General features: G+C 36.3%; 2 protein-coding genes across 3 annotated transcripts; one reads left to right on the top strand and one right to left on the bottom strand.

Annotated features, from left to right (window-relative positions):
- Positions 1-3,256: 3,256 nt before the first annotated feature.
- slc67a1 (solute carrier family 67 member 1) lies at positions 3,257-19,959 on the top strand. Of its 2 annotated transcripts, XM_030130698.1 has the most exons (11): positions 3,257-3,275; positions 3,397-3,688; positions 7,401-7,498; positions 7,583-7,728; positions 9,420-9,552; positions 12,373-12,485; positions 15,069-15,179; positions 16,108-16,208; positions 16,297-16,398; positions 18,070-18,190; positions 19,264-19,959. In XM_030130698.1, the coding sequence occupies exons 2-11, from the start codon at positions 3,542-3,544 to the stop codon at positions 19,449-19,451; spliced, it is 1,260 nt and encodes a 419-aa protein (XP_029986558.1). In that variant the 5' UTR covers positions 3,257-3,275; positions 3,397-3,541; the 3' UTR covers positions 19,452-19,959. The 2 variants fall into 2 exon arrangements, with proteins under 2 accessions (XP_029986558.1, XP_029986551.1); XM_030130691.1 differs by lacking the exon at positions 3,257-3,275 and having other exon boundaries at positions 3,285-3,688.
- Positions 19,960-28,518: 8,559 nt separating this feature from the next.
- On the bottom strand, positions 28,519-37,688 carry LOC115416798 (photoreceptor-specific nuclear receptor-like). Its single transcript, XM_030130679.1, has 8 exons — positions 37,252-37,688; positions 36,116-36,266; positions 34,407-34,510; positions 32,330-32,629; positions 31,440-31,618; positions 30,424-30,664; positions 29,571-29,676; positions 28,519-28,980 (listed from the first exon to the last, which is right to left on the bottom strand). Exons 1-8 carry the CDS (start codon positions 37,343-37,345, stop codon positions 28,848-28,850), a joined length of 1,308 nt encoding a protein of 435 aa, XP_029986539.1. The 5' UTR covers positions 37,346-37,688; the 3' UTR covers positions 28,519-28,847.
- Positions 37,689-54,298: the final 16,610 nt, after the last annotated feature.

Genomic DNA, 54,298 nt, shown 5'->3' with positions numbered 1-54,298 from the left:
TTTTCAGATTATTAGCATCCCATAATGCACTGGGGTTTAAATCAAGTCTATCTTTTGCAACATGACAAGTAATAATAAAAAGTTTATGCTCTTTGCGGTTGTGTTTTTGCAACAACTCACTTTTTCATTGCCTTTTTTGCTCTTTTCTTTGAACTTTTTTAGTAATTGAATAGTGTATTTCAGATCACTGAGGCTTTTTCTAAATGGCTTTCATCATTTGTAGGATGACCTCAGTGCTGATCTTAGACTTTTCATAGGGTTTGTTGATAACAGAAGTAGAGGACAAATAACTGAACTGATCCTTTATCTACTAATCATATCCATCCCAGTATTTATACAGACCTATTTTAACCTTTTTGATACAGAATAAGATAAATAACATTTGTGGGACAGAAAACCAATACATATCCAGTCATAAACCTGAATAAATGGGAAAATCTGAAAGAAACGTACAACAATGATAGAAAATTTTAAGCATTTATACTGTATTTAATAATATAATTAGCATTTGAGAACCAAATAGTAAAATTTGGTCAGAGATGAGGATAACAGTCAGAGGAAAAAAAAACACATTTTCATGATTACAGCCATAATTTTACCAGAAAAAGGAGAGATTTAAGTGTTATGTTTCTAATCAAATACACAAATATTCTCTGAGATTATGAAGTCTGATTGTCTTTGACTTAAAACAACTTAATGAACTTCAACACAACCTTTCCTCACAAATCACAACTAATATCATCGTCCTCAGGTTGATGGAATCCCAGCTCCGTGTTGAGTTTTTGCTGAAACATAAACGATCCGTGTGATTTTTCGCACAGATTAGGTAACATCATTTCTCTGGACCTCCCTCTCTGCCTGTTACTTAAGACACTAATCTTATAAGAGGAAAATCTGCCATTAAAACAGTCGCAGCCTTTGTGTGAAAAGAGCTTAAAGGTAAAAATGAGGCTGCTGAGCGTTGGACACGTGAGGGAAGGCCTCAGCTGTTGGTTTATTTCAGAAAAAGGAAAGAAAGGAGAGGACACGTGCTGCTGATTTCATAAAAATCACACCAGTTCAGTGATGTTCACGACCACAGAAACTGGGAAAATAACCTCAGTTTGGAAACATTAACGGTAAAACTCAGAGTGAAGGTCCAGATTTACTGTTCCTGATACAGTTTATTTTCTTTTTTTAACTTATTGGTTTATTTAACCCTTTATTGGGCAAGTGACTATTTTGGGTTAATTTCTGAATACATTACAAGGCAGTAACAGTAACAGTTCCAGTGAGGACAGTGAGTCCACAATCTGAGGTCCAATGTGGTCTCCAGGGTCTGTAAGGTCCAATGTGGTCTCCAGGGTCTGTAAAGTCCACCTCTGCATGAACAGTGAGTGGACCTGCTTTGATCGGTACCATGAAGTATTGGAACTAATGTAAGGAATGATGTCCAAAGGGGTCATGTGGATGTGGGCAGGGGTCTGGACCAGCACGCATGGGGGTCTAATGTTAGAAAAGTCATGTTCTAAAATATATATTTCTTCTACATTGCATGTGTTTTTCTTGTATTTTCACCTCCATCAAGGACGGCCAAGGTAATGTTTTCATCTGGGTTTGTTTGTGTGTCTGTTAGCAAGATAACTCAAAAAGTTCTGGATGGATTCGGATGAAATTTTCAGGAAACATTGATACTGGCACATGGAACAATTGATTAAATTTAGGTTGTGATTGGGGGGGGGACACGACTGATCTGCTTTGACGGAGGTCTGTGCTCTCTGAGTGCTTTTGTAGTTTATATTTACTTTTTGGATTTTTTTTGGTTACAATTTTATTTCACAAAAGTAATAAATAATAATAATGGATTAGATTTATATAGCGCTTTTCTATGAACGCATACTCAAAGCGCACACTGGATCTGTTATTCATTCACTCTCGTTTTCTCCCTCTGGTGGTGGTAAACTACATTTGTACCCACAGCTGCCCTGGGGCAGACTGACAGAAGCGTGGCTGCCAATTTGCGCCTACGGTTCCTCCGACCACCACCAAACATTCATTCACCAGTGTGAGTAGCAGCACTGGAGGCAAGGGTGAAGTGTCTTGCCCAAGGACACAATGGCACATGACTAGGACAGAGCAGGATTTGAACCGCCAACCCTTTGGTTACTGGACGACCTGTTCGAACATCTGAGCCCAAATAAAGTCCAAATAAAGTCTTGTCAGGTCCTCCAATAGTGTCCTCTAAAGTGTTAACAGGGTCAGTGTACATTATTCCACTTTGGCCCAGTGGTTATTTTTCATCTGCAGTAACTGGACAGATGTTAAACTGTCACCCTAAAGCAGGGCTGTCAAACTCATTTTGGTTCAGGGGCCATATGACGCCAAATTTGATCTCAAGCGGGCCAGACCAGTAAAATAATGACTTAATAACCTATAAATAATGATAAATCCAAGTTTTTCTTTTTGTTTTAGCCCAAAAAAAATCCCAATTAAATTATGAAAATATTTACATTTTACAAAAAAAGATGTGAATAACCTGAAAAAACAGAAATTTCATTTGAAAAATTTGTGCAATTTTAACAATATTATGCCTCGACTTATTATTGATACATGTACATTACACACAGTGTTACATAAACATTTGGTAACAGGCAGAATATTGTTACATTTTGGAGTTTGGAACTAAAATTTGAACAATTTCTACAATATTCCATCTCTTATTATTATTAACACAACTACAGATCACAGTGGATCCATAAATGCACAAAACATTTAGTAACAGGCAGAATATTGTTCAAATTGCACATTTCAGGTTGTTCATCTTTGTTTTTATTTATGTATTTATTTGCATTTTATTGTGAAAGAATAGTTTTGTAAATCTAAATATTTTCACAGTGTAATGTTATTTTGTTCGCTTAAATTTTTCCACATAATTTTTCACAAAGAACATTTGTAGTTGTCATTATTTATGGGTTATTGTGTTGTTATTTTTACAGTAGATCACATTGGTCTGTATGTGGAACCTGAACCAAAAGGATGTGGACAACCTGGACTGTTCAGGTTCGTTTTTGCACTTTCATCCCAGGAGCCGGAATGGAACTTTTGGTGGGCCAGATTTGGACCCCGGGCCGCATGTTTGACACCTGTGCCCTAAAAGATAGCACAAGGTTTCAAATATGTACATTTTTTAAGTGTTTGTGTTTGCTGTAGTTCCTGTGTTTGTCCACCAGGGGGCAGTAGACCCACAAACAGGTTCAACCCAGCCCCTGAAGAAGAACCGGTCCCGGTAGTTTGTGGTTTGTTTGTTTTTCTGCTTTCACTGCCGTTTATAGTCTTGTATCAGCGTTCCTGTCACTTCCTGCTCTCACCAGTTACACTTCTACTTTTTTATTATTATTATTCTGTTTTATGTCTCAGTTCGACTAGAGTCTGTTTTTTAAGGGTCGGAAACGGATCCGGGTCCAAAGTCCGGATCAGGCCGGGTGAACTATGGCAAAGGTGAGTCCTCCGGCTAAAACCTGCACCTTCTGCCGGACCAGGTGAGTCGGATCAGGGTCAGAACATGACTGGAACCACCGGGGAACCCTCTGGACCCTCCGGTACCGGGTCTGGACCGGGTCGGACCAACAGAACCACCGTGATCCGGATCATCTACCTGATAGCCGCCTTGGACATAACATGGATGTTTGTCCAGTTCTCTGTCACTCCTGTAAGTTACACAACAGACACAACACACACAACAGACACAACATACACACAACGGGCACACAATATAAACACAACAGACACAATATACACACAATGTACACACAACGGGCACACAACAGACGCACAACAGACACACAATATAAACACAACAGACACAATATACACACAACAGACGCACAACAGACACACAATATACACACAACAGACACACAATATACACACAACAGACACACAATGTACACACAACATACACACAACAGACACACTACATGCACACAACAGACACACAATATAAACACAACAGACACAATATACACACAATGTACACACAACGGGCACACAACAGACGCACAACAGACACACAATATAAACACAACAGACACAATATACACACAACAGACGCACAACAGACACACAATATACACACAACAGACACACAATATACACACAACAGACACACAATGTACACACAACATACACACAACAGACACACTACATGCACACAACAGACACACAATATACACACAACAGACACACAATATACACACAACAGACATACAACAGACACAACATACACACAACATGCACGCAATATACACAACAGACACACAACAGACACACAACATACACACAGTGGACACACAACATACACACAACAGACACACAACAGACACACAACAGAGACACAACAGACACACAATATACACACAACACACACACAATATGCACACAACATGCACACAACATACAAACACAAAACGGGTCCAAATGACACTGGTGTACACAGAAGTGGATCAGAACCATTCACATAATGAGTGGAAGTTCATCAGGAGTCACTTTAATTAAATAAAATGTTACTGTGGAACCGTTTGTGTTCCATTTACGCTGTTTGTCTGACACTGACATTATGATAACTGACAGAACTGAGTGTTTTCACCATTAATCCATTAATTATGTGAAAGATAAAATATCAGGAAATAGTCAAAGTATTTCCATTTTCAAATATTCACATACTATTTGTAACTCAGATCCGAATATTGGGACTTTTTCATCCTTAAAAATCCCTTCGGTTAGATCATGGATGTATTGATTCCTTGAACAGAACCTCTGGGAAATAAAGAATCATTTTACAAATTGTTCCAAAAGTGTTTAAACATTATCTGAATGTACATGTTCTAATTCACTACAGTAAAGTTCCATCAGTGACATTTTATTTTTATGATTTGTTGCTTTGGTTTTTAATTTAATTTAATTTACTTTAATTTTTTCCACACGTGTTTAAGTTTTATGAGTTTCAGAAGTTATGATAATTATGTATTGATAGGTTAACCAAATGGTTAATAGAGTAATCAGAAATAAATCATAAGAGCATAGCTAATTATTAGTTACAACCTTTAAGTCATTTTCTGTCTTTCTTAATTTATGAACAAATACATAAATTAAGATTCATGTCTGTTTTCATCTTGTGTCTTTAATGAATCATAAAATTATAAATAATATCCTTCAACTTTCTCTCAGGACCAAAATTACACCTTCAGTCTGAAATATTATTGTGGTGATTATTGATACTGACTGATGAAAATGTAAGTTCTGATGATAATTATGATGCTGATCATCAGGAATTATCAACAGTCTCAGGCATAAACTACACATGAATAACATGACCACTGCTGTGAAAGTTTAAACAATGATTTACCAAACAGTTTTTATGTCACTACTCATAAAATACAGACACATCTTTTCCCAAAAGTCTGCTCTCCCCAGCATAAAAACTACCACATCTACAACCTGTGGTTCCCCACAGATCACATACTAGTCTAATATAAGACTAATGTACAGCAGTTTAAAGTTGTGTCAGTTATCTTTGTGAGAGAAACAAAAATGTATGCAGCTGTTAATCCACATGTCCACCATGATCTAATATAAGACTATTATATCCTGTGTAGATCAATGTTCTTATTTCATATATCGGCCAGTTTATTGGTTATCAGCTAATATATCGGATATCGGCTTTTTTTTAGTTCCAAGTATCAGTATCAATTTTAAAAGTACTGTATTGATATTTTTAGGTATTTATTCAAATGCAGATATGGCGGAGGTTCATTTTTCTTTTTTGGTTTTCTTTATTGTTTCTATCGTATTTATTATTAACACTGTTTTATTAAATAATGGTTATTTGAAGCATCCTAAAAGCACTTTTTACTAGGCCTGTAACGGTACACGTACCGAACCGTTTCGGTACGCACCTGTTCGGTTTGGTACACAGCTGTACCGAAACGGCACAGTATGATGAGAAAAAGAAAAAGGAACGAAAGACGTCGTTCGATGTGGAACTTTAAATCCATGCAAATTTTACACGGACATATGGAAAGACGCACGCATTGACCCGAAATATGAAATAGCAGCTGATATAAGGTTAAAAAAAACAACAACAAATATGATGTGAACCTGGAAGGAAGAGACTGAAGACCCTCCACCATCAGTACAGTCCAGTTTGGATCAGTTCAGGTTCAGGTGAAAGACAACGAGGAAAGAAACGTTAATAAGACGGACGTTGTTTGGCCCCTAGGAACTACGGTAGTTCTAAAACACTTACACTAGCTCTGTCTGTCTGTCTGTCTGTCTGTCTGTCTATCACGCTCGCTGTAAAGTAGTGGAATGAATAGAACGTTGAAAGTATGTAAAGTTTCACTTTCGTTTCACAACAGCGTTTGTTACGTTAGTTATGGACCGCACCCCCAGGTATATAACTGCGCGCCCCCCCTACCCCCTGGCTCCGACAAAAAAAAAAATTCCCCGTGCACACAGGCACACACAAATACACACAGTGTCCTAAACAGTTTGTTCTCTGTCCTAAAATAAATAATTTGGTTCATTGTGTTGTCAAAGTTTCTCTTCAGTTTGTTTAAACAGAATACCAGTTTACCCTCTTCTTAATGTTGCACTTCATATGGAATTTTTATTATGTATTTTTTATTTATTTATTTATTTATTATTTATTTGTATTATTTATTATGTATTTGTTATTTTTATGCAGAATGTAAACTGACAGAACTGTAATTAGATTTTTGTTGTTTGTTCAAAACTACCTTTCAGGGAAAAGTGCAATACTAATGTTTAAAATACATTTAGTAATATTAATAATTGATTTTATTTTCTATTTGATTTGTAGCAGCGGAATTATATTATTCCTGTTTTTCTGTATTCTATTGTCTCCAAAAATTGGGGGAAAAATGTTTTAAAAAATTCATAAATGCATTAATAGACATTTTGAGGGGTTTTCTTTCTTCCCGTACCGAACTGAAAAAAAACGAACTGTGGCTTTGAAAACCGAAAACGTACTGAAATGAAAATTTTGTGTACCGTTACAGGCCTACTTTTTACTGTCTGAGAGGCAGATGTTACTTCCTTTGGAAACTAGGAGAATTAGAAAAATTGTGTGATAAAGCATTAGATCCTGTACTGATCAAATAAAAATATTTTAAATTTTGTACATATTTCTGGTGTGGTTCAATTCTTCCAGGAAATGATCTTTAAAAAAAAAAAGAAACAAACAGAAAATTGCTTTTTTTTAACAGTATCATGATATATCGTAATGTATCGTATCGTGGTCCTAGTATTGTGATTTGTATCATATCGCTAGATTCTTGCCAGTGCACACCCCTAATTATGATGTGCTGCCATTTGACGTCTCGTTCACTCTGTTTGAACAGTATTTGGCGAAGAAACTGGGCTTCGACACGCTGTGGTTCGGTTACCTTCAGACCATGGTGGGCGTGGCTCAGCTCATCGGCGGCCCCATGTTTGGACGGTAGGTCAGAGTTCACTGAATCGTGTCTCAGCTGCTGTTTAACGCCGTTACTAACCGTCCAGTGCATGTTTGTGTTTCCGGCAGGTTTGCGGATGTGTTCGGGGCGCGGGCAGCCTTATCGCTGGCGTGCGCCGCCACAGTTGTTTTCTTTGTTCTGCTGGCGATTGCAGAATATCCCATCATGCTGTTCATTCACAAACTGCCCACGGTCTTCATGCATGTCCTGCCTGGTAAACACTGACTGCACGTTGATGGGATGGGATGGAAATCCACGGTTTGGTCTAAATTTCAGAACTAGTTCAACAGCTTATGGTTCAAATTGAATGTCATTTGCAGCAAAACAAAAGTGTATTTCAAACTCAACACCATTCACTGTATTTTTCAGTGAAAATCTGGTGTTTTCTTATATCCTCCTGAGGCTCAGCAATGCATTTTTGTCCTCTGGAGGGGACAAGAGTTTCACAGCTTTACTTAGAAAAAACAAAAAGCTGTCCACTGCAAAGGACATTCCACAAAAAAATAAAATACAAATTGTATCTGAAAAACTGTTGCATTATCCTTTTTCCAATCAAGACAATTATTTAACGTAAAAAACCCAAAACATTTACTTTCCTTTTTCTCAGAAGGATATTGAATTCAGAATCAGAATCTCTTTACTGTCATTGTACAATTACAACAAAACTGAGGTAGAGCTCGTCAACTTGGAGCAGAAATTGTAGGTACAACAAAAGACAGTATAGAAGGCTCACTATTTACAATAGGAAAAATAAAGTAAAAAGATATGTAGATTTGGTAGTGCAAATATTTGACAGTAGTGCAAGTGCAAATGGAAAAGTGCAAATGACATGGGAATTTAAATACTGTAGATATGTAGATTTGGTAGTGCAAATATTTGACAGTAGTGGAAATGGAAAGGTGCAAATGACATGGGAATAAAATAATTTAGACGATTGTTAACAATATACAGGTATTGCACATGTTACAGGGGATGGGGAGGTTTAATGTTACTGCAGTGGACTACCAGTGTCCTTGTGGGTGTTCTGATGATATTTTGTTTGTTTATTGTGGTGATGGCTTTTGGGAAGAAGAATTCACTGATCATGTTGATGTTTCTAAAAACTCAGATTAAAGTTGAGGCTTATTATATCAGTTTATCATTGTTGTTCAGATTTTCTTCATTTTCTTCATTTTATTGATTGCATTGGTTGTTTTTGTTCATTTTGTTGCTTATTTTATTCTTTTTTACTTTATTTTAGCACAGTTTTTGCCTATTTTTTCACATTATTTTTTGTAGGTTTTTGTATTCATTTTTGTTCATTTTTTCTACTGTCATTGATCCAACTCCATGGGTTTTGCTGGTGAATCAATGTTTCAGTTTTTTTTATTCATTTTGTTCATTTTCTTTATTATTTTGTGCTTGTTTTTGTTCACTTTCTTGCCTGTTTTTTTTCCTATTTTTCTTCAGTTCAGTTCAGTCTGTGGCTTATTTTGCTCTTGTTGTTTATCATTTTTGTTGAAATTTTCATTTTATTGATCACATTGGTTGCAGTTTTTGCTTATTTTTTTCATATTTTTTTAAATTATTTTGTAGGTTTTTTGTATTCATTTTTTAAATTTTATCCAGTGTCATTGATCCAACTCCATAGGTTTTACTGGTGAATCAATGTTGTAGAAGATGATGGTGTTTCCACGGTAACTGTGGAGCCTCTGAACGTCCAAATGGGTCATATCTGATGACCATGAAAAGATGAATAAGTGTATTTTACACCAATTATTTACATGGATTAATAGGATTAGTGGATCAGAGGTTCTTAGTCATTTTAGATCAGTAGATGGTTTTGGTCTCCAGTGGTTGTTTGGGTGTTTATGGGTTAAACCTCATATGTTTTTGTCCTCTTATGTTTTTTTTTTCCTGCCTCAGCCTCTCAGATGGTCGTGACTGACCTTACGGAGCCTGAAAAGCGTGCAGATGCTTTGTCCAAACTGGGTCTGTGTTTCGGCGTGGGTATGATCGCCGGGTCCACGTTGGGAGGTCACCTGAACACACGTTACGGGTCAGTGTCAACGTGATAAGGTGAAGGTGGATGAAAGTGCAGATAGAGGCTTTTACAGCCTTCTAAAGAATGTAAAACATCATTTGTGTGAATGTAGACCAGGTTGTATTCAGGTTAACAGTGTAAAGATGGATGAACATGGGAATTACTGTACTTTCCGGGCTATAAGCCGCACCTGAATGTAAGACGCACCTGACTATAAGCTGCAGCTGACTTTAAGTGGCACCTGACTATAAGCCGCAGGTGTCCACAATGTGACATGAGATATTTACACAGAAAGATGGTAAATAGAAAGATTATTTAAATATTTATTTTCATACCTTCACTACTTTTTTCCAAACAGTGCCTGTAGCACGGCAGTAACACAGCTGGTTAAAAAACCCAGAAAAGTCATTGATCTCTATCTTCATCTTCCTTCTGCTCATTGAAACCACTGCAGTCGTCTTCTTCAGTGTCAGAGTTGAACAGCCTCAGAAAGGCTCCATCACACCTTCTCAGTCTCTCTTCCGTTGTCTCTTAATGGCACATGCGTGCAGCAGCTCTGTTTCCTTCTTAGACAGACACATCGATTGGTTTTAACATAAAAGCTGCATCATATGCATTTCTTCATGTGTTTTCCATGATGAGGGTTTGTCCATGACAGGCAAAGTGATTGTTAAGTTAAGCTTAAGACTTCTCTTCGCATCACCTCTTCCACCTGTCTGTCTCGCTTTTGTGCTTCCTGCTAGAGCGCCCCCTGGAGGCCGTTAGCCCGTTAAAGTCTATACTCGAGCTGCATCATTTTATCAGCCACAGGGTTCAAAACGAGAAAAAGTAGCGGCTTATAGTCCGGAAAGTACAGTATTCATGTTGAAATGAACTGGATTCTAACCCTCAGTGACCCCTCAGGCCATTTTTGTACTTTTATGTCATTCTTATTTGCTGATCATTATGTCTGTGTTGGAGCTTATGTAATGAATTTCTGCAAGAATGGTTTTGTTCTGACTTTTTTTTAATCTAATGTTAGTTACTTTTAAAGGTCTACTCAACATGAATGACACTTTTCACACCCTCTGCTATAAAATCCTTATTATATATTGGGTTTTTTTTCTGCTTTTTTCTGCATAAATCTCTTAAAGCACTTCAGTTCTACTCAAAACTACCAAATGGTCACTAAGTTTAAGGATTTCAACCCATTAAATTTCAGTTTTAATATGTGATGCTATGTTTTATTAGCCCTTAGGTGCCTGAGCGTCTGGACCCTCCACTCTTCCATAAATTGGTCAAAAGTAACATGTTAAAATTACTGTGTTTTTATGCCATTTTTGCCATTTATCATGTTAAAAATAATCATTTGTGTTATATTTTGGCCCACAAAAGTGGGATTTCATGTTTGAAATATTTTTTCTTTCTTTTTTTTTTTTTTTTTTTTACACTTATATCATCTTAAAATGTTTTTGTTTACAATATTTTGAAAATTTGAAAAGCAAAGTATATATTGTATAATATATAGTGTATAACCGCAATAGAATGATGTCAACTCAATGTAGAATGAATCAAAAGGTTCAGATTTAATTCCATTGTAAATGAATGTGGGTCATTTTGACCCACCTATTGGAGCTTGGGGTAGTAAAACAGAAACTACAATTACGTATAATCTATTAAAGGTAAGTTAAAAATTTAAATGGCACAATGTCAACAACATGTTTTTGAGGAATACTTGGAATGTGAAATAACAATACTTAGAAAACAATCTCACTGGGTCATTTTTGACCCACTTAAGCTTCTACTGGTTAATGAAACAACACAAAATATGAGATATTTTCCATTTAACATATGGTGATTAATATATTGATTTTATTGCATGAGTATGTGGTTTCAGTGTAGTGTTCTGTACTAAACAAAAACTACTAATGTAATTAAATCAGTCTTATTGATCATCTTTGACACGTCCAAGACTCTGATATTAAACAATACTACATTCCCCCACTATGTATTACAGGGTGGGGAAGCAAAATTTACAATATTTTGAGGCAGGGATTGAAAGACAGTGTATGACCAATTAGTTTATTGAAAGTCATGAGAATTTATTTGCCTCAAGAAAATGTACATAATAGAAAATGTTTTTATTCTATGTGTCCTCCTTCTTTCTCAATAACTGCCTTCACACGCTTCCTGAAACTTGCACAAGTGTTCCTCAAATATTCGGGTGACAACTTCTCCCATTCTTCTTTAATAGTATCTTCTGGACTTTCTCGTAATAGTTTTGCTCATAGTCATTCTCTTCTTTCCATTATAAACAGTCTTTATGGACACTCCAACTATTTTTGAAATCTCCTTTGGTGTGACGAGTGCATTCAGCAAATCACACACTCTTTGACGTTTGCTTTCCTGATTACTCATATGGGCAAAAGTTTCTGAAAAGGTATGGATAATAGTGTTAGGTATGATTATGACATCAATATATGTTTGGTTTCAAAACAATGGACGTAGTGCCTGCTGAGAAAAAACAACTAAATGTTCATTTTAAATTTTGCTTCCCCACCCTGTATATGGAAAATATCTCATATTCTGTTGTTTTTTGTAATTAAACTGACATTTAAAGGGTTAAAATGTTGAAACATATTGAACATTTGGTAGTTTTGAGCAGAGCTGAAGTGGTATAACAGATTTATGCAGAAAAAATATGGATATATGTGATGATTTTATAGCAGTTTTTATATACTCTCTGTACATTTTTGTCTGGAGGGTGGTAAATTAGACAAATCCACAATGGTTCAATATATTTATAGCTACTTAAAATAACCACATACTGCTTTTGGTCTGCCATTTGTCATGCAGGGAGAGGTTCACTGCATGTTTCGGAGCTGTTGGAAGTGCCGTCAGTTTAATGTTGGTCCTCAGGTTCATTCCAAAAACCACCAAAGTGCAACATCCAAGAACCAGCACAGACGGTAAAACTGACTCAGATCACTACAGTTATCGTATTATTTATTCTAACAGCAGAACTAATGATGCTTTACAGAAGAATCTAAAAATATTGAGGGTGTGTGTAGTACATGGTGCATTCTTCTCCATCTGTTTCTGTACAAAACTGATCATTTTCACTTATTAACATCATCTTTACTGTCATTTCCGTCTGGTTAGAGGTTTGTTTTCAGTGATGGATCCACCAGAGGACCATCGTTTCCATCCATTTAGGTTGAAATCAGTGTTAAGATGATGTGATAAATGTGAAGATGCACAAAAAAAGAACAAATCCTCTCAAATAGATTCAAACTAAAGTGAAGCCTAGTTAGAAAATGGAGGAAAGACTAAAAAGTATAGATATGTGTGTTCAAATGTAGGGAGTAAAAGACAAAAGCAGTAGAAAAATAAATATACTGCTCAAGTAAAGTACAGATACTTGAATACTTAGAAATGAAGTATAATTCAGAATAAAAATACTTGAATTAGGGAAACTGTCATGTGTTACAGTTATTCTGCAAGTATAATAAAAAGTGTCAGGAAACAAATTAGCAATACAACAAAATATATATATTTACAGTCGTGGAATAAATTATTAGACCACCCTTGTTTTCTTCAGTTTCTTGTTCATTTTAATGCCTGGTCCAACTAAAGGTACATTTGTTTGGACAAATATAATGATACCAACAAAAATAGCTCAGTAGTTTAATTTCAGAGCTGATATCTATCCATTTTCCATGTTTTCTTGATAATAACCAAAACCACTTCAGTTCTTCCATTATTGTACTGACAAAAACAGTGTTTTTAGGCATTCCATGTTTTCTTTTCTGTCTGTTTGAGTCGCTTGATACACACAGGAGTTAGTACTGGATTGCATAACCATTGTTTTTGATGACTTTTGATGGTTTAATAATTTTTTCTGTGACTGTAAATATATGAAGCTCTATATACACCGAGGTTGTTATTGTTAACAAAAACTAATAAAATGACGAAAACTAGAATTGAAAAAACATTTTCGTTAACTGAAATAAATAAAAACTAGGATTAAAAGAAAAAACAATAACAAACTGAAACTGTATTGTGTGCATACAAAACTAACTAAAATGTATAAAAATTCTGGATAAAATTCCCTTCGTTTTCGTTTTTGTCAATATCGGATTGATATGATATTGATTTATTTCACCCGAGCAAGTTTAGCTTGTGACACCATATGGCACGTCACAGTCCGTCAGTTGTCGTTTAGAGTCGTCTTCTCGTCCCCGCTCTACCTGGAACATGGAGACTAAAGTTGGGAGAAAGCAGCAGAGTCCTGTATGGGATTTATATGAATACAACGAGGAGGAAGAGAAAAGATACAAAAAAACTAAACTAAAACTAAGCATTTAGAAAAAAACAAAAACTAATAAAAACTAGCAAACCTGCTCTAAAAACGAACTAAAACTAACTGAATTAGAGAAAAAAAAGTCAAAACTAATTAAAACGAAACTATCATGAAAAATCTAAAACTATTATAACCTTGATATACACACACAAACATACATTTATATACATACACCAAATACACATATTAAAACACTCTATTAAACACATTTACAGCAGCAGTTTTTCAGTATATACTACACAAATATCAATATAATAATTAAAAGAAATATACATAATAAATGTGCAAAAACGATTGTTGTGTGTAATTATAATTATGTGGTAATAAGGTGGAAATCTAAATCCAGTCTCTTTAATATGATGTGAATTGCTTTTCCTTTAATACTTCAAACATTTCAGGAGTAAAACCAAAAGGTGTGGGTTAAACCACCTTATGTAACATGTGTGACTAATGCCATAAAGCGTCTGGTCTCTTATCAGATCATGTTTTGACAAATATCCTGATGTGAGGAGGGAATTTATCAACTGTTTAATGACTCATACATTAAACCTGTGTAGTTTTACCTGGTCTGAGAGAACCACAAATCTCTCTCTTATAAAAAGGCTGTCGGTGGGCGGGCCTTTTCTTTTCAATCACCAGCTCTGTGGAACAGTTTACGCCTCGATATCAGACGCACAGGTTCTGTAGAGGTATTTAAAGCAAAGCTATAGACCCACTTCTTTACTGTTGTTCTTAGTCTTTTGGTGTTACTCTGATCTTAACTTGTTCTTTTTCTTTTACTGGAATCATATTTATTTAGAACTATTTTTATTTGTCTTATTTTATCTTATTGAATCTGTTTTTACTGTGCTGTTGCTCTTTTGTTGTTGCTGTGTTGTAAAGCACTTGGATCAAAACCACTATATAAATGAAATATATTATTATTAATTTATTATTCTTGGGCCTTTAGATGACCTTACACTCAATAATATACTTCATATATTTTTAATTTTTACTCTGATGATGCTGAAATCAGATAGTAGATGTTTTAAATACAATGGTGATGAATTTGAAATAAGGTCCCAGACCCATAAATGTACACAACAGTGAATGTTATTATGCATTTTATTTGACTATTTGTGTTTTTTCTGCCGTTTAACCTGGGTGACCTTCTTAACTTTATCTTTTCTTCTCTCTGGATTCTCCACAGGTGAAAATAAAAACAAATCCATATTCAATATGGGTGAAATCACAAGGCTGCTGAAGTTTCCAGGCGTGGCTCCCACTTTCACTGTGAAAATTATTGCAGGTTTACCCTCAGGTGAGTCTGGAGAAGAGTAATGAACCAACATCTGACTGTCTTCTACATGTTCATATTTATGGATACAGATACACTGAAACCTCGCAGCACGAGTTTAATTTGTTCCATGACTGAGCTCTTTTTGCGATTTACAAATCAGTTTTCCCCATTAAAATGAAGTGAAATTGAATTAATCTGTTTCAACCCCCAAAAAAACACCCAAAAATCCTTTTTTTAAGGATTTTTAAATCAGAAAAAGTGGAGTTTGAAAGAAAATAACAAGTATAAAAACAAATAAACTGGATTTATTAACTTATTTGGAAGGAGGAGGAGGAGGTTACTCTCTGACTCTCCTTCAGTAAAACATCAGGTTGTTAAATTTCTGATGTTTCCTCTAATAAGTAAATGTAAATATTTTCATTATTTAATGTTATTTTTTGCACTAAAACAGGGAAAAGTTGGAGTTATTTATAGGCATAGTTTAATTTTTTTTTCACATTAAACTAAAAAAAAAAATGTAGTCTTTATTTCTAGGTTATTATTCTATTATTTTAATTGAGTTCATATTGGTCTGTATGTGGAACCTTTACAAATTCATCCCATGGGCCAGACTGGACCTTTTGGTGGGCTGGTTTTGGCCCATGGGCTGCATATTTGACACCCCTGCCATAAACCTTTTGTAAAGCATCAGTAACTGTAAAAGGGTTTAAATCAAATTTGGTTAAAAGTGTAATGTTGGGTGTAATTTCCAGAGTTGTCATTGTATGAAAGGTTGAAAAGACAGGTTTATTAAAACACAACTTAGATTAACATCCTAAAAGATAACTGTTGAAATCATTTACAAGACATCAAAGACAAGTTAGAACATGTTCTAGTTTCTAAAATACAGAGCATTTTGAAACAATAACATTTGTCTGAGAATGTTTTGGCTCTCCTTGGTGTTTTCCAGGTATTTTCCAGGTGATGTTCTCCATCATCGCACTGGAGTTCTTTAAGCTGCAGCCGGAGCAGAACGGGTACCTGATGGCTTACTTTGGAATCGTCCAAATGGTCAGTGATTATCATTTAAAACAGAATGAACACAGATGTTTTTAAGGCTGAGATGGTGTGAAATCCAACAGGGTGTGTCTGTGTCCAGGTCATTCAGGGAGGGGTGATCGGTCGACTCACCGCCAGGTTCTCTGAGAACTCTCTGCTCAATCTGTCCATTGCAGTCGCTGCTTTGGTTGGACTGGCTCAGGTATGTGCAGACGTCGATTCACTCACAACTCACCAGTCGATTTATAAAAGCTTGTCCATGTTTTTTATCCCACATGGGTACTTTTTCATCAGTTCATTAAGTTTGATGGTGTAGTAGTTTGGACTTCCACCTCACATCATCAAGACTTTTCTGTGTTGAATTTACCTGTTTTCTTCTTGCTGTGTGAATTTCCTCCAGTTTACTCTTTTTTTCCGTTAAAAAAAAATATTTCATACTGCTTAACCCTGTGGTAAGAGGCCCCTCATAACCACTGAGAGCCCATGATCTGCACAGCACTGTGGTAATTTCAAAAATATTTTTCAGACAATTTTCCATCGTTTGCAATGGTCTGATTTTCACGGCTGGGTCAGAATTTTAAAAATCTTGCATAACAATTTGAATTCTGACCAAATACATATTGTGAAAAATAATATGACCTTTTATAACATGAAGTGCAAAGTGTGTATAATACGCTCACCCAGATACCAGAGGGTTAATTCTATTATTGCTCTTTGCTGGGGTACTGATGAAGATCTGGAGTCGGTCCCTGAATGCCTTCAGTGCTTCACTGCTCCTAATGTGCGCTAATGCTAATGCTAAGTGCTGTGTGCTCTACAATTTCTTAGAAAATATCTGCATCAGACATTAAATGTACCAAATCTTACGTAATTTAATAAAATGAATCAGAAACAAATGACCAAAGTGCTGGTTATTAGCTCATGTTTTCAATATATATGATGGTGTGTTATTGTAGATGTCTGTGTAGGTTCTCATTTGCCCAGGTCATCATTCTTCTTGGTAGTTCTTCTCAGGCCAAGAAGTTTCTTGGATAAGAAGAAATGTTTTCAAAAGAGCTAAATCAGTCCAGTTGACCTGAGAAGAACTGCCAAGTATTCCACAAATATGTTGGTTTATGTACATTTATACAGTAGATTTATAAATGTTCCACTGATAGAACCTGTAAAGTGAATGTATTGTCATGTGCAGACACTGTTTTGAAGTAGATCAAGTAGATCTGAGACAAACATGCCCTTTGAATAAAACTCATTCTCTCATTAATTCTCAGAATTTCACATTTTGACCAAAGGCTGTATCTGTGAAACTACAACCAACTAGCACTTTGGACTGAAGTTTTCTTTATTAGTGACTCAAATTTGGTAAAGTTGAGTTACTTTTATTCTGGAAGCATTTTACTGGTAGACCAGTGTTATGGGTAAAATGTAGAGACCAAATGACCCTATGGGGATAATAAGGCTAGCTAACCATTTAACCACTTTTAACCTTTAATGGAGACATTTGGAACAGCCACGCCCAGATTAATATGATATTAAAGTGGTGATAATTCAAAGAAACAGTGCTTGGTTCAATGTCCACATTATAAATAACGCTCTGCAGTGACGAGTGGATGACATGTAGATATGGAGCCATGGACACCTGGTGCATGTGGTCAATGTTTAGTTCAGTAGAATATCATGTCAGTTTTGAGCTAAGCTAACTGGACCTACATGCTAACTAGCCGCCTGCTGCTAACTTTCTCATTGAAGTATAAAACCTTCACTCCACTAGTCATGTGTTGTGTGGATGTTTGCTTTTTTGACTTCTGTCCATTTGTTATCGATGAACCAACTGTCCTCTAATATAAACCCATGTTTTCTCCTGAATCGTCTGCAGGCCTACATGCAGAATGTGTTCCAGTTCTGCGTCACCGTGGTGCCCATGATGTTTTCGCTCAGTGTGTTTAATGTCATCACAGACAGCATCCTCACCAAGAGCGTCCCGTCCTCCGACACAGGTGAGCTCCATCAGCTGATCCACACGTAGATGATGAGCTCCGTCAATGCTCCTCAGTGTACTAGATGCTAATGCTAATGCTAATGCTGTGGGTATTATGGGTAAGTTTCTGCACATGGATAATAAAGTGAGTTAACCTTTAACCCCCAGAGACTAAAACAGGTTAAACACATCTACTGATCTAAAATGTAGCCTTGTCAATTTTTTACTGCATCATTTTTGTTTTTTATCAATACTTTTAGATTACATACTTTAGAATTATCTTGATCTTTTACAGCTGTGTTTATTTCTGTTCTTTCTACTGTAAAATATTCTTTCTACTTTGTTAAATTATATGAAAGCAGAGAAACACGAAGAAAAAGTTACTTTTCCAGCAAAGATATTGCTAACTGAATGTAAAAACAAGTGTGTCCATCCACTGTCATTGATCCAACTCCATGGGTTTTACTGGTGAATCAAAGTTGGAGAAGATGATGGTGTTTCCACGGTAACTACGGAGCCTCTGAACGTCCAAATGGGTCATATCTGATGACTATGAAAAGATGAATAACTTTATTTTACACCAATTATTTATATGTATTGATAGGATTAGTGGATCAACAGGTATTAAACAGTTGAGATCAGTAGATGGTAGATGGTTTGTGTCACCAGTGGCTGTTTGGGTCTTTATGGGTTAAAAAAGAAATGGCAGCATCAAACTGAAGAGAAAACAGTAATGAATGAATAGTGTCCAGTCATGTTCATGAGGAATCTGGGTTTTGTCCTTGAAGGTTTTGTGACTGAAAACCATGAATTAGCTCCTAATTTCACTCATTTCTCACTTTTCTAATTAAAATAATTTGTTTGTGTATTTATTTATTTCGAATTTGCATTAAAACCAATCAACAAAAGGATTATATAAAAGAAAGTCCAACATTGGAGAAGAAGCAGGATGAAGTTTAATTTATAATCTTCTGCCCCCTTAAAATAATTTCAATCCACTGGAACAGATTCATGTAGAAAGACCAGCAGAGGACCCTGTTCAGACCAGTTAACGTCTCTAATGGTTTGTTCCTGGTTCTGTTCTGTTTTCAGGGACAATGCTCGGCCTCTGTGCATCCGTTCAGTCTCTGCTTCGTACTGTCGGGCCGACCGTCGGCGGTTTCCTCTATGTCAACTTTGGCGTTTCCTCCATCGGGTTCATCCAGTTCGTGGTGAACGCTGCAGTGTTCATGTTCCTGCTGCTGCGTCCGCACAAGAAAACCAGCGAGGAAAAGAAATAAAATACAGCCATAATAAGAACCGATACAAAACACACACCAGTTCTACAGTCGTATATATTCACAGGACTTGGACGAGTTTACCAGAAGAGGCAAACTCATTAGCTGCACATTATGTATCACCAGCAACTTTGACAATAACAGCTTCATGTATTCACCCTGCAGCCTTAAGGCTCATTCATGTTCACTTTACGCACATAAATAGGTTTATTTGTTTCAAACAGTGTCTAGCACCGCTGCCTTCATACTTCTGTGCATCCAGTGCATTGGAATGAGCGCTTCTCAATCAATCCACTAGAAAGCACTGCTCTTAATTAACATGCTGGAAGGAATACCACAAAGAAGAGTAAAGCTTTTGGAGAAGAAGAAGAAAGTCACTATTAACAAACATGGCAGTGAAAGGAAGTTTTACTAATGTTGATATTGAGAAGGGTAGCTGTCATAAATATGTCAGTAGTTTTTCGCTAACTCACAGTCAGTCTTTGATACAGAAGAGGAGTAAGGCCACTGGAAAAAAGAAATAAAAAGGTCCAGTATATATTTTTTATTATTCTTATTATTTTTCTCAGAATTCTAGGTGTAGAATAATAATGTTATATCCTGCCTGTAAGCATATTAAGTGGAATTAAAGCCAAAATATTGCACAATCTTAATCAAAATCTGCAGACTAAATGTAAAGATGAATGACCATCATGGTGAAGTGACAAAAATCAATCCATGGTCTGAGTTTAAAGTCAGAATTCTGTGAAAAAAGTTTGACTTTTTCTCAGAATTCTGGCTTTAAACTCAGAATTCTGACTTTTTTCTCATAATACTAATTTTAAAAAAAAAATTAAAAAATACCTTTTTGTTTTCTTTTTTTTTTTTTTTTTCTTCCAGTGGCCGTACTCGTCTTCTGTACGTTGAAAAGTTCCTCTTTCTGGAACTTATTCTCCTAAAATTTTAACACTGCCCCCTATGGTTCCTGGTGGTACTGCTTCATATTCTCCTTCTGGGTTTGCATTCACAAGCTCCTAGAAAACGAACAGAATTACAGACGTAATAAATGCAGAGGACGGACAGAACGCTCCACCTGCATTCATCTGCATCTTTACTGTAGAGCATAAATGAGCCTTTAAAGCTCAGCTCACATCTGATTTTTCACATTATTTTGGAGCCACTTATCCATATAATCCATATTTTATCCATTTTATCATGATAAAATGTTCACTCTGTCTTAATGAACGGTCACAGCCTTATTTCTTTTCAATCTAAATGCTGATTCTTCATCCGAGGTTGAAGTTGAATAAACCAGACAGTTATTTTATGGTAGAATATGACAAAAACACTACAAATCTAGATGTAGAATAATGTTACATCCTGTCTGCTCAATATAAGAGTATTGAGTGGAATTAAAGCCAAAATATTGCACAATCTTAATCAAAACCTGCAGACTAAATGTAAAGATGAATGACCACCATGGTAAAGTGACAAAAATCAATCCATGGATGTAAAGATTTCTAGCAGAAGCTTGTATATGTGGCTTCAGTCACATAGTTAGCATTCCAGTTTGTCTGAAAACACCAAAACCTCCCATTAGGGTCCAAACAATCCAGAGGAACAGGTAGAACCCTTATAATGAGCCATTAGCTTTCATTTTTATAGCTTATGACATAAAATCTAATATCTCAGGCATCAGACAAACATCCATGTGATGTCATTAAGTCACAAAAACGATCATAGGAGGCATTTGGTGGTTATAATTCTGTTGGGTCTCTGTAAACTTGATTTGATTCTGATTTGAAGTGATAAAGCACTTTGTGACTCTGTCTGTGAAAAGTGCTCTATAAATAAAATTTACGTACTTATAACAGAACCACAGACTGAATAACTGCTTCTTTTAGGGCAGTAGGTTGTGGTTTTACTGTTGCCATTTTGCCTTTTAAAGCCAGAAGTGACCATATTTGGACAAAAAGGGGCGGAGCTGAGATAATGTGAAGTGTGAAGTCTTTGGCTCTTGGGTGGAACCAAAGGTCAGGGTTCACTTCCTGTTTTGCTGTTGTCTTTACTTTTGCTTTTTGTGGTGTTTCTCTCTTTAGTAAAACTGTAATCACATGTAGCTACATTTACTAAAATTATTTTATGATATCACGTATCACTGCTATTTGAATTAATACTGAGCTAATCTTATGTACAAATTATGCAAAATGTAAAATCATTACAACGCACTTTGATTTGTATTATTTTTCTCATTTTTCTATTTTAATGGTTTAATGCGTAAATGATAATTGAATGAAATGTGTTTAATTAAACTCAATATTTTGCTAAAACTACCTTCGCCCTGTTTTATTAAAAAAAAATTTGTTAATTCATGGCAAAATGGCAAAATTCACTACAGGTGTTTGATCTATGAATCCACCAATAAAGTTCTTGGTTCAGGTACAGTTGGTATTTAAACAGTCCTCCTCATCATGCTGTTCACATTTTGACATCATGAGACCAAGATGACACCTAATAATTCATAGAATAGAATAGAATAGAATGCCTTTATTGTCATTATACATATGTACAACGAAATTGTAAGTGACAACTCTCTGGTGATGCATAGTGCATCATCAACAGTACCTGCATAGTGCATCATCAACAGTACCTCGCCATTGCGAGGCTTCAAACAGGATGTTCTCAGACGGAAGTGGCCACTGAGCTCAGAGTGTCGCAGAGGGTCATCAGCAGGTTGTACCAGAGATACAGAGAGACTGGAAGAGTCACAGAAAGGTGCAGAAGTGGACGTCCTTTGGCCACATCCCACACTGATTACCGCTTCATTGTGAACAGTGCCCTGCGGAACCAGATGATGATGAATGCCACTCAACTCCAGGCAAATATAAGGGAGGCGAGAGGCACCCAAGTGTCATGTCAGAGTATTCAAAACCGTTTACATCAGCCTGGTCTGCATGCTAGAGGACCTGCAAAGGTACCTGAACACACCACCAGGCACAGGTGTCATCATTTTGCATGGGCCAGGGAGCCTTTACACTGGATGAGGGACCAGTGGGCCTCAGTGCTGTTCTGTGATGAAAGTCAACTCACGTTGAACAGAAATGATGGCCGCCAACAATGTTGGAGACGTCAAGGAGAGTGTTATGCATCAGCCACTACTGTCACCAGATGAGCTTTTGGTGGTGGTGGTGTTACAGCGTGGGCAGGTGTCTGTAGTCAATACAGAACTGCCCTACACTTTGTGAATGGTACAGTGACCAGCTCATACAACCTGAATAACATCATTAATCCAGTCATTGTGCCCCTGCATGAACAACACAGGCCGAGTTTCATCTTCATGGATGATAATGCTCCAGCTCATTGAGGTCGCATCATTAGGGAATGGCTGCTGGAGACTGGGGTACCACAAATGGAGTGGCCTGCACTTTCTCCAGACCTGAATCCCATAAAAAACCTATGGGATCAGCTGAGTCACCGTGTAGAGGCTTCTAACTGTGTACCCCAGAACCTCAAAGACCTGAGGACCACCCTTCGAGAAAAATGGGATGCCATGCGTCAGCAGACAATGAGTCATCTTGTGAACAGCATGAGACATTGTTGTCAAGCTGTAATTGATGCTCAAGGGCACACGGCAAGTTACTGAGACATTGACATTTTTTGTTGATGTATAACTACCACTGTTGTTAGCTTTGGTTTCAATAAATTGTTTGAGATGAGGAAATTACTATTGCATGCTTCTACTTAAATGACCTACTTTTATGATATAATACCACTGTAGTGTAAACTTTGTACATTTTCCATAAATTTCACCCAAAAGCCAAATATCCCTAAGTTTTTGTGAGTAGTATATATATATATATATATATATATATATATATATATATATATATATATATATGTATGTATGTATATGTATATATACTTTTTTTTTTTTTCTCCATTTTTTAAATTTATTTAGACAGAGACAATGCACAATATACATTAACCTTAAACAGAACAGATGTAGTGTGCCAGGTTGTTGCACTAGTGCTAATTTCCACCTGCAGTCCCTTGGCAGACTGATGTTATCATTAAAAAAAACAGACATTAATAAATGCTAAAACATACAAAAAGCACCAAAAAAATGCATTTCTGTAACTCCATCTATATAAAAAAATTCATTCGTATCCAATCATTTACTCTTATTCGTCCCACTGCAGTCTGTCACACACACTCTAAACATATACTGAAGGTTTTTCGTTAAGGGAATAGATGATTACAAAAGAAAATAAACAAAAAGTAACATTGAACAAGAATTTTACAATCAGTGCATCACTTGTTGCAGAATTTGCTTCACTGTGTCCAAACGACACAGAAATTAATTATGTAAAGTAAAATATGTCACTTCTCAAATCTCTAATAACCATGGTTCAGCTCTGTACAGACATGATGAATATAACATATGATGCAGAATATTAAAAAAAATACATAAATCCATCTTTCAGTCATTCTGATGGCCAGTCAGGTAAGTGTAGTACCACTCCAATCCAGCAGGTGGCGGTAAAACAAATCACTACCGCTTTAAAGCAGGTGAAAACGGGCAGAACAAAGGGAAACATCCCGCCAAAAGTTGACTGGATTTAGGCTAGTTAGCATCTTAGCATCGGTAAGTTAACTAAAGTTACTAGTTTAACTTCTGTTTAAAGTAATCCCGGTATGTACGTAACACTACTTTACATAGTTTTTATTAATGTAAATGAACACATAAAGTCATGAATGAACCGGAGTTTGTGTTTTTTGTCAACAGTGACGTGTAATAACTGCCTCCTGCACACACTGAAGTTTATTAAAGTTTATGGAAGTTCAAGGACAGAAACTGAAAAATAAATAAAGAAGGACAGAAACTGGACTACATTCATCCACTGAGGATTTAAAAGGACCAGGTAAGAGGTAGATTTGATTTATACACTGATATGTGTTATCTTTTATGTATATATATATATATATATATATATATATATATATATATATATACAGTACAGGCCAAAAGTTTGGACACACCTTCTCATTCTTTGCATTTTCTTTATTTTCATGACTATTTACATTGTAGATTCTCACTGAAGGCATCAAAACTATGAATGAACACATGTGGAATTATGTACTTACCAAAAAAGTGTGAAATAACTGAAAACATCTCTTATATTCTAGTTTCTTCAAAGTAGCCACCCTTAGCTCTGATGACTGCCTTGCACACCCTTGGCATTCTCTTGATGAGCATCAACAGGTAGTCACCTGAAATGGCTTTCACTTCATAGCTGTGCCTTGTCAGGGTTACTTAGTGGAATTTCTTGCCTTATTGATGGGGTTGGGACCATCAGTTGTGTTGTGCAGAAGTCAGGTTGATGCACAGCTGACAGCCCTACTGGACAACTGTTAGAATACATATTATGGCGAGAACCAATCAGCTAAGTAAAGACAAACGAGTGGCCATCATTACTTTAAGAAATGAAGGTCAGTCAGTCTAGAAAATTTCAAAAACTTGAATGTGTCCCCAAGTGCAGTCGCAAAAACCATCAAGCGCTACAACGAAACTGGCTCATATGAGGACCGCCCCAGGAAAGGAAGACCAAGAGTCACCTCTGATGCTGAAGATAAGTTCATCTGAGTCACCAGCCTCAGAAATCGCAAATTAACAGCAGCTCAGATTAGAGACCAGATGAATATCACACAGAGCTCTAGCAGCAGACACATCTCTACAACAACTGTTAAGAGGAGACTGCGTGAATCAGGCCTTCATGGTCAAACAGCTGCTAGGAAACCACTGCTCAGGAGAGGCAACAAACAGAAGAGATTTATTTGGGCCAAGAAACACAAGGAATGGACATTAGACCAGTGGAAATCTGTGCTTTGGTCTGATGAGTCCAAATTTCAGATCTTTGGATCCAACCGCCGTGTCTTTGTGTGACGCAGAACAGGTGAACGGATGGATGCTACATGCCTGGTTCCCACCGTGAAGCATGGAGGGGGAGGTGTGATGGTGTGGGGGTGCTTTGCTGGTGACGCTGTTGGGGATTTATTCAAGATTGAAGGCAACCTGAATCATCATGGCTACCACAGCATCCTGAAGTGACATGCCATTCCATCCAGTTTGTGTTTAGTTGGACCATCATTTATTTTTCAACAGGACAATGACCCCAAACACACCTCCAGGCTGTGTGAGGGATATTTGACCAAGAAGGAGAGTGATGGAGTGCTGCACCAGATGACCTGGCCTCCACAGTCACCGGACCTGAACCCAACCGAGATGGTTTGGGGTGAGCTGGACCGCAGAGTGAAGGCAAAAGGGCCAACAAGTGCTAAGCATCTGTGGGAACTTCTTCAAGACTGTTAGGAAACCATTTCAGGTGACTACCTCTGGAAGCTCATCAAGAGAATGCCAAGAGTGTGCAAAACAGTCATCAGAGCTAAGGGTGGCTACTTTGAAGAAACTAGAATATAAGAGATGTTTTTAGTTATTTCACACTTTTTTGGTAAGTACATAATTCCACATGTGTTCATTCATAGTTTTGATGCCTTCAGTGAGAATCTACAATGTAAATAGTCATGAAAATAAAGAAAATGCAAAGAATGAGAAGGTGTGTCCAAACTTTTGGCCTGTACTGTGTGTGTATATATATATATATATATATATATATATATATATATATATATATATATATATATATATGTGTGTGTGTGTGTGTGTGTGTGTGTGTGTGTGTGTGTGTGTATTTGTAAAGGAGTTGTTAGTTTAATGGACAGTAGCTTAAGTCTGTCATAATAGATGAAATAATCCTGTGTTTAATGACTGAATCTGATGAATTTAACACTGTGGTTCATAAACTTTTTACAGTGGAGTAGCCCCTGAAATATACTTTTTTTTTTTAGCCCACTACCCCCAATTCTCACTTCAGCATTTTTTTATTGAAAAAAATCTATCAAAATTTGTTCCTGTGTCCCAGGTATAAATAATGAGTATTAGTCATATTATAGTATAAAGTATAGATACGCTTAGACTAGGAAGAATATTACTGTTATTAATTATTTAAGGAGAAGGGGTGGGAGTTTATAGGTTATGCTTCTTTTCACTCCTTTTTGAATATCTATTATATGTCTAATGTTTAAGTGTTTTATTTATTTTTCTCTGTTTTGACATTCATATTGGAAATAAACACATCAATCAATCAAAAAACTTTGTAAACAAAAACATATATTTAATTTTAATATATTAAAAAAAACAAATCTCTATAAGCAAATTCTGTGTGCAAAATGGAAACTTAAAGGTGTCCTCTTTCATTGATAAGAAAAACAAATAAATAGGTCATTAATTTATAAATTTACTTTCCATCAACAAAAAATAACTCAATTACTCAAATAAACTCATCTTGAATAATATAAAATACAAATGTTCTTAAAATGTTACCAAAGCTTAAACAAGATGACTGACACTAAAACTACAGCTGTCAATTTTAATATATGAATGAATTTATTCTGTTTTCAGCATTAATTCTACTTATTTATTTTGTATTCAGTACATGATTTATTTAATGTATTTTTCCCAAAAAATTGCAAGTACCACCCTGGGCTTCTTCCAAGTACCCCTGGGGGTATGTGTACCCCCATTTGGGAAAGACTGATCTAACAGAGTCTATGAGTTGTGTACTGGTCCAGTATGAGGTGTACTGGTCCAGTATGTGGTGTACTGGTCCAGTATGTGTCCATCAGGGTTTAGTCCATCTGGGTACAGGTTCAGTGTTGATGTTTGTCTGAAACAGTGTCTACAGTAATGGTGTTCTATAAAACTGAATATCATCTTTATTTGTTTTCCTATTCAGTTTTCTTATTTTTGCTGTTTCCAGTCTGTGCAGACAGCAGCTGTATTAAATATAAATGAAAGGAAACTAAGTAATTTGGGCCAAATTGTGACCCATAAACTGTCTCATATTTCATATATTTTGCTTGTGTTTTTTCACTGATGGTAGATATTTTTCTGTGGTGTTTTTGTTCAGTGTTTTTTTCTAATTTTGTAAGTTTGGGATGAAGTGCTGAGGGATAAGAACTAGTTTTATATTTATAAAGAAGATTTCTTTGTTAAGTTGATAAATAACAGCAGAAACCAAACCAAAAAAACCCTCAAAGTAGCATTGATCAAAATGTCATTGAAAATGCCATATCAGTGAAGAATTTAGCAATTGGTTCATCACTTGTAGCAGAATTTGTTTTGCTGTGTCAAAACTATGCATACATGCCAATAATAATGTGAAATATGTCAGTTCTGTGTTTAAGTGATTCTCTAATAATCTCTGTTGCAGACATGCACTATATAAATGACACATTGTCTTTACGGCGTGAGTTCAGAACGTCTAGTCACGATTCAATAAACACTAAAATAGAACAGCATCAGAAAAAGTAATGGATTACAGAATAGTTTTTTTGTCTTAAATATAACAGCAGCATCATGTGTTAATGAGTGTTCATGTCAGTTACAGATTCATTTCACAGCGTAGAGTAATGCGTCAGGTGATGTAGAGAAGGAGGGGTGGGGTGGGGTGTAAGGTGTAATATCACTAAATGCCACTAGGGGCGGCGTTAAAAAAAAAAGTTAAAAAAAAAAAAAAAAAAGGCCTGGCTCACATAGACTTACACTGAACTTCTGTCTCTAATTATTTTTACCAGGTGTTATTCCAGTGCTATTTGCTTTATTTAGACCCTCTGATAGACAGTCTGGTCCATCTTTGAGATATTGATCAATTAATAATGTGTCAGGCTTTGATTGACAGATCATTCATCTACTGACTCTTTCTGTTCAATTAATAAAGTACATTCAGCTCAACTGTAGTCGTAGTTAACAGATTATACAAACACTGTAAACTTGCTTTGTTATGCAGTTCGTGATTAGGTTTACCATTTTACTGAGTCGGTAAGCTCATGTTTAGCAATAATTTACCCATGTTCTCCTGCAGGTGGCCGTGACCTTTCACCCTCCTGCAGCTCAGGCCAAATATATTACATAAGATAAGTATCTGCAACATTCATGGTTAATGAAAGTAAAGACTTGAAAATGAGCTTCGAGTCATTTTGAAGCATCTTTTACTTGCTGTAACAAGAAACAACAGCAGGGAGCATCTATGAACAAATAAAGATGTGCATTCACATTTTCACAACAAACAAAAAACACAAACATAATGAAACACTGAAGGATGGACACAAATCAGTCTAAATATGATACAAGTACAAGCAGGATATACAGTTTATTTAATGTGGAAGGACCTGATGAAGAAGAGTAAAGTGGCCTTAAAAAAATACCAGCATGCAGAATCTGATGTGTTTGCAGAGTACAAATCAAATCCCTCCGTTCAGGGAGATGATTATTGATTATTGGTTATGGATGACTGTACAGGTTTAGTTTTTGAACATGTCACACAGCAGCTTCTCCATCGGTGTGTTTCCGATGGTTCGGTGGAAAAACAGCAGCTCGATGCGCTCCGAGTTCACAAAACGTAGCGAAGGAAGAAGAAGGAGTAGCTTTCCAAACCTGAAGACAAGAGAAGTCAGACATACATAAACAGGATCCATCAGAACAACCTGATAAACGTCTACAAATATACGTCTAAAGTCTTAGAACTTTAAGTCAATAGAAAAACCATCCAAAATAATACGTGTTGTGTTTGTACTTTGTACTAATGCAGGTAAATAATAAACTATGATAAAAAAAAAAACAGCTATCGAGAGAGTATCATGATTTTCGTAATACATCCTGAAAACTTCAAACGTGTAGAAGCTCATTTTCAGTGTATTATTTAGTGTTTGTCTGATTTAACCCATAAAGACCCAGTACTACTTTTGTGGCTGTTCCCAAATGAATTTTTCTCCACATTTAACCTTTCTTAAGTGATTTATCACCATTTATTGTAATATTACCCTCTGTATTTTGCAGATTGTCTGTGAAATTCATGTATTTTTGTTTGGGTCTTCATGGGTGAAAGCTTATTTTTATTGTCATCATCATATTTAATATTTGATTACACATTTGTACTGAAGTCTGGATAAAGCTCTGGTGAGGATGTTTTTATTAAATTATGTTCCATGTGGTGTTGTTGTTGTGCGTCAGGTGGTTGTCGATACCTGGCCGGCTGACTCGGGTAATGTGAGCGGATGTGTTGTCCCAGCATCACCTGGGACTGGTCCTGCAGGTTTTCCACCTGTTCTGGATCTTTGAGACCACGAGTCTCTGTGGAGAAAGAAAAACCAGTCCATCAGAACCTGTCACCTCAGTAGACCAGACCAGACCTGATCCACCTGGGATGGTAAGTCCACTCCACTGAATACCCACAGGGGGCAGTACTAGCACGTAATGAAGACTTTATTTCAGCATATCATTCATCCTGTTATTAAACTTTAAATGGAAACAGAAAAATGAAGGATTCATAACACATCTCAAATAATTTCTCAGTCATGGACGTTACTTTAATTGTATTATGTTGTCTTTGTGATTCATTTTAACTGCATTCACTCCTTCACTTCACTGCTTTAACTCATAAAACTTCATCTATTTTTGATAGAAATTCACAAAAAGAAAAATAAACTGATGGAAGTAAAATACAGACAGAAAATGAAATGACTAGACTCTGTCGTGGATTTCAGCAGAATTTTTTTTCCATTTTTGCTCTGTTTTCATTTATTGAATTTAGTAGAAATCCAGACAGCACTGACTACAGGAACACACACACTTGTTTTTTTGTTTTCATCTGAAATAGTTATCATTTTTTCACATCTTTCACGTTATTTAATCTTTCTAAACTCTTCCAGAGGACACTCATGTTCCTCGTTTGTATTTTATATTATATCATGTTTATTTTCTCATCACATCCAGTAAAATCAGCTCTGTCACTTGCTGTGGTTCCTGACCCTAAGTTTGTGAAAGGTTTTTGATCAGTCACTCGCCGCTGACTTGTTGCTCGTGCGTCTTGATTCTCACCTGGTTTGAACAACACCACGGCCTTGAGGCAGGCGAACTCCGTGGGGTCGACAGCGAGTGCCTTGAAGCGGCTGAAGGCCTCCTGCAGGAGGCGCAGGTCCAGGCTGGTGTAGCTGGTTTTTCCCTGCATTCCAGGGCAGAGGTCAGGCAGCGACAGCAGAGGGCAGCTGTCCAACGGCAGAGACCACTGGATGGCACAGAGCAGGAAGAGCTCGCTCCACGCCTCCTCCAGGAGAATCACCTGGAAACAACAACACAACCAGGCGTTCAGGTCAGTCTGTGGCAGGGGAAAGAACTGGACAGTAAAGAGTAAATATAGTACATTTGAGTCTGATGTCATAGAGCAGGGGTGTCAAACTCATTTTAGTTCAGGTTCCACCTCCAGTGGATCAGACCAGTAAAATAATAATATATTAACCTAGAAATAATTACCAAAAAAAAAAAAAAAAAAAAAAAAAAAAAAGCAAAAAACCCCATTAAATTATTAAAATATTCACATTTACAAATTATGCTTTAACAAAAATCTAAATAAGAGCAATTTTAACAATATATGCCTCAGCTTATCATTTATACATGTGCATTACACACAATGTTACACAAACATTTGGTAACAGGCATAAGATTGTTAAAATATGGAGCTAAAATAAGAACAGTTTCTACAATATTATGTTTCAGCTTATTAACACAACTTACAGATAACTGGATCTACAAAAACACATAATATTTGGTAACAGGCAGAATATTGTTAAAATGACACGTAATTTTCTTTAGACATTTCAGGTTCATATTTGTTCATGTTATTCACATTTTATTGGTAAAGGATAATTTGCAAATGTAAATATTTTCATATTAATTGTTTTTTCACATTAAACCAAGAGGGAAATTATATAGTCATTATTTATGGGTTATTTTGCTATTAATAATGATAATGGTAATAATAATGTAAACTCCTAAACTTGTATAAACTTTTATTGTATAGACTAATAATAGCCTGTTAGTTCTGTGGGGGGTCTGACCTGGTCTCTGAAGGGCAGGTTGGAAAACACCGGCAGGTTTTTGGCCCATTTCACCGACATGAAGAGCAGCCTCGCCGACGTCTCGTACACGTTCTCAGAGCTGGACGGGTACAAAGCCATGTGGTACTCCGACGACGCTCGCTCCGGCTCGTTACTGGTCACATCGATGTTTTCATCAACTGAGACGAAGAATCAGGTTCAGGTCAAGAGCAGCACAGACACTTTACACTCATAGAATATGAGCATCTATTGAACTGAGAAATAGTAGTGAAGTAAAAAAACAGTATAAAGAAGGAGGAACATCTTGGCTTGTTAAAATACTGAGTGTGCAGAGCTTTTCTTTCTTTTCTCATTTATTTTTGTTTATTATTTTCTATTTTTATTCTGCTGTCATTCTCCTGACCCATACTCCAGTCCAGTAGGGGGCAGTAACGCACCTTAAACCGCCAATAAAACCCAAGTAAAAACAGAAGGGACTGTAATTTGTATGAGCTCAAGTTCAGACTCAGTAATACTTCAATCGATGTCAGATGAGGTAATAATAGTCATAAATTCTCGCCGTGTCATGGTGGCCGCATGACCGCCACAACCTGCCAATCACCTGACAGTTGTCATAACTATATAAACTAAAGATTTATTGAATTTCAGAACATTTTTATATGACACAACAAGGAGTTCCTTAATGAAAACAGCATCTTTTCACCATGTACCAGTAGGTGGGAATAAAAACACCATGAAGGTGGTTTAGCCCCACCCACTTTCCCTCCCACCCAGTCATTTTAACCATAAACGTCAAAAATTACCGGGCTAAAGTTTTCTGTGGCTTCGTATCGCGGCACAGGTGAAGACTAAATGAATGAAGCTTCTACCCACAATGCCCCAGTGCTCACCATCCTCAGGCTCCAGCTTGGCGCAGGTCTCGGCCGTCATGAGGCTGGCCATGAAGCGGTGGTTGTTCTGGGGGCTGACGCAGCGCTGAGGGGTCACGGAGGAGGTGATGGCCATAGACGAGGTGATGTGGGGCCACGTGATGACGGAGCCGGTGGAGGAGGATGAAGACGAGGACGAGAAGGAGGACGAGGAGGAGGTGGGCTCCCGCGTGGTGGCCAGGTGCTCCTTCTCAGGGTCCACGTCGATGGAGTCCAGACGGACCTGGGCCGTGCTCCGGGGCTGACGCTCGTTCTGCACCGCTGTAAAAAATACAACACAAAACAAATACATCAAGATGAGAAGTGAAAAGACAGAACAAAGAGGCGACATCAGAGAGAAGACTGATGTGAACAGAAACATGATTAAACAGAATCAGAATTAGAATGCTTTAGTAATCCCAGGAGAAAGAATTGTGTGTTACAAGAGCTCCATTCAGGTATAGAAGTTATATATAAAGCTCTATATATATATATATATACACTATATCGACAAAAGTATGGGGACACATTGAATTCAGGTGTTTCTTTTCTAACGGGTCTGGGATACAAAACAATAATGATAAATGTCAGAATATAGTTTTATATTGGGATAAATATCATTGCATTGGTTAGTTTGGTTTAAAATGTTATCCTTGCTTCCAAAATGCCTCAGAGATGGTTTTTGTTTAATTTCTCTCAACACTGATTTTGTTTTTTGTTTTTTTGTTTTTTTTATTCGTGACTATGATATTAAATGTTCTACCTCTAAATTTCTAAAATATTTTTTGTGCTTTTACTGTAAAAATCTGACAGAAAAATTTCAGTTTATTCTTAAATGAAATATCAATGTTTATATCTCTAATCAGCATGAAATCAAATATACATATAAAAAAAAGACATATACATAAATGTAGTTAAAGAAATATAAATAATAAATTCAACTGGTGATTTTGAGAAAAAAAAAAAACAAGTAGTAAAACCACACATGATGAACTAATGCATGGAAAAGGATTCCCATAGGAACCTTAAATGGAGGCGTTGTGAAACAAATGGAGGATTAATACACTTTGCTTTTTTTTTTTTTTAATTTTTTTATCTAATGAATCTGAATAAACATCAAATCCTCATTATATCTCTGTCTGCACTTTTGTTTCCAAACTATTACATCAATACAAACTAAAACATTTAAAAACAGGAAAAATGGTATTTTTTTTAATTATATATTCTCTTTTCTTTAGGGAACTGTATTTCCCTGTATATTGTTATTGTACTTTATTTGATCATGTACAACCCTCTTTAAATGTGCTTGTTATTTTACTTTTTCTGTACAAAATCTTCTTGAAAAATAAAATTATAAAAACAAAACAGGAAAAAGGTAAATAATCATAAAACTAAGAGTCATGTTTTTCTAATCAGAAACTGTTTAAATCAAACCAGGTTTCAGCCCAAATACAAAATACATATCAACAGTATTTTATTTGCTCATATTTCAGAAATAAGTGGCGATCAGCTGATTCTGTCCTGTCAGCATGAGGCATACCTGCTCTGATCACATGTACTTCACATGTGCAAAAGCACACGTGTGGCCCCATGTGGTGCACATGGGAACATGTTCAGAATAACATCTCAAAGACATGGGATCATATGGGATAACATGGGAAGCGTGTTTTTGTTTTTTTGTTTTTGTAAAGGTGACGTCACTGTTTTTATAATTAGCTAAAAGACTCAAACTAAGTACAGTTTTCAATAATAGTAGGTTCAATATAATGATTTACAATAAAATAATTAACAGTGTTTTTTCTAAATTATTCATCCTTTCATCCATTGTATTGTTGCTGCTATAAATAAAGCTTCTTCATAATATTTGACAAAACTAAAACAAAAACTCAACTAAACCTGTATCAGTTCCACAAAATAAAAACCAGCTATTCATGTAAAATGTAAATTAAACTGAAACTCAGCACACATAAATATTCACACTGAACAGATGTATGGACATAAGCTTCATCCTGATGGTTTAACCTTTTATTTCCTTTATGTATAAAACAGAAACACTCACCGTCCTTGTTCATGCCCGCCTGCAGGCATTTCTTCAGCCGACACGCCTGACACTGGTTACGATGAGCTTTGTCCACGGGGCACATACCGGTACCGGCCTGACACCTGTTGGACCAGAACACGCTTTAGACGGAGAACCACAACCAGAACCAACACCCGGTACATGATCAGATCCACAGACAGACACCAGACTCAGTATTTAAGGATTGTATGGGTGTGTTTTTAGTGAAGGATCAAACTGGTGTTGGTATTTTTTTTCTGAACTGTACATTCAGAATTAGAGAAAGTTTATGTTTTTATTTTAATCTTTTATAAGAATAAAAAAAAAGAGAAATACAGCTCTGCTTTGCATCAGTTTAGTCAACCGTAATCGGTATATACAGGAGCTCATTAATGCCAGAAAAATGTCCCAATTAGATTTTATCAAAAATTTATATCAAAATCACAAACAAAACCTGTTCATTAAAGTTAATTAAATATGTACGAGTATGTAACTGAGTCATTTAATACATATTTATCTATAAACACTGGCTGTCAATCATCATTTGCTTTTCTGGACTCAGCAAAGTAACTGAAATTCACTTGATCTTAAAATAACATCCAACGTAAAGACACAAGATTTCATGTTTTATTGTGGATTGAGACCTACTAAAACAGCTATTGAATCAGTTTAATGAAAGGATTCAGTAAAATGCAAAGAAAGAAAGTTTTTCTAATAAAAAAACATTGTAATTATCATTTAATTATATGTTATGGAAGTTCTCTTTTTTTATGTTTTAATTTAAATATGGATATTTAGGGTTTTTTTTATTCACAGAATGTGCTGTAAATTGTTGTCATTTCTTACATAAGCTCTAATGTTTTGTGTCTAAAGAACTGAGGAAATATAGTGGTACCAAAGTTAGTGTGGGGATGAAGAACAGGCCTCAGAGACACAGACGTTCAGATATTGTTCATCCATTCCATTCTTTGTAGCTTCTGATGTAAGAAACTACACTATATGGACAAATGTATGTAGACACGTTGAATTCAGGTGTTTCTTTTCTAACTGGTCTGGGATACAAAATGATAATGACAAATGTCATAATATAGTTTTATACTGGGATAAATATCATTGCATTGGTTAGTTTGGTTGAAATTGTTATCTTTGCTTCTAAAATGCCTCAGAGATGGTTTTTACTTAATTTCTCTCAACATTGACTATGATTTTAAATGTTGTACCTCCAGATTTCTAAAACGCTTTTCATGCTCTGACTGTAAATAATAATTTTCTACCACAACTAACCATTTACTTTCTTCACATCTCACTTAAGAAGAAAAATCTCCCATTAAACTTTAAGGAAATATTGATATTTTTTTAAAAAACATCTGAAATCACTATGTACAGCTATAGACATGATGTGTCAGAATATTTTTGCCCTTATAGTTTATAAACATCAATATAACCATTTCATTTAACAATTTAAACCAAACTAAGTAATATAATACAATGATATTTATCCCAGTATAAAACTATATTATGCCATTTGCCTTGTTGTTTTGTATCCCAAACCCCTGTTAGAAAAGAAACACCTGAACTCAACGTGTCCACATACTTTTGCCCATATAGTGTACCTTCCACTTCTCCATAAATGTGGATTGTTTGACAGTGTGTGAAACGGTTTTTCTGTTCTAACTTGGATCTGGTTTTGGTTCTGAGGTTGGTCTTGCCTGTAGATGAGCCTCCTCCTGACGCTGCGTTTGAAGAAGCCGCTGCAGCCGTTGCAGGCGTAGATGCCGTAGTGTTTCCCACTGCTTGTATCTCCACATACTTTGCAGACCAGAGCCGGACTCAGAGCCTTCCCCGGAGGAGGACTCTTGGCTGAAAGTCAAACACATACAACAGGTTTGAAGCCGGGTATTGTCTCGCGTATGTGGACACCATCTGCGACGTGATCCAAGTCTGCAGCCGGACTGAACACACCAGGCAATATTGGAACAGACGTTACTCTCTGAAAATCTCATTTAGTGCATAATTATCAACTAAAAACAATAAATGGCTGGAGGCAAATTAACAACTGAAAGAAATTATGCCTGGAAACTGAAATTAATCCAAATAAACCTGTTAATTATGAATAAATGAATCTGTTTGATTCCAGCTATTGAGTATTATTGAAATTAAACCATATTCAGTTCAGAAGATGCACATTTAATATATTATAAATGACTTCACAAGGACATCTAATTAAAGTAAATTAAGAGGATTAAGAGAAAATCCATTAATATAGAGAAATATATTTAAAAAAAAAAAAAAAAATCAATGACCACCATAAATTGATTACTATTAACAATAAAATATCAAACAAACGCATAAAAAGACACAATTATATAACAGTTTTAAGATGAGAGGAATTTTATTAATGTGAGTTTTTACACCATATATGATTACGTTTTGCATGAAATAATGTATTCATGAAAATTTTGTTTAATCTGCTTTTTCCTCACTAAGCTCTAAGATCACAGTTACAAAATAAAATCATAAGTGATTAATAATAATCAATTAATTAATCAAATAATTACTTATATGTGACAATTTGGTGCTATTTAACTAAATGCAACAGAAATTATCACTGATACTATCATGTGTTTACGCATATAACCGTAGTTTTGTGTTTGATTTTATTTTGTTCATTTAATAGATGAATCCATTTAATAAATTGACGCTTAAATTGACCTTAAATACATATTTCTAGGTGAGTTTTCTTGTCCACTCTTACGGATCTCAGTTTCATTCTTGATGCAGTTTCGCTCCCTAAATACAGTTTACTTATCACTGTAATTGTCTTTTTCTTGTCACGGGATCTCACCTCCTCTGCTGTCGTCAGTCCCGCCGCTGCCAGACGATTCGGTGGGGGAGGAAGATGGCATCATGGGTATCTTTGACAAGTGATCATCCATCATTTTTTACAGACGGAGAAACTTTGCAAATGAAGGTATTGGTCCTGTTCTTCTAAAAGTCCAACGTCCAGGGCCTGTGTGATGGGAAAGTTCCAGTTGAAGTTACTGCAGATACAAGTACGTATCTCCGGGTTGGGGGGTGGGGGTGGTTGGGCCTCCAAGGGGGGGCAGATGGGCACTCAGTTCCCCTGCAGAGCCTCTACTGTTTCGGGGAGACGCAGATGGGCCGGGGTCCTCCTGCCACGAGCCGGGGCTGACTGACACTTGTTGTGGCGGGTCAACAGGTTGTCGTGGTGGTTGTTGTGTGTCGTCCTTCGTCACTGTCTGTGGGTGTTCCTCTGCGGTGGCTCCTCAAAAGGGAGCCCACATGGGGGTGGGGGTTAGGAGGGGAGGGGTGGGGGGGGATTAGCCCCGGACAAGCGCTGTGTAAGCACCATACTCATTTGTCATCCTCTTAATCTTTACTGTTCATCTACTGGATCAATCAGTCACATTGGACAAACACTGGTGTGAGTCTGCAAATGAAAACACAACAGGAAATGATAGATAGATAGATAGATAGATAGATAGATAGATAGATAGATAGATAGATAGATAGATAGATAGATAGATAGATAGATAGATAGATAGATAGATAGATAGATAGATAGATAGATAGATAGATAGATAGATAATGAATAAAAATTACAAATATAAGCAACAAAATGAGTAAAAACCAAAAAAATTGTGAAAAGTGAACAAAATCACATTAATAAAAAATGAACAAAATAGGCAAAAACTTAAGAAAAATAAACATTAAAAAGTAGCACAATGACGGATAGTTTTTTTTATTTAAATATGTTTAATATTCACATGTGCTTCTGCAGCACTTGTACATTTCCTTTTCTTCCCAGGTTTGTAAAGCAGTAGAAGTATAAACTTATATGTTCCCCTTACACACAACTCAAATCATTAATTAAAGAAAACCGAACAAAACATTACAGGTGTATTTCTGTCTTTAAACGCTTCCATTACCGTCCTGGATTAAACTGCTTTTCCTCATCCTTATATTTATTTTAAACTTGTATTTTATATATTCCTTTAAACTGGTTCATGTTTTTACTTTTCTTTATTTCATCTGTTTGACTGTTCCATGATTTAACCCCTGTGATTGAAACAATTGTCCTTTTTACAGTTAAATACAGTTAAATTTCTGTATTTTTTTTTTTTATTTGGAAGTAATTTATGTCTCGCTTTAAATATTAGTTGTGCTATTTAAAACTGAAACAAATCTGGAATTTTTTTGAGTTTTTAATCTTAAAAAAAGTTCACTTGTATGATCTCCATGTCCTGCATTATTTATCAATTTAATGGCTTTTTTCTGCCTTTTATATATTGTTTGTATATTGGTTTTATATATTTTTTCCAACAGTTCAACAGAGTAACTCAAATACAGTAAAACTAATGTACAGGGGAACGTATATAATTCTCTCTCAGTGAGGATATGCCTTGTTTTGCTCCATGCCAACTTCCCTTGAACATATTTAATATGTGATTTCCAGCACATTTTCTAGTCTAAGATCACAGCATGGGATTTTTATTTCATTTATACTTTCTATGTTTACATTATCAGTGCTTACCTTTAGATAAATAAAAAGAATAAAACATCAGCAGAGGAGTGGAGGTAACTTTACACCATCAGCTCCGTATCACTCATCACTCCTCTTCAGTGTCTGCATCTAAGGGGATGATTACCTGAGGCGTATCATTATATTTACCAGCCTCTTTAATTTGTATTTCCCCTCCTTTCTTTACTATTTTGCCCCCAGTTTCCAGCCCCATTTCCCTCTCGCTGTATATTTGATCTGTGTGATTGCCTCCTGTTCATAATGAGCTCCAGTGTTTGCGGAGGAGATGCCTATTAACTCCCATTTCCCTTTTTTTTTGGATAATCTCCAGTAGAGATCAGCCTCTTCCCTTTAGCCTCCTATGGGACAGGTCACAGACGGAATAATAGACATCTGAAAGGCGAAATGATTCATATCACTCATTCATAAGGATCTCACATATATTATTAAACCATCATGCATGTGGCATTTACATAGGGAGCAAAGAAAACCAGAGGCACTGAAACGGGCAGTATTTTAATATTTCAATCAAAGTAACTTGTAGTTTGCTCACCTAAAGACGTATTACAACATATATTATGATTATATGAAGCTTAAACTAAATGAGTAATAATAAAAATGTGTAAAAACTACATAGAATAAAGCAAAAATGAACTAAAATCAAATGGAAGTACAGGTAAAATGAGCTCGGTTTGGTTTTTCTTCCATTGTTATACAGTTCATGTTGCGCAAAATGGGAAATAACCAATGGTTTTGTGAATCATATTTGTAAGTCACTGTCTATAAATCAATGCTATCCTCATAAAACTGTAAAATCTGAAACAAATCAACCTCAACTAAAAATTTAAAAATTCATGTAAAAAAACCCAAAAATCAACTGACTCATAAAACTCATAAAAACAAAAACAAAATGAAAGACTAAGTAAAAATAAAAGAAATATTGCAATATGCATTATGAATGGCATTAAAACTGATAAAAAAAAAAAAAAAGCTTGTAAACTGCTACTTTTTTGGCATAAAAAGTACATGAAATCTATTAAACCAGGAGTGAAATAAACCATGATGTGTTTCAGTTAAAGGCAGATGGACTCGACAGTGAACTTTACTAAAGAACCAGTGATCCATAAACACTGATATTGTCAGGATCTGTGCCTGGGTGACCCTCAGCTCCTCTTTTGTTATAATCATTATCATCATCATACTCACCTGCTGGCGCTGCGTGGCTGCAGCCAATTACCATTGGCCTATTTAAGGATTAGGTTTGCAGCCATGCAGCGCTGGTCCATTACTCCTCATTCCTTTCCATAGCCCGGACTATTACCCATATTCATCCACGGACTCTGACCCCAGGTTTTGTATGTTTTTTTTATGGACTCTGTTTTCTGATTTAGTTTTTGTGTTAGGTTTTTGTTGTGTTGTTTTCAGATTTTGTTAAATAAACTTATTTTTTTCCCCTTCAGTACCGAGCATTTGAGTCCTTTCTTTTCCCCTTGTGACAGATATGAGGCCACGTCAGGTTCACCATGGCATTGAACTGAACCAGAACTGACCATATTTGGAGAAAGGGGTGGAGCTGCAGGAGCACAAAGCATTAAGGGTGAGCTAATGCTAAATGCTAGTGTACTGACAGTAAATTTAATCAAGAACTTGCATAAAAAAGTCATTATATGGACTCGTTTGTGTAATTTATTCACTGCAATACATTCGAGGTGTCAAGAAATAATGTTCAAGTCAATAAATAGAAGTGAGATGTCAAGGACAGCCCGACATCAGAACTGCTATTGGTCTTAAATCCTTTTCATGGAGCAGTAATTTACATATGGACCAGAACACTTATGAGAAAATAAAACAAATGAGAGCAGGATGACTCCCAGATAAACATTATTGACATTTTTAGCATGAGCTCAGTGTAAGTCTGTGGGAGGCAGGGCTTTTATGAGCAGCATCTAGTGGTCGATCAGGGGTATTACAATACACTTTAAAAAACAAAAAACACTATGATTGGCTTCACTTTGGATCTGTAGTCCTGGACTGGGATGTTACGTGCAAATACTGTAAGTGAAAGCAGAAATACAGCCACAAACAGCAATTTAAAGGTCAAACTAATAGAAAATGAAACCTCCATCATGTTTACTGCTTCAGTGAACTGGATTTATGAACCAGTTTGTTGGATGAAATGTCACCGATGCCCCCATTGAACCAGATCATATCCCAAACCTGTGCACTTCATGTATTTACTCAGTTTTTCTATAATGTTCTATCGATCACCACCAGTTTTCATTGATTTAGAACAGTGGTTCTCAACACCCCGTCCCCCTGTCCCCCAAATTTTTTGGGGCATCGGGGGGGGGGGGGCTGCAGGCTCATAATTGTGTGGTTCAAAAAAGGTTGAGAAATCCCGATTTAGAAGAACCAAAAGTTTAATCTGGTTCTTTTTCTGGTCCAGATTTGACACATTCTTTGTCTGAGAATGGATGATTTTACTGACATTAAAATTATAAATGATGTTTTTACTGTGAACCCTAAAGAAAATATCTGTTTTTGGCTTCCAGATGAACTTTACTCAACATCTCACTAACTGACTTCTTTGCACAACATAATATAGAAATAAAAATTCAAGGAAGCAAAAAATGATAATACACATAAAAAAAAGAAAAGAGTCATATTTGAAAAGGAGTGAGCTGCATAGCTTATTAGCTCTCACCCCTTTGTCTAAACCACAATATGTGCATATATACATATACACACACACACACATATATATATATATATATGTATATATATATATATGTGTGTGTGTGTATGTATACATATACACATATATATATATATATATATATACACACACACTCACACACACACACATACATACATACATATGAACGTATACATACATATACCACATGTACAAATACATATATACACTGACACATACACATACATTAACATAGGCTTCTCTGCCTCTAATCCCTATGCCATATCAGTGAGTAAATGTGGGTATTTCTTTTATTAACTGATCATAAAGAATTATCAACTAAACTGATGCAACAACAATCAAACATATCTCGTATAAATTATAGAATCTCTGAATGTCCAAATGAGGCAAAAAAACAGAGAAACTCAGCAGATATATTTGTCTGCTTTTGAGGTTGATTGCTTTTTAATGATTGATTTGTTATTTGTTGTGTTTTTCTTATTTAGAGCCAACAGTTTGGTGTATGTATGCATGAATTAATGTCATTGTTTTCACTTCCATCAGGCAAAATCTCAAGTTGTATTTATCAAAATCATTTCTGAGAGATAATAGCCCAACACAACAACCAGATCTCCAGAATAAAAGTCCTATGTTTTTGATTTTACTTTCTGATTAAGAGCAGGTGCCGGTGTGTATTTACAGTAATAATCCTCTAACGTTCATGTGACCTGACACAGTCGACTGGTTCTGGTGAATGACTGTAATCTAAACAGGACGCTGTGTTTCTGACATCTGTGCACTGACATCTGTAGCCACTGTGTTTCTGTTTGCTGTTTGTGTTTATCATGTGTTAATAATTGGACTAATGACTGATCTCAGACTGGACGCACTGTGTGGCTGCTTTAAAGCTGATTCCAAAAATGTTAGAACCAAGAAAAAGCACAACATGAAACTGAAGAATCCTTCACAGAGCTGAGGTCAGTGAAGATATGGATGCATGTGCTTCATCATGTGTCATCATTTTCAGTGCAACTTTAAGGATTTGTTTTCTAGATATAAAAAAAAATAAAGATTGACTGATGGTAGATTTTTAATTATATCCTAAAAATGGAGTTTTGGGAATATAATGGTTTTACCCAGGATGTGCAGCTGAATCTCCTTGGTGTTTTGGCGATAACTAGGACAGATTGGGTTGGATTTCTTCTCCTTGATAACCAACATAGTGGACCCCTAGTGGAAGAACCCTATGGATTTCAGCTTTTCTATGAGTATTATAAGTCATCCAAATGCGGGCACTTTAGTTGAAAATCAGTTTTTTGGACATAAATCAAGCAATAATAGGCCGACTGAGATCAAATGTGGTTCATATTGATGGTCTTACAAATGTCCATTTTCTGTCCACCATCCTCTCCTGTCTTCATCGTCATCACTCACTTATCCATATAGTTGTGATAGTGTTTATCATATAGTTCTGTACATGGTAGAGGTTTCTATTATTTGTACTAACTGTTGTAATAGTAGTACATCCACGGTTAATACTTGTTATGTAGTAGTAGTATTAACAGTCCTGGACCTTTGTTCTGGTTTTTAGTACCTATACTAACACCAGCTGATCTACTTTTGACAGTTTAAGCACTTTGAGATTCTACTGAATGAAAAGTGCTTTATGAATGCAATTTATTTTTTATTATTATTATTATTATTAGTTCTAGTTAAGTTATCTGTGCATCAATTGCATCCATGTGTCTCCCCCAGTCTCTCTCTAGCTCTATCTCTTTCTCTTTTCTCCTCCTTTACCCTCTCTCTCTCACCCCAGCTGGTCCTGTCAGACGTCCATCCTCCAGATTTCTGCTGTTAAAAGGAAGTTTTTCCTTCCACTGTCACCAGTCACTAGTGTTTGCTCCTGGAGGATTCTGTTGGGTTTCTGTAAATTGGCTTACAGTCTGGTTTTGACTGGCTCGATATGTAAAATGTCATGAGATAACTTTTGGTATGATTTGAAGCCGTATAAATATGATTTGATTAATTGATTGATCGATATGGGCTCATTTTCATTCACTAGGTGTAGTTTTTATGGGGAAAAATTGGTTCTCTGTCTATTATTCTTCTACTATCAGGTCCATGTAGCTCAAATTGAGTTCATAGCGATTGTCTAACAATTCTCTTTCTTCATGCCACTACCTTGAGTTTACATGATGTCATATTTTGACACCAGGTGGTATGTTTTTTCCAAATGGTTGGGGGAGCAGAGGATTGGGGAGATTTTGAGAATATACCCTTGCTATCGGTCCCCAATAGCGTAAGCCTCCTTGTCAGTAAAATCATGATAGTTTGCAGCTGGAAAAAGCCAATATCAAGTGATGTTACCTTGACTTTTGGAGTTGTAATTAGTACTTTTGAAAAGATACAGGGAAAAAAAAAAAAAGAAAATGCACTGGTTCCATTACACTATTACTTTTACCATATCTACATCCATATAGTCAATGGAAATTTGTACAACCTTAGAAATAAACCACATCTTATATAAATGTTTTGAAATCTTACATAAATGTCTACCACTATAGACCTGCTCTTTTATATACTTTTTTTTTTTTTTTTTTTTTTTACTGTTTTTGAGAGAAAAGGCTGATTAAATAGACACCACTTTAGAATTGACAAGCTGAAAACGAAGTAGTTTTTGTGTTCATTCATAGGTGGAGGGGTTCAGGTATGAGCTTTAGCTGCTTCAACGTCAGTAGTGGAAACATTAGTCATGGACAAATGGAAATGGAACATTAGTGAATTGAAATATGGTCAAGACTAGTTCAGCACAATAACTATGAGGTCTGATGGACTGTTATTTATGTGAATGGAAGATGTGATATTTGACCCAAGATGAAGAGAAAAATGTGTTACAAAATCATAAATCTGGCTTCATCAACCCTTCAGATACCCTTGTACCTAATAAAATGACCAGTGGATATATACATACATAAACCCCCTTTAAAACTGGTCATATTAGTTGTGTTTTTGTTTTAGAAATAGTGAGGCGTGGCATATGGACCTAGCTTAGGTCAGAAGAACAGAAGATGATGGTGGTGAATTTGACTTGTTTATTTATTCTTTCATTTTATTTTCTTAGTTTATTTAGTAGTGGACATATAGAACATCCAATGCTCTGCACAAACAGTATATAGTATTTAGCTAATCTACAACTGATCTCAGACCATCCTTGATTGCACATTTTGTAAAATAAATACATTTATAATAACATCTAAACAGTATAAACAAACAAAAATTCTGATATACATAATACCAGACGTACACTCAGACTCCAAAAACAGTCCGACCTCACCAACATTAGACATTTTAGACGTGGGTACTATCTTATTTTGCTTTCAGCCGGTTCTTTACCTTTGCTGTGAATGTTTTGAAATTAGTTTTTACTTTTGTTTCGGCGTTGTGTTTCAGATGTTTGTATAACTGCATCATCTGCATAAAGTTAGCATGTTGTAGCTGAGTAGTTTAATGGCATGTCGATAATGAAACAGGCTGAAAACGAGAGGACCAAGAGTAGACCCCTGTGGAATGCCCATGTGGTTATTTAAAAAGACGGATGTGTCCTGGTCAACTTTATAAAATTAAAATCTAAATTGACAAACATACAATCAGTGACAAAAGACAAATTACTCATCTTTTGTTACTGACAGTGATACTTTTTTTTTTTTTTTTTTTTTGCCGAAGTCAGATCCCATTGGGCGCAACCCAAGGGGCAGGGCTTCAGCTCTCAATGACAATAGTTTCCATAATGTCCTATTGTGAACTTCTAATAAAAATCCTAAAACAGCTGTCTCTCATGCACAAACATCTTATCACTTTTATCCCTCTAAAGTCTAAGTAGAAATTTTGCTTTAGGAGCAAAATTAATGTTGATGTCAGCGAGTTGCAGCCTCCGAGTAACAAAGCCCGACTCTAATTGGAAAAAACAAAGTGGAGAGCAGATAAGTAGATTAGAGTTCGACCACATTTTGTCTGCCATTCGGAGTCAAGAAGACTGGGGTAAGACACACAATTAGCTCAAAAGATTAAAAGAGCAGTGAAGAAACACTTATTGCGGGCATCTTTAAACATATGGTGGCTACTCTCTTCATCCTTGGTCACCACTCTGTTGACCTTTGGAGGATTTAACGGTTAATTAGTCTGTCTTCTTGCTCGGATGCACACAATTACACGATGATTACTGATGTGGACACGGAGTCACTTATGACTCACTTAAAACACACAGAAACATACTGTACATGGGGTTGAAAGGTCACAAATCATGACTGGTCTTAAACACATGTGAACCCGTGCATTTATGTTTCCTGCACATGCGGATCATTTGTGGATAAAATAAAGGGAATTACACTGTTTGAGTTTAGTTCATTATTTCCACATTTTTGGGTGAACAAACTGCTTCCTGATTTCTGCCCTTATGGAACAATAAACAACAGAAAATAGTTATTGACCCTAAAATCCAAGAGGAAGTGCAGGTTTTGGTAATGAATGTAACTGAATTGGACTCAAAAATGTAGCACAGATTAGCATCAGAACTTGATAAACTAAAATACTACAGACAAATAGCTGCTTAAGTTTATAAACTATGAGTTGATTTGGGCAAATATTTTATCAATATCATAATTTTCAATCCGATTATATAAATAATCATCACAATATATGTCAAGCCACATGACAGCTTAATGTGTGTTTTATAGTAGTGGTATAGGGTCAACAGAATTGTCAACATAACTAACTTTAAGTAAATAAAGTTTATTTATAAAGCGCTTTTCACAGATAAAAATCATAGAGCACTGTGCAAAAAATGGGTGCAATAAAACAACATAAGAATAATTTCATAAAATAAATAAAAAGGATAAATCCATCAACCAAAAGCTTTCCTAAATAACTAAGTATAATATGACTAAAAAACGTATACTTTGGTTTTTTTGGGAATTCTTATTAATGTTCGGTGTCCCTGTCAAATAAACCAATACAAGAAGCACTCGGAGAGCACAGACCTCTGCCAAGGCAGATCAGTGCGCCCCCCCGATCACCACCAAAATTTAATCATTTGTGCCAGTATCAACATGTCCTGAAATTTTCATCCAAATCCATCCATAACTTTTTGAGTTGTGTTGCACAGGGACAGACAGACAGACAAACCAACACCGGCAAAAACATAACCTCCTTGGCAGAGGTAATAATGAAATAAACTCAAATCATATAAAGTGGAAACAGACTTAAAAAGATTTGGGCTCTATGATTTAATGATTAAGGGCTTATAACAAGAGAATCTGAAAATAACAAAAGATGACAACAGCTTAAAGATGGTTAGTTGTGGTTTTATAAACATGTCAAACACTGAAAAAACAGCACATTTCAGAAATTTAGAACATTCAAAACTATTATAGTTGTAAAATGTTGATACTTTTTAACCCTTAAAGATGTAAAATGATTGTGCGGCAACATCTAAATGAATTCTCTACATTTAATCTTTATTTATCACCATTTATTATAATTTTATTCTCTACATTTTGCATTTTTTAGTGAAAATCATGTATTTTCTATATTTAATTCACTGATCATGTAGATGGTCATAAAAGTTCTGAGTAAATTCAAAGGTTATTATGTCAAAACAGAGAAAACTAAAGAAAAATGGACTTATCAACAAAAATCTCTCATTAACTGAACATAAACCCAGTGTGTCCATCTACTGTCATTGATCCAACTCCATGGGTTGTACTGGTGAATCAATGTTGTAGAAGATGACGGTGTTCCCACGGTAACTACAGAGCCTCTGAACGTCTGAATGGGTCATATCTGATGACCATGAAAAGATGAGTAACTGTATTTTACACCAGTTATGTACATGTATTGATAGGATTAATGGATCAACAGGTATTAAACAGTTTAGATCAATAGATGGTTTTGGTGCACAGTGGATGTTTAAGTCTTTCAGGACCTGGAATTCCATTTTAGAAAAGCATTTCTCTTTGTCCAGAGTCAAATTATACAGTTAGAATATCTATTAAACATACATCCTTGTAGTAGAAATTATAAGTCAATATATAAACACAATTGATTGTATGAGTTAAAGTTCTACCTGATACCTGATGACCACGAAAAGATAAATAACTGTATTTTACACCAATTATTTACATGTATTGATAGGATTAGTGGATCAATAGGTATTAAACAGTTTAGATCAGTAGATCGGCTGTGAATTGTTCATTTTTATAATTCTGTACAGATTTGATCGTCCTCACCCTCTTGACGTACTGTTTGGCATCTGACCATTTTCTCTCATGTATTATTCACCTAATGGACTCAAATGCACAGGTGCTGCCTCTGATATTAATATTAATATTTCTTCATGAGTGATAGTATAATTGCTTTATTATTTATTGAAATCACATGTTTTATTTCATCAAATCATGTTTGCCATGTAATCAAGTGTAGTGTTCAGTTGGACAGACCTTCAGTTATTAAAGCTGCAGCACCTGAGGGTTTTTTTTTTTTTTGTTTTTTTTTATGGGTTTTTTTTTTTCTGGACAGGTAGGGGTTAAATATATGGTTGATAGCTGTTCAGATTCAGACAGATGTGACTCTACTGATGATGTCAGGGTTGTCGATCTCTGTGTTTAGTATTTGATTTGGACTTGGAGAAGAGATCTACAGACGGAAAATGTCTGTCAGGATTAGAAACACACTGGATTAATGACAGATTAAAATGTGTCAAGACTGATGTCCACAATAAGACAAATATATATTTTTAGGACTGGGCAAGTTAACGCGTTATTACTGTGTTAACGCATTCGTTAAATAACACCAACAATTTTTTTTTATCTCACGTGCCATTTTATTATAACTTCTATTCTTCTGCCTCTGCTTGTGTGCGTGTAGCGATTAGCTCGGCAGATAGACAACAGGTTTACCAAGAAAAGCTGGACAACAAAAACTTCTCCACAGATCTTTTACTTGAGACTCACTGTAAAACTGCAACATACATACAAAATATGTCTCAGTTATGTTCATTGCCTTAGTACATTTACATGGCATTATACATTTAAATGAATGGGAAAAAGATAGCTAGCTTGATGCTAACTTGAATGGGAAAATCCATGGACACGCTAACGATTAGCATTTACAGATTATTTTAAGATTTACGTCTTTTTATCCAGCAACAAAGGTTCACATCAGAGATATTTTATACTATTCATTCTTACAACAACTGAACATAAAATACTCACAGGCAAACGTTTTTCAGGCCATACAAACAGAGTGAAAGAAACGTGTCTGTTAGTTCCTTCTTATGTCTGAACTGGCTACGGTAACACCAAAAGGACAAAACATACGTTAGTGCAATTTATTCCAACCACTAGAGGGCCCCCTTTGCTGGCTTTTAACAACTGAACATCACATATTATTTTGCTCTGTGAATACATGTATGTTTCAACCAATGACAGCATTTGGGGTGGGCTTAAGACTCCTGTCAGTCACTCACAACTGGAAATAAACTGTTGTGGACATAAACATGGAGAAAAGTACCGGTCTTTTCCATGGACATTTTCATTTTAAATGTCTTCAGATGGTGGGGTTGAGAAGGACAAAGTTGTTTATAAGCACTGCAATGTGGAATTATTTTTTTTTATCACTGGAGTACTTCCAGTCTGAAATATCACTTAAAGGCAATACACGCTGTTGATGCCGGCAAACACCCCCCCACCCCCCATATAACTATGTGATTAATTGTGATTAATCAGAAATCCACGCGATTAATTGAAATTAAAAATTTTGATGGCTGCCCAGCACTAATATTTTTGTAACCAAATATTTTCTTCTGTTCACATGACAAGACTAAACTGCCTCCAAACATGTCCTCCATTTGGCTGTGTCAATAGTTGTTGTCCAACCTGTGGACACCGTGGATAATAGCGGACGTCTCAGACTCAGAGGCTTTAATCTGTTATGTAGGTGTAATTCAGGTGTAAACTTGTGTTTCCTTAAGTGTTGGTTGTAGAAGTGTATTCTTTACATGATGTGGATTTGTCCATCACACTGGTCGGGTCCGGTCCGTCTGCCAGAGGTACCAGTGCTGACCTCCATCTACTGCAGGTCATACACTTGTTTATATTTATACACCTGGATTTGATGTTTCAGGTGCAGCATCATCACACAAACACATAATAAACATGACCAACATAGGATGTGAAGCTATCAGCTAACAACTGGAACACACAGATAAACACGAGCGTAGAAAATAGACACTTTGTTCAGAAAAATCTCAGTGTTTGTGACTTAAAGTGCTGTTTACCTGTCAACAAGAGAAACAAACGGAGAAAAAAAAATCTATTTTGCAAAACATTTGTGTTAGTGGTGACAGGGCATTAGTGTTGAATTCTCTGACTCCTCACATCTGTCTGTAACAAACCTAAACAGCTTTGCTTTTAAAAGTCATTGGCCCAATCCCATTTCACCCCTTGGCCCTCCCCCTTACCCCTACCCCTCCATTTTGCCTGTTCACATGAAGGGGTAGGGGCGTCCTGATTCTCAATGAGTCCGAGGGGGAGGGCTGTTTGACCCTCCAAATGGAGATTTTTCAGGACCACATTACCAACAGAGGGGTAGGAGAAATTTCCCATAATTCTGTTCGAATCATTGGCAAGATGGAGGTAAACACAGCAAAAAAAAGTGCAACACTGACGAAAGAAACACACAAATGTACATATTTTCTTTGTAACTTATGGATCATCCATTTAATGCTGTTTCAATGTATTATGGACTGTATTTATGTGGTTTGCGGTTGATAGCCACAAAAAGATGACCAAAGCCTGTGGAACAGAGACAGTTCCAGCTGCTGACAGCATGGGGAATACTTTCACAAACAAAGTTGCTATATAAACATAGTTTATAGTGGCATCGATGACTGCTGATGACGAAACAGGTCTGGAAGGGTTGTCCCATTTCAGAGGAGAATATTTCAGCCCCTACCTCTTGCAACTCCGTTACAAGGGGTAGTGCCAAGTGCAAGGGACAATGGGTAAGGGGGAGGGGCCAAGGGGTGAAATGGGATTGGGCCATTAAGATGTCCTGCTCTATCTTAATCAGTAATTAATTGATAAACTGTGACATATTTTTCAATATATAAAAATTCATTCATTTTCTGAACCTGCTTTATCCTCACTAGGGTCATGGGGGTCGCTGGAGCCTATCCCAGCTACTTATGGGCGAAGGCGGGCTACACCCTGGACATGTCACCAGTTCATCACAGGGCTGAACATACAGAGACAAACAATCACTCTCACACCTATGGACAATTTAGATTAATCAGTTAACCTATCAGTGTATGTCTTTGGATGGTAGGAGGAAGCCGGAGTATCCTGAGAGAACATGAAAACTCCTCACAGAAAGGTCCCACCCCCATCGTCTGGTGTTGGAATTGAACCCAGGACCCTTTTGCTGTGAGGCACAAGTGCTAACCACAGTACCACCGTGTTTACCTAAGTTATTATACTCACTGGCAAATAAACAGAAATGAACAACTATTTTACTTTAGATGAAATACCATCTTCATCCATGTCAAACTCAGTAGTAACAAATGAAAACTGTTCCCTTTAGTTTTTACCGTTAATAAGGCGTGTTTTGCTGCTGTCAGACTGTGTGGGTGTTCATCTGCAGATCAGATCAGCCTCTCTGTGTTTAGAAGATGACTGGAGATGAGCAGCTGCTGCATTGGACCAGTTTACATAATAATAATAATGCGCTGCAGTACACCCTGACAGCATCGGGGCCAGTTTTAGGTGAAGACTTGCTTACACGAGCAGGCCATAGATTATGCCAAGACAAATAGATTAGCATGGGAGCAGCCTAATATTAGGATTCAAAGAATGATTAGAGGAGCGCTGTTATGTAATGACATTACAGAGTGTCTGCGATAACCCTCGATGAGACGACGCTAACCTCCATCAACAGTTCACGCATCTTCTATTTACTTTACCTGAAAGAACTCAGATACTCTTTAAAATAGGAGATGAAACATGAAGATACTACATAATACTATCTGTCAGTATTTACTATGTTGATGTGGATGTAATAAACTATATGGACAAAAGTATGTGTACACGTTGAATTCAGGTATTTCTTTCCTAACAGGGGTCTGGGATACAAAACAATAATGACTAATTTCAGAATATAGTTTTATATTGCATTGGTTTGGATTAAATTGTTATTTTTGCTTCCAAAATGCCTCAGAGATGGTTTTGACTTAATTTCTCTCAGTATGTTTTTTTTTAATCCATGACTCTAATTTTAAATGTTCTACCTCTAAATTTCGAAAATATTTTTTGTGCTCTGACTGTAAATAATAAGTTTCTACCAAAACTAACCATCTGCTTTTTTCAAATCTTCCATTAAACTTTATGGAAGTATTGATGTTTCTAAACTATATGGACAAAATATTGGGTCACATCATGGCTACAGCTCATGATGATTCATGATGATTTAAGATAGAAACACCTGAATGCGATCATTTGGAATCCTTTTGTCCATATAGTGTACATTCGCAAAAGAAAGAGGCGTTGTGATGAAAAGATTTCAGACATTCGCTAAACCAGGTGGTGAAATTAGTAGTTCTTCCTGTGGAATGGATCTGTTGGTGTGGCGGGGTGTAATCCAGGGGGTGGGGTGGGGTGGGGGGGCTCGGACGGTTTCCCTCCTACTTATAATACTATGGGGGTACGGAGCGGTGTGGAGCGTGCCGCCCGTGGAAGTGGAAATAAAACTTAACGCTCATTTACCTTTTTCCTACCTCCTTCAGCTTCACAAACTTTCATTTGAGGGGGCAGGACGTTTGTCCTGGACTATTGTGTATTATACATATGTAATAAGTCTAATGCAACGGTGATGATTTTTTTGTATGAAATGTATGGTGTGGCGGCAAGGATTTTGCCGTGGTGCTGCGCCATGCAAAACCTTACCAGCTGAAGTGCATGCTTGTGCAGGTTTAATGTAAATGTAATTTGTATCTTTATTGTAAATTCAATAGTGCAATTCTGCCCATTCATTTCCTGAAATGTTAGGGGAAGTTCAGCTTCCCTTAGTGTCTTGAAGCAATCACCTCTGGTCAGAATATATGGTGAAAAACATTAAGACACACAGTCATACTGATTTATTCTTTGTGAAAGTTGTAGAGTAAAGATGGACATCATTAATAGAGTCTATGTGTGGCGTTTATACTTTCAAATATTAAAAAATTACCTAAAATTCTCATTGTAGTCTCAGTGTATCCATGTAGAATAAAGACCTGTGAAGTTCTGACAAAGATGCAAATGTGAAAAAATGTAGAATCACTGTTGTTTTCTCCACTGGACTCAGCTGTAAATGTAAAAAATGGAGTTTGATGAAATGTCAGTGTTTCTTCTAAATGGGTGAGTTTGGTTCTAAGGCTTATGAAGGTATAAAGTTATTATGGGATGTTCTTATTTTTGATAAGTTGCTGTTTGTTGATCCACAGTTCAAACTAAACTGGCAGTTCTGACCGTGTTTGTTGGATTCAAACAGATCTTTCGTTCAGCTCCTGACAACACAAACAGAAAAGAGGTTATTTGTGGTTTTACTGTGGCTGTTTTCTGTCTGAAAATGGAGCTAGGCTAACAGTCATAATGTAAATTATCAGCTGACGCAGCATGTAAAGATTGAAAGATGCAGTGTTATTTTGAGCAACTGTCAAAATAATTAATTCCTGGTCTCGTTTCATGCTTTTTTACCTTCAGTGGCTCATGCTCTGTCTGCATTTATTTCATTTTATTCTTTTGTTTGTTTGTTTGTTTTGTTTTGTTTTGGGGGGTTCTGTATAAATGAATGTATGATTATTAAGTGGCACAAACATCCACAGCTGTTCTATAACTTAAATAATGAATTAATACTAATGTGACTTGTCATTAACTCATGAGCCGTCGGTTGTCACATCTGCTTGTACATTACACACCTGATTACATCACTGACCTAACACAGAGTAACCTGTCGGCTTGAGCGTATGAAAGAGGATAAAAGAATAACACACACGCACACACCAAGGGGGGGGTGGGAGTTGGGGGGGTGGGGAGGTTACCATGGATCACAAAGGAACCCGGAGCAGGAGGACTGTGGAGACGGAGTTAAATCTGATCTGAGCAATGCTGACGACGGCACAGTGTGAGTCCTCCCATCAGGCCACAGTGTTGTGTGTTATATAACAACGTGATAAAGCTGCCTCTGGGATCTGACGCTGACTGAGCCTCTTACCTGTACGTCAGGTGGAACACTCTGCAGCATCATGGGCCTCAACACCATCAGCGATCAGTGAAAAATGTCACGTTACATCAGGTGTTTTAACCTTCTGGAATCTGAGTGAGCATATTACAAGTGTTTTCTCCTGTTGGGTTTCTGTACATTGGCTTAGAGCAGGGGAGGGCAATTAAGTTTCCGATGGGGCCACATGAGAAACTTGGACAGTTGTTAAGGGCCAGATCAATACACTTCCAGCTCTCCTAAATATCTCTCTCTATCTATATATATACTTTACTATAATACAAAAACAGTAAATGCAACAACACAATAATAAAATGAAAATGTGGAGCACAGAATACAACTATTTAA

This window comes from Sphaeramia orbicularis, chromosome 3 (genome assembly GCF_902148855.1).
Source record: "Sphaeramia orbicularis chromosome 3, fSphaOr1.1, whole genome shotgun sequence".
Classification (NCBI taxonomy): domain Eukaryota; kingdom Metazoa; phylum Chordata; class Actinopteri; order Kurtiformes; family Apogonidae; genus Sphaeramia; species Sphaeramia orbicularis.
Note: the sequence above shows the minus strand (reverse complement) of the source record. Positions and strands in the feature narration are given on the sequence as shown.

Coding starts and splice junctions, on each gene's coding strand:
- slc67a1 (XM_030130698.1), top strand. CDS start 3,542: ATGACTGGAACCACCGGGGAACCCTCTGGACCCTCCGGTACCGGGTCT. Junction 15,180..16,107: donor TATTGCAGGTTTACCCTCAG/GTGAGTCTGGAG, acceptor GGTGTTTTCCAG/GTATTTTCCAGGTGATGTTC. Junction 18,191..19,263: donor CGTCCCGTCCTCCGACACAG/GTGAGCTCCATC, acceptor TTCTGTTTTCAG/GGACAATGCTCGGCCTCTGT.
- LOC115416798 (XM_030130679.1), bottom strand. CDS start 37,345: ATGATGGATGATCACTTGTCAAAGATACCCATGATGCCATCTTCCTCC. Junction 36,267..37,251: donor GACTGACGACAGCAGAGGAG/GTGAGATCCCGT, acceptor TTTGACTTTCAG/CCAAGAGTCCTCCTCCGGGG. Junction 31,619..32,329: donor CAAGCTGGAGCCTGAGGATG/GTGAGCACTGGG, acceptor TCTTCGTCTCAG/TTGATGAAAACATCGATGTG.